Raw genomic sequence first — 72,089 nt, 5'->3', positions numbered from 1 at the left:
AAAATTATATTCAGTTTGCAACCTGATGGAGGTCAGTAAAGATGGACTAATAGAACAAGTCCCACAAACAGCTAGAAGCCCAAATATTTTTCCAGAAGTAGATGCAGAAAAAAAACATATTCAGTTTGCAACCTGATGGAGGTCAGTATAGATGGACTAATAGAGAAAGTCCCACACACTGCTAGAAGGCCAAATATTTTTTCAGAGCTAGATGCAGACAAAAAATTATTTTTAATTTGCAACCTGATGGAGGTCAGTATAGATGGACTAATAGAGAAAGTCCCACACACTGCTAGAAGGCCAAATATTTTTTCAGAGCTAGATGCAGATAAAAATTATTTTTAATTTGCAACCTGATGGAGGTCAGTATAGATGGACTAATAGAGAAAGTCCCACACACTGCTAGAAGGCCAAATATTTTTTCAGAGCTAGATGCAGATATAAATTATTTTTAATTTGCAACCTGATGGAGGTCAGTATAGATGGACTAATAGAGAAAGTCCCACACAGTGCTAGAAGGCCAAATATTTTTTCAGAGCTAGATGCAGAAAAAAATTATATTCAGTTTGCAACCTGATGGAGGTCAGTATAGATGGACTAATAGAACAAGTCCCACACACAGCTAGAAGCCCAAATATTTTTTCAGAGGTAGATACAGAAAAAAATTATATTCAGTTTGCAACCTGATGGAGGTCTGTATAGATGGATTAATAGAACAAGTCCCACACACAGTTAGAAGCCCAATATTTTTTCAGAGGTAGATGCAGAAAAAATATATATTCAGTTTGCAACCTGATGGAGGTCAGTATAGATGGACTAATAGAGAAAGTCCCACACACTGCTAGAAGGCCAAATATTTTTTCAGAGCTAGATGCAGACAAAAAATTATTTTTAATTTGCAACCTGATGGAGGTCAGTATAGATGGACTAATAGAGAAAGTCCCACACACTGCTAGAAGGCCAAATATTTTTTCAGAGCTAGATGCAGTTATAAATTATTTTTAATTTGCAACCTGATGGAGGTCAGTATAGATGGTCTAATAGAGAAAGTCCCACACACTGCTAGAAGGCCAAATATTTTTTCAGAGCTAGATGCAGATAAAAATTATTTTTAATTTGCAACCTGATGGAGGTCAGTATAGATCGACTAATAGAGAAAGTCCCACACACTGCTAGAAGGCCAAATATTTTTTCAGAGCTAGATGCAGAAAAAAATTATATTCAGTTTGCAACCTGATGGAGGTCAGTATAGATGGACTAATAGAACAAGTCCCACACACAGCTAGAAGCCCAAATATTTTTTCAGAGGTAGATGCAGAAAAAAAATATATTCAGTTTGCAACCTGATGGAGGTCAGTATAGATGGACTAATTGAGAAAGTCCCACACACTGCTAGAAGGCCAAATATTTTTTCAGAGCTAGATGCAGACAAAAAATTATTTTTAATTTGCAACCTGATGGAGGTCAGTATAGATGGACTAATAGAGAAAGTCCCACACACTGCTAGAAGGCCAAATATTTTTTCAGAGCTAGATGCAGATATAAATTATTTTTAATTTGCAACCTGATGGAGGTCAGTATAGATGGATTAATAGAGAAAGTCCCACACACTGCTAGAAGGCCAAATATTTTTTCAGAGCTAGATGCAGATAAAAATTATTTTTAATTTGCAACCTGATGGAGGTCAGTATAGATGGACTAATAGAGAAAGTCCCACACACTGCTAGAAGGCCAAATATTTTTTCAGAGCTAGATGCAGAAAAAAATTATATTCAGTTTGCAACCTGATGGAGGTCAGTATAGATGGACTAATAGAACAAGTCCCACACACAGCTAAAAGCCCAAATATTTTTTCAGAGGTAGATGCAGATATAAATTATTTTTAATTTGCAACCTGATGGAGGTCAGTATAGATGGACTAATAGAGAAAGTCCCACACACTGCTAGAAGGCCAAATATTTTTTCAGAGCTAGATGCAGACAAAAAATAATTTTGAATTTGCAGCGTGATGGAGGTCAGTATAGATGGACTAATAGAACAAGTCCCACACACTGCTAGAAGGCCAAATATTTTTTCAGAGCTAGATGCTGAAAAAAATTATATTCAGTTTGCAACCTGATGGAGGTCAGTATAGATGGACTAATAGAACAAGTCCCACACACTGCTAGAAGCCCAAATATTTTTTCAGAGCTAGATGCAGAAAAAAATTATATTCAATTTGCAACCTGATGGAGGTCAGTATAGATGGACTAATAGAATGATGCTATGCCCAAAAGATTTTACTTCATTAGGTGCAATAAAAAAATTGGTATTCTATACACAGGTGGTATATCTTGCAACACAGATAGGCTACTCCACTGACTAACACACTCTGCAATAGGCCAAAAAGGATTAGCTTTGCTAGATTTAGCCAAATGCTGTGAAAAAAACTTGCACAGCACTGGCACAGACCTGCCTGGCAAAAACTGATAGGAACTGATGTAACCTAGTCCTGAAAAGGACTGCAATTAAAATTAGTCTTTACTCCCACAATCTATCTATTTAAGAGCACAGACCTGCCTGATAAAAGTCGTAGGAAATGCTGTAACCTAGTCCTTAAAAGGACTGCAATCACATCTATTCCCTACTCCCAAGCTATCTGTAGATTTGTGCGAAAATTGGCTTGAAATTAACAAGGTATAGCGCACACAGCAACAGCGGTGCCGTCTAACACGCAGCTGCAACAGTGAGAAAATGGTCGCGACGGGGAAAATGGCTTGGTCTTATAGGGCAAGGACATGTGACATACACTGCCAATGACACATGCCCTTGCTTGTGTGAAAAAAAGCACTTCGCTCCTTGTGTGCGCTGCTGATAGGCTGACAGATTGCACCTCCCCACTGTAAATGCGGGAAAGAGAAAAAAAAATGGAGATCTTCATTATTCCTGCAGAGATCCATCCCCTGCCCCTCCCCCCACCCCGCTGTACACTCAAACTGCGTATTAACATTAATTTTCATCATTACTGAGAAAAAATCCAGTTATGATTTTGGTGCACGAACAGTTATCGAACATAACCTCGAACAGCCGAATTTTTCTCAAATCGTTCGTGTTCGCCGAACGGCTCGAACACCGCCCAAAACAGCTCGAATTTGAGATTGGCGAACAGTTCGAGTCGAACAACGCTCATCTCTAGTCACAGTAGCTTAACAAGATGCTTTTAATGCCCTTAGGAAGAGACGTGGAGGTCCTAGTAGCTTAACAAGACGGTTTTAATGCCTCTCAAAAGAGACGTGGAGGTCACAGAAGCTTAACAAGATGGTTTTAATGCCCCTTGGAAAAGAGGTGGAGGTCACAGTAGCTTAACAAGACGGTTTTAATGCCCGTCGGAAGAGACGTGGAGGTCTCAGCAGCTTATCAAGACGGTTTTAATGCCCCTTGGAAAAGTGGTGGAGGTCACAGTAGCTTAACAAGTCGGTTTTAATGCCCCTTGGAAAAGTGGTGGAGATCACAGTAGCTTAACAAGACGGTTTTAATGCCCCTTGAAAGAGACGTGGAGGTCACAATAGCTTAACAAGACGGTCTTAATGCCCCTCGGAAGAGACATGGAGGTCCCAGAAGCTTAACAAGACAGTTTTAATGCCCCTTGGAAAAGTGGTGGAGGTCACAGTAGCTTAACAAGACAGTTTTAATGCCCCTCGGAAGAGACATGGAGGTCACAGTAGCTTAACAAGACGGTTTTAATGCCCCTCGGAAGAGACGTGGAGGTCTCAGTAGCTTAACAAGATGGTTTGAATGCCCCTCGGAAAAGTGGTGGAGGTCGAAGTAGCTTAACAAGACGGTTTTAATGCCCCTTGGAAAAGTGGTGGAGACAACAGCAGCTTAACAAGACGGTTTTAATGCCCCTTGGAAATGTGGTGGAGGTCACAGTAGCTTAACAAGACGGTATTAATGCCCCTCGGAAGAGACAAGGAGGTCACAGTAACTTAACAAGATGATTTTAATGCCCCTTGGAAAAGTGGTGGAGGTCACAGTAGCTTAACAAGATGGTTTTAAGGCCCCTCAAAAGAGACGTGGAGGTCACAGTAGCTTAACAAGACGGTTTTAATGCCCCTAGGAAAAGTGGTGGAGGTCGCAGTAGCTTAACAAGACGGATTTAATGCCCCTCGAAAGAGACGTGGAGGTCCCAGTAGCTTAACAAGATGGTTTGAATGCCCCTCGGAAAAGTGGTGGAGGTCGCAGTAGCTTAACAAGATGGTTTTAATGCCCCTTGGAAAAGTGGTGGAGGTCACAGTAACTTAACAAGACGGTTTTAATGCCCCTCAGAAGAGACGTGGAGGTCACAGTAGCTTAAGAAGACGGTTTTAATGCCCCTCGGAACAGACGTGGAGGTCACAGTAGCTTAACAAGACGGTTTTTATGCCCCTCGGAAGCGACGTGGAGGTCTCAATAGCTTAACAAGATTGTTTGAATGCCCCTCGGGAAAGTGGTGGAGGTCGCAGTAGCTTAACAAGACGGTTTTAATGCCCCTTGAAAAAGTGGTGGAGGTCACAGTAACTTAACGAGATGGTTTTAATGCCCCTCAGAAGAGACGTGGAGGTCACAGTAGCTTAACAAGACGGTTTTAATGCCCCTCGGAAGAGACGTGGAGGTGACAGTAGCTTAACAAGACGGTTTTAATGCCCCTCGGAAGAGACGTGGAGGTCTCAATAGCTTAACAAGATGGTTTGAATGCCCCTCGGGAAAGTGGTGGAGGTCGCAGTAGCTTAACAAGACGGTTTTAATGCCCCTTGAAAGAGTGGTGGAGGTCACAGTAGCTTAACAAGACGGTTTTAATGCCCCTTGTAAAAGTGGTGGAGGTCACAGTAGCTTAACAAGACGGTTTTAATGCCCCTCTGAAGAGACGTGGAGGTCTCAGTAGGTTAACAAGATGGTTTTAATGCCCCTCGGAAAAGTGGTGGAGGTCGCAGTAGCTTAAAAAGACGGTTTTAATGCCCCTCGAAAGAGACATGGAGTTCACAGTAGCTTAAGAAGACAGTTTTAATGCCCCTCGGAAGAGACGGGGAGGTATCAATAGCTTAACAAGATGGTTTGAATGCCCCTTGGGAAAGTGGTGGAGGTCGCAGTAGCTTAACAAGACGGTTTTAATGCCCCTTGAAAGAGTGCTGGAGGTCACAGTAGCTTAACAAGACGGTTTTAATGCCCCTTGTAAAAGTGGTGGAGGTCACAGTAGCTTAACAAGACGGATTTAATGCCCCTCGGAAGAGACGTGGAGGTCTCAGTAGGTTAACAAGATGGTTTTAATGCCCCTCGGAAAAGTGGTGGAGGTCGCAGTAGCTTAAAAAGACGGTTTTAATGCCCCTCGAAAGAGACATGGAGTTCACAGTAGCTTAAGAAGACAGTTTTAATGCCCCTCGGAAGAGACGGGGAGGTCACAGTAGCTTAACAAGATGGTTTTAATGCCCCTCGGAAGAGAGATGGAGGTCCCAGTAGCTTAACAAGACGGTTTGAATGCCCCTTGGAAGAGACGTGGAGGTCACAGTAGCTTAACAGGACGGTTTTAATGCCCCTTGGAAAAGTGGTGGAGGTCACAGTAGCTTAACAAGACGGTTTTAATGCCCCTCGGCAGAGACAAGGAGGTCACAGTAGTTTAACAAGATGATTTTAATGCCCCTTAGAAAAGTAGTGGAGGTCACAGTAGCTTAACAAGATGGTTTTAAGGCCCCTCGAAAGAGACCTGGAGGTCACAGTAGCTTAACAAGACGGTTTTAATTCCCCTCGGAAGAGACGTGGAGGTCACAGTAGCTTAAAAAGACGGTTTTAATGCCCCTCGGAGAAGTGGTGGAGGTCGCAGTAGCTTAACAAGACGGATTTAATGCCCCTCGAAAGAGACGTCGAGGTCCCAGTAGCTTAACAAGATGGTTTGAATGCCCCTCGGAAAAGTGGTGGAGGTCGCAGTAGCTTAACAAGATGGTTTTAATGCCCCTTGGAAAAGAGGTGGAGGTCACAGTAACTTAACAAGACGGTTTTAATGCCCCTCAGAAGAGACGTGGAGGTTACAGTAGCTTAACAAGACGTTTTAATGCCCCTCGGAAAAGTGGTGGAGGTCGCAGTAGCTTAAAAAGACGGTTTTAATGCCCCTCGAAAGAGACATGGAGTTCACAGTAGCTTAAGAAGACAGTTTTAATGCCCCTCGGAAGAGACGGGGAGGTCACAGTAGCTTAACAAGATGGTTTTAATGCCCCTCGGAAGAGAGATGGAGGTCCCAGTAGCTTAAGAAGACGGTTTTAATGCCCCTCGGAACAGACGTGGAGGTCACAGTAGCTTAACAAGACGGTTTTAATGCCACTCGGAAGAGACGTGGAGGTCTCAATAGCTTAACAAGATTGTTTGAATGCCCCTCGGGAAAGTGGTGGAGGTCGCAGTAGCTTAACAAGACGGTTTTAATGCCCTTGAAAAAGTGGTGGAGGTCACAGTAACTTAACGAGATGGTTCTAATGCCGCTCAGAAGAGACGTGGAGGTCACAGTAGCTTAACAAGACGGTTTTAATGCCCCTCGGAAGAGACGTGGAGGTCACAGTAGCTTAACAAGACGGTTTTAATGCCCCTCGGAAGAGACGTGGAGGTCTCAATAGCTTAACAAGATGGTTTGAATACCCCTCGGGAAAGTGGTGGAGGTCGCAGTAGCTTAACAAGACGGTTTTAATGCCCCTTGAAAGAGTGGTGGAGGTCACAGTAGCTTAACAAGACGGTTTTAATGCCCCTTGCAAAAGTGGTGGAGGTCACAGTAGCTTAACAAGACGGTTTTAATGCCCCTAGGAAGAGACGTGGAGGTCTCAGTAGGTTAACAAGATGGTTTTAATGCCCCTCGGAAAAGTGGTGGAGGTCGCAGTAGCTTAAAAAGACAGTTTTAATGCCCCTCGAAAGAGACATGGAGTTCACAGTAGCTTAAGAAGACAGTTTTAATGCCCCTCGGAAGAGACGGGGAGGTCACAGTAGCTTAACAAGATGGTTTTAATGCCCCTCGGAAGAGAGATGGAGGTCCCAGTAGCTTAACAAGACGGTTTTAATGCCCCATGAAAAAGTGGTGGAGGTCACAGTAACTTAACGAGATGGTTTTAATGCCCCTCAGAAGAGACGTGGAGGTCACAGTAGCTTAACAAGACGGTTTTATTGCCCCTCGGAAGAGACGTGGAGGTCACAGTTGCTTAACAAGACGGTTTTAATGCCCCTCGGAAGAGATGTGGAGGTCTCAATAGCTTAACAAGATGGTTTGAATGCCCCTCGGGAAAGTGGTGGAGGTCGCAGTAGCTTAACAAGACGGTTTTAATGCCCTTTGAAAGAGTGGTGGAGGTCACAGTAGCTTAACAAGACGGTTTTAATGCCCCTTGTAAAAGTGGTGGAGGTCACAGTAGCTTAACAAGACGGTTTTAATGCCCCTCGGAAGAGACATGGAGGTCTCAGTAGGTTAACAAGATGGTTTTAATGCCCCTCGGAAAAGTGGTGGAGGTCGCAGTACCTTAAAAAGACGGTTTTAATGCCCCTCGAAAGAGACATGGAGTTCACAGTAGCTTAAGAAGACAGTTTTAATGCCCCTCGGAAGAGACGGGGAGGTCACAGTAGCTTAACAAGATGGTTTTAATGCCCCTCGGAAGAGAGATGGAGGTCCCAGTAGCTTAACAAGACGGTTTGAATGCCCCTCGGAAGAGACGTGAAGGTCACAGTAGCTTAACAGGACGGTTTTAATGCCCCTTGGAAAAGTGGTGGAGGTCACAGTAGCTTAACAAGATGGTTTTAATGCCCCTCGGCAGAGACAAGGAGGTCACAGTAGTTTAACAAGATGATTTTAATGCCCCTTAGAAAAGTGGTGGAGGTCACAGTAGCTTAACAAGACGGTTTTAATGCCCCTCGGCAGAGACAAGGAGGTCACAGTAGTTTAACAAGATGATTTTAATGCCCCTTAGAAAAGTGGTGGAGGTCACAGTAGCTTAACAAGATGGTTTTAAGGCCCCTCGAAAGAGACCTGGAGGTCACAGTAGCTTAACAAGACGGTTTTAATTCCCCTCGGAAGAGACGTGGAGGTCACAGTAGCTTAAAAAGACGGTTTTAATGCCCCTCGGAGAAGTGGTGGAGGTCGCAGTAGCTTAACAAGACGGATTTAATGCCCCTCGAAAGAGACGTCGAGGTCCCAGTAGCTTAACAAGATGGTTTGAATGCCCCTCGGAAAAGTGGTGGAGGTCGCAGTAGCTTAACAAGATGGTTTTAATGCCCCTTGGAAAAGAGGTGGAGGTCACAGTAACTTAACAAGACGGTTTTAATGCCCCTCAGAAGAGACGTGGAGGTTACAGTAGCTTAAAAAGACGTTTTAATGCCCCTCGGAAAAGTGGTGGAGGTCGCAGTAGCTTAAAAAGACGGTTTTAATGCCCCTCGAAAGAGACATGGAGTTCACAGTAGCTTAAGAAGACAGTTTTAATGCCCCTCGGAAGAGACGGGGAGGTCACAGTAGCTTAACAAGATGGTTTTAATGCCCCTCGGAAGAGAGATGGAGGTCCCAGTAGCTTAAGAAGACGGTTTTAATGCCCCTCGGAACAGACGTGGAGGTCACAGTAGCTTAACAAGACGGTTTTAATGCCACTCGGAAGAGACGTGGAGGTCTCAATAGCTTAACAAGATTGTTTGAATGCCCCTCGGGAAAGTGGTGGAGGTCGCAGTAGCTTAACAAGACGGTTTTAATGCCCTTGAAAAAGTGGTGGAGGTCACAGTAACTTAACGAGATGGTTCTAATGCCGCTCAGAAGAGACGTGGAGGTCACAGTAGCTTAACAAGACGGTTTTAATGCCCCTCGGAAGAGACGTGGAGGTCACAGTAGCTTAACAAGACGGTTTTAATGCCCCTCGGAAGAGACGTGGAGGTCTCAATAGCTTAACAAGATGGTTTGAATACCCCTCGGGAAAGTGGTGGAGGTCGCAGTAGCTTAACAAGACGGTTTTAATGCCCCTTGAAAGAGTGGTGGAGGTCACAGTAGCTTAACAAGACGGTTTTAATGCCCCTTGCAAAAGTGGTGGAGGTCACAGTAGCTTAACAAGACGGTTTTAATGCCCCTAGGAAGAGACGTGGAGGTCTCAGTAGGTTAACAAGATGGTTTTAATGCCCCTCGGAAAAGTGGTGGAGGTCGCAGTAGCTTAAAAAGACAGTTTTAATGCCCCTCGAAAGAGACATGGAGTTCACAGTAGCTTAAGAAGACAGTTTTAATGCCCCTCGGAAGAGACGGGGAGGTCACAGTAGCTTAACAAGATGGTTTTAATGCCCCTCGGAAGAGAGATGGAGGTCCCAGTAGCTTAACAAGACGGTTTTAATGCCCCATGAAAAAGTGGTGGAGGTCACAGTAACTTAACGAGATGGTTTTAATGCCCCTCAGAAGAGACGTGGAGGTCACAGTAGCTTAACAAGACGGTTTTATTGCCCCTCGGAAGAGACGTGGAGGTCACAGTTGCTTAACAAGACGGTTTTAATGCCCCTCGGAAGAGATGTGGAGGTCTCAATAGCTTAACAAGATGGTTTGAATGCCCCTCGGGAAAGTGGTGGAGGTCGCAGTAGCTTAACAAGACGGTTTTAATGCCCTTTGAAAGAGTGGTGGAGGTCACAGTAGCTTAACAAGACGGTTTTAATGCCCCTTGTAAAAGTGGTGGAGGTCACAGTAGCTTAACAAGACGGTTTTAATGCCCCTCGGAAGAGACGTGGAGGTCTCAGTAGGTTAACAAGATGGTTTTAATGCCCCTCGGAAAAGTGGTGGAGGTCGCAGTACCTTAAAAAGACGGTTTTAATGCCCCTCGAAAGAGACATGGAGTTCACAGTAGCTTAAGAAGACAGTTTTAATGCCCCTCGGAAGAGACGGGGAGGTCACAGTAGCTTAACAAGATGGTTTTAATGCCCCTCGGAAGAGAGATGGAGGTCCCAGTAGCTTAACAAGACGGTTTGAATGCCCCTCGGAAGAGACGTGAAGGTCACAGTAGCTTAACAGGACGGTTTTAATGCCCCTTGGAAAAGTGGTGGAGGTCACAGTAGCTTAACAAGACGGTTTTAATGCCCCTCGGCAGAGACAAGGAGGTCACAGTAGTTTAACAAGATGATTTTAATGCCCCTTAGAAAAGTGGTGGAGGTCACAGTAGCTTAACAAGATGGTTTTAAGGCCCCTCGAAAGAGACGTGGAGGTCACAGTAGCTTAACAAGACGGTTTTAATTCCCCTCGGAAGAGACGTGGAGGTCACAGTAGCTTAACAAGACGGTTTTAATGCCACTCGGAGAAGTGGTGGAGGTCGCAGTAGCTTAACAAGACGGATTTAATGCCCCTCGAAAGAGACGTCGAGGTCCCAGTAGCTTAACAAGATGGTTTGAATGCCCCTCGGAAAAGTGGTGGAGGTAGCAGTAGCTTAACAAGATGGTTTTAATGCCCCTTGGAAAAGAGGTGGAGGTCACAGTAACTTAACAAGACGGTTTTAATGCCCCTCAGAAGAGACGTGGAGGTTACAGTAGCTTAACAAGACATTTTAATGCCCCTCGGAAAAGTGTTGGAGGTCGCAGTAGCTTAAAAAGACGGTTTTAATGCCCCTCGAAAGAGACATGGAGTTCACAGTAGCTTAAATAGACAGTTTTAATGCCCCTCGGAAGAGACAGGGAGGTCACAGTAGCTTAACAAGATGGTTTTAATGCCGCTCGGAAGAGAGATGGAGGTCCCAGTAGCTTAACAAGACGGTTTGAATGCCCCTCGGAAGAGACGTGGAGGTCACAGTAGCTTAACAGGACGGTTTTAATGCCCCTTGGAAAAGTGGTGGAGGTCACAGTAGCTTAACAAGATGGTTTTAATGCCCCTCGGCAGAGACAAGGAAGTCACAGTAGTTTAACAAGATGATTTTAATGCCCCTTAGAAAAGTGGTGGAGGTCACAGTAGCTTAACAAGATGGTTTTAAGGCCCCTCGAAAGAGACGTGGAGGTCACAGTAGCTTAACAAGACGGTTTTAATTCCCCTCGGAAGAGACGTGGAGGTCACAGTAGCTTAACAAGACGGTTTTAATGCCCCTCGGAGAAGTGGTGGAGGTCGCAGTAGCTTAACAAGACGGATTTAATGCCCCTCGAAAGAGACGTCGAGGTCCCAGTAGCTTAACAAGATGGTTTGAATGCCCCACGGAAAAGTGGTGGAGGTCGCAGTAGCTTAACACGATGGTTTTAATGCCCCTTGGAAAAGTGGTGGAGGTCACAGTAACTTAACAAGACGGTTTTAATGCCCCTCAGAAGAGACGTGGAGGTCACAGTAGCTTAAGAAGACGGTTTTAATGCCCCTCGGAACAGACGTGGAGGTCACAGTAGCTTAACAAGACGGTTTTAATGCCCCTCGGAAGAGACGTGGAGGTCTCAATAGCTTAACAAGATTGTTTGAATGCCCCTCGGGAAAGTGATGGAGGTCGCAGTAGCTTAACAAGACGGTTTTAATGCCCCTTGAAAAAGTGGTGGAGGTCACAGTAACTTAACGAGATGGTTTTAATGCCCCTCAGAAGAGACGTGGAGGTCACAGTAGCTTAACAAGACGGTTTTAATACCCCTCGGAAGAGACGTGGAGGTCACAGTAGCTTAACAAGACGGTTTTAATGCCCCTCGGAAGAGACGTGGAGGTCTCAATAGCTTAACAAGATTGATTGAATGCCCCTCGGGAAAGTGGTGGAGGTCGCAGTAGCTTAACAAGACGGTTTTAATGCCCCTTGAAAGAGTGGTGGAGGTCACAGTAGCTTAACAAGACAGTTTTAATGCCCCTTGTAAAAGTGGTGGAGGTCACAGTAGCTTAACAAGACGGTTTTAATGCCCCTCGGAAGAGACGTGGAGGTCTCAATAGGTTAACAAGATGGTTTTAATGCCCCTCGGAAAAGTGGTGGAGGTCGCAGTAGCTTAAAAAGACGGTTTTAATGCCCATCGAAAGTGACATGGAGTTCACAGTAGCTTAAGAAGACAGTTTTAATGCCCCTCGGAAGAGACGGGGAGGTCACAGTAGCTTAACAAGATGGTTTTCATGCCCCTCGGAAGAGAGATGGAGGTCCCAGTAGCTTAACAAGACGGTTTTAATGCCCCTTGAAAAAGTGGTGGAGGTCACAGTAACTTAACGAGATGGTTTTAATGCCGCTCAGAAGAGACGTGGAGGTCACAGTAGCTTAACAAGACAGTTTTAATGCCCCTCGGAAGAGACGTGGCGGTCACAGTAGCTTAACAAGACGGTTTTAATGCCCCTCGGAAGAGACGTGGAGGTATCAATAGCTTAACAAGATGGTTTGAATGCCCCTCGGGAAAGTGGTGGAGGTCGCAGTAGCTTAACAAGACGGTTTTAATGCCCCTTGAAAGAGTGGTGGAGGTCACAGTAGCTTAACAAGACGGTTTTAATGCCCCTTGTAAAAGTGGTGGAGGTCACAGTAGCTTAACAAGACGGTTTTAATGTCCCTCGGAAGAGACGTGGAGGTCTCAGTAGGTTAACAAGATGGTTTTAATGCCCCTCGGAAAAGTGGTGGAGGTCACAGTAGCTTAAAAAGACGGTTTTAATGCCCCTCGAAAGAGACATGGAGTTCACAGTAGCTTAAGAAGACAGTTTTAATGCCCCTCGGAAGAGACGGAGAGGTCACAGTAGCTTAACAAGATGGTTTCAACGCCCCTCGGAAGAGAGATGGAGGTCCCAGTAGCTTAACAAGACGGTTTGAATGCCCCTCGGAAGAGACGTGGAGGTCACAGTAGCTTAACAGGACGGTTTTAATGCCCCTTGGAAAAGTGGTGGAGGTCACAGTAGCTTAACAAGACGGTTTTAATGCCCCTCGGCAGAGACAAGGAGGTCACAGTAGTTTAACAAGATGATTTTAATGCCCCTTAGAAAAGTGGTGGAGGTCACAGTAGCTTAACAAGATGGTTTTAAGGCCCCTCGAAAGAGACGTGGAGGTCACAGTAGCTTAACAAGACGGTTTTAATTCCCCTCGGAAGAGACGTGGAGGTCACAGTAGCTTAACAAGACGGTTTTAATGCCCCTCGGAGAAGTGGTGGAGGTCGCAGTAGCTTAACAAGACGGATTTAATGCCCCTCGAAAGAGACGTCGAGGTCCCAGTAGCTTAACAAGATGGTTTGAATGCCGCTCGGAAAAGTGGTGGAGGTCGCAGTAGCTTAACAAGATGGTTTTAATGCCCCTTTGAAAAAAGGTGGAGGTCACAGTAACTTAACAAGACGGTTTTAATGCCCCTCAGAAGAGACGTGGAGGTTACAGTAGCTTAACAAGACGTTTTAATGCCCCTGGGAAAAGTGGTGGAGGTCGCAGTAGCTTAAAAAGACGGTTTTAATGCCCCTCGAAAGAGACATGGAGTTCACAGTAGCTTAAGAAGACAGTTTTAATGCCCCTCGGAAGAGATGGGGAGGTCACAGTAGCTTCACAAGATGGTTTTAATGCCCCTCGGAAGAGAGATGGAGGTCCCAGTAGCTTAAGAAGACGGTTTTAATGCCCCTCGGAACAGACGTGGAGGTCACAGTAGCTTAATAAGACGGTTTTAATGCCCCTCGGAAGAGACGTGGAGGTCTCAATAGCTTAACAAGATTGTTTGAATGCCCCTCGGGAAAGTGGTGGAGGTCGCAGTAGCTTAACAAGACGGTTTTAATGCCCCTTGAAAAAATGGTGGAGGTCACAGTAACTTAACGAGATGGTTTTAATGCCCCTCAGAAGAGACGTGGAGGTCACAGTAGCTTAACAAGACTTTTTTAATGCCCCTCGGAAGAGACGTGGAGGTCACAGTAGCTTAACAAGACGGATTTAATGCCCCTCGGAAGAGACGTGGAGGTCTCAATAGCTTAACAAGATGGATTGAATGCCCCTCGGGAAAGTGGTGGAGGTCCCAGTAGCTTAACAAGACGGTTTTAATGCCCCTTGAAAAAGTGGTGGAGGTCACAGTAACTTAACGAGATGGTTTTAATGCCACTCAGAAGAGACATGGAGGTCACAGTAGCTTAACAAGACGGTTTTAATGCCCCTCGGAAGAGACGTGGAGGTCACAGTAGCTTAACAAGACGGTTTTAATGCCCCTCGGAAGAGACGTGGAGGTATCAATAGCTTAACAAGATGGTTTGAATGCCCCTCGGGAAAGTGGTGGAGGTCGCAGTAGCTTAACAAGACGGTTTTAATGCCCCTTGAAAGAGTGGTGGAGGTCACAGTAGCTTAACAAGACGGTTTTAATGCCCCTTGTAAAAGTGGTGGAGGTCACAGTAGCTTAACAAGACGGTTTTAATGCCCCTCGGAAGAGACGTGGAGGTCTCAGTAGGTTAACAAGATGGTTTTAATGCCCCTCGGAAAAGTGGTGGAGGTCGCAGTAGCTTAAAAAGACGGTTTTAATGCCCCTCGAAAGAGACATGGAGTTCACAGTAGCTTAAGAAGACAGTTTTAATGACACTCGGAAGAGACGGGGAGGTCACAGTAGCTTAACAAGATGGTTTCAATGCCCCTCGGAAGAGAGATGGAGGTCCCAGTAGCTTAACAAGACGGTTTGAATGCCCCTCGGAAGAGACGTGGAGGTCACAGTAGCTTAACAGGACGGTTTTAATGCCCCTTGGAAAAGTGGTGGAGGTCACAGTAGCTTAACAAGACGGTTTTAATGCCCCTCGGCAGAGACAAGGAGGTCACAGTAGTTTAACAAGATGATTTCAATGCCCCTTAGAAAAGTGGTGGAGGTCACAGTAGCTTAACAAGATGGTTTTAAGGCCCCTCGAAAGAGACGTGGAGGTCACAGTAGCTTAACAAGACGGTTTAAATTCCCCTCGGAAGAGACGTGGTGGTCACAGTAGCTTAACAAGACGGTTTGAATGCCCCTCGGAAAAGTGGTGGAGGTCGCAGTAGCTTAACAAGATGGTTTTAATGCCCCTTTGAAAAGAGGTGTAGGTCACAGTAACTTAACAAGACGGTTTTAATGCCCCTCAGAAGAGACGTGGAGGTTACAGTAGCTTAACAAGACGTTTTAATGCCCCTCGGAAAAGTGGTGGAGGTCGCAGTAGCTTAAAAAGACGGTTTTAATGCCCCTCGAAAGAGACATGGAGTTCACAGTAGCTTAAGAAGACAGTTTTAATGCCCCTCGGAAGAGACGGGGAGGTCACAGTAGCTTAACAAGATGGTTTTAACGCCCCTCGGAAGAGAGATGGAGGTCCGAGTAGCTTAAGAAGACGGTTTTAATGCCCCTCGGAACAGACGTGGAGGTCACAGTAGCTTAATAAGACGGTTTTAATGCCCCTCGGAAGAGACGTGGAGTTCTCAATAGCTTAACAAGATTGTTTGAATGCCCCTCGGGAAAGTGGTGGAGGTCGCAGTAGCTTAACAAAACGGTTTTAATGCCCCTTGAAAAAGTGGTGGAGGTCACAGTAACTTAACGAGATGGTTTTAATGCCCCTCAGAAGAGACGTGGAGGTCACAGTAGCTTAACAAGACGGTTTTAATGCCCCTTGGAAAAGTGGTGGAGGTCACAGTAGCTTAACAAGACGGTTTTAATGCCCATCGGCAGAGACAAGGAGGTCACAGTAGTTTAACAAAATGATTTTAATGCCCCTTAGAAAAGTGGTGGAGGTCACAGTAGCTTAACAAGATGGTTTTAAGGCCCCTCGAAAGAGACGTGGAGGTCACAGTAGCTTAACAAGACGGTTTTAATTCCCCTCGGAAGAGACGTGGAGGTCACAGTAGCTTAACAAGACGGTTTTAATGCCCCTCGGAGAAGTCGTTGAGGTCGCAGTAGCTTAACAAGACGGATTTAATGCCCCTCGAAAGAGACGTCGAGGTCCCAGTAGCTTAACAAGATGGTTTGAATGCCCCTCGGAAAAGTGGTGGAGGTCGCAGTAGCTTAACAAGATGGTTTTAATGCCCCTTGGAAAAGTGGTGGAGGTCACAGTAACTTAACAAGACGGATTTAATGCCCCTCAGAAGAGACGTGGAGGTTACAGTAGCTTAACAAGACGTTTTAATACCCCTCGGAAGAGACGTGGAGGTCACAGTAGTTTAATAAGACGGTTTTAATGCCCCTCGGAAGAGACGTGGAGGCCTCAATAGCTTAACAAGATGGTTTGATTGCCCCTCGGGAAAGTGGTGGAGGTCGCAGTAGCTTAACAAGTCGGTTTTAATGCCCCTTGGAAAAGTGGTGGAGGTCACAGTAACTTAACAAGATGGTTTTAATGCCCCTTGGAAATGTGTTGGAGGTCACACTAGCTTAACAAGACGGTTTTAATGCCCCTCGGAAGAGACGTGGAGGTCACAGTAGCTTAACAAGACGGTTTTAATGCCCCTTGTAAAAGTGGTGGAGTTCACAGTAGCTTAACAAGACGGTTTTAATGCCCCTCGGAAGAGACGTGGAGGTCTCAGTAGCTTAACAAGATGGTTTGAATGCCCCTTGGAAAAGTGGTGGGGGTCGCAGTAGCTTAACAAGTCGGTTTTAATGCCCCTTGGAAAAGTGGTGGAGGTCACAGTAACTTAACAAGATGGTTTTAATGCCCCTTGGAAATGTGTTGGAGGTCACACTAGCTTAACAAGACGGTTTTAATGCCCCTCGGAAGAGACGTGGAGGTCACAGTAGCTTAACAAGATGGTTTTAATGCCCCTTGTAAAAGTGGTGGAGGTCACAGTAGCTTAACAAGACGGTTTTAATGCCCCTCGGAAGAGACGTGGAGGTCTCAGTAGCTTAACATGATGGTTTGAATGCCCCTCGGAAAAGTGGTGGGGGTCGCAGTAGTTTAAAAAGACGGTTTTAATGCCCCTCGAAAGACACATGGAGTTCACAATAGCTTAAGAAGACAGTTTTAATGCCCCTCGGAAGAGACGGGGAGGTCACAGTAGCTTAAAAAGATGGTTTGTATGCCCCTTGGAAAAGTGGGGGAGGTCGCAGTAGCTTAACAAGACGGTTTTATTGCCCCTTGGAAAAGTGGTGGAGGTCACAGTAGCTTAACAAGACGGTTTTAATGCCCCTCGGAAGAGACAAGGAGGTCACAGTATCTTAACAAGACGATTTTAATGCCCCTTGGAAAAGTGATGGAGGTCACAGTAGCTTAACAAGATGGTTTTAATGCCCCTCGAAAGAGACGTGGAGGTCACAGTAGCTTAACAAGACGGTTTTAATTCCACTCGGAAGAGACGTGGAGGTCACAGTAGCTTAACAAGACGTATTTAATGCCCCGCGAAAAAGACGTGGAGGTCGCAGTAGCTTAACAAGATGGTTTGAATGCCCCTCGGAAAAGTGGTGGAGGTCGCAGTAACTTAACAAGATGGTTTTAATGCCCCTCAGAAGAGACGTGGAGGTCACAGTAGCTTAACAAGATGGTTTTAATGCCCCTCGGAAGAGATGTGGAGGTCACATTAGCTTAACAAGACGGTTTTAATGCCCCTCGGAAGAGACGTGGAGGTCTCAATAGCTTAAGAAAACGGTTTTAATGCCCCTCGGAAAAGTGGTGGAGGTCACAGTAGCTTAACAAGACGGTTTTAATGCCCCTTGGAAATGTCTTGGAGGTCACAGTAGCTTAACAAGACGGTTTTAATGCCCCTTGTAAAAGTGGTGGAGGTCACAGTAGCTTAACAAGACGGTTTTAATGCCCCTCGGAAGAGACGTGGAGGTCTCAGTAGCTTAGCAAGATGGTTTGAATGCCCCTCGGAAAAGTGGTGGAGGTCGCAGTAGCTTAAAAAGATGGTTTTAATGCCCCTCGAAAGAGACATGGAATTCACAGTAGCTTAAGAAGACAGTTTTAATGCCCCTCAGAAGAGACGGAGAGGTCACAGTAGCATAACAAGACGGTTTTAATGCCCCTCGGAAGAGAGATGGAGGTCCCAGCAGCTTAACAAGACAGTTTGAATGCTCCTCGGAAAAGTGGTGGAGGTCGCAGTAGCTTAACAAGACGGTTTTAATGCCCCTTGGAAAAGTGGTGGAGGTCACAGTAGCTTAACAAAACAGTTTTAATGCCCCTCTGAAGAGACGTGGAGGTCACAGTAGCTTAACAGGACGGTTTTAATGCCCCTTGGAAAAGTGGTGGAGGTCACAGTAGCTTAACAAGACGGTTTTAATGCCCCTCGGAAGACACAAGGAGTTCAAAGTATCTTAACAAGACGATTTTAATGCCCCTTGGAAAAGTGGTGGAGGTCACAGTAGCTTAACAAGATGGTTTTTATTCCCCTCGGAAGAGACGTGGAGGTCACAGTAGCTTAACAAGAAGTATTTAATGACCCTTGAAAGAGACGTGGAGGTCCCAGTAGCTTAACAAGATGGTTTGAATGCCCCTCGCAAAAGTGGTGGAGGTCGCAGTAGCTTAACAAGATGGTTTTAGTGCCCCTTAGAAGAGACGTGGAGGTCACAGTAGCTTAACAAGACGGTTTTAATGCGCCTCGGAAGAGACGTGGAGGTATCAGTAGCTTAACAAGACGGTTTTAATGCCCCTCGGAAGAGACGTGGAGGTCTCAGTAGCTTAACAAGATGGTTTGAATGCCCCTCGGGAAAGTGGTGGAGGTCGCAGTAGCTTAACAAGACGGTCTTAATGCCCCTTGGAAAAGTGCTGGAGGTCACAGTAGCTTAACAATACGGTTTTAATGCCCCTTGGAAATGTGGTTGAGATCACAGTAGCTTAACAAGACGGTTTTAATGCCCCTCGGAAGAGAGGTGGAGGTCACAGTAGCTTAACAAGACGGTTTTAATGCACCTTGTAAAAGTGGTGGAGGTCCCAGTAGCTTAACAAGACGGTTTTAATGCCCCTCGGAAGAGACAAGGAGGTCACAGTAGCTTAACAAGACGATTTTAATGCCCCTTGGAAAAGTGGTGGAGGTCACAGTAGCTTAACAAGAAGGATTTAATGCCCCTCTGAAGAGACGTGAAGGTCACAGTAGCTTAACAAGACGGTTTTAATGCCCCTTGGAAAAGTGGTGGAGGTCACAGTAACTTAACAAGATGGTTTTAATGCCCCTCAGAAGAGACGTGGAGGTCACAGCAGCTTAACAAGATGGTTTTAATGCCCCTCGGAAGAGACGTGGAGGTCTCAGTAGCTTAACAAGATGGTTTGAATGCCCCTCGGAAAAGTGGTGGAGGCCACAGTAGCTTCACAAGACGGTTTTAATGCCCATTGGAAATGTGGTGGAGGTCACAGTAACTTAACAAGACGGTTTTAATACCCCTAGGAAGAGACAAGGAGGTCACAGTAGCTTAACAAGACGATTTTAATGCCCCTTGGAAAAGTGGTAGAGGTCACAGTAGCTTAACAAGATGGTTTTAATGCCGCTCGAAAGAGACGTGGAAGTCACAGTAGCTTAACAAGACGGTTTTAATTCCCCTCGGAAGAGACGTGGAGGTCACAGTAGCTTAACAAGACGGTTTTAATGCCCCTCGGAAGAGATGTGGAGGTTACAGTAGCTTAACAAGACGGATTTAATGCCCCTTGAAAGAGACGTGGAGGTCCCAGTAGCTTAACAAGATGGTTTGCATGCCCCTCGGAAAAGTGGTGGAGGTCGCAGTAGCTTAACAAGATGGTTTTAATGACCCTTGGAAAAGAGGTGGAGGTCACAGTAACTTAACAAGACGGTTTTAATGCCCCTCGGAAGAGACGTGGAGGTCTCAGTAGCTTAACAAGACGATTTTAATACCACTCGGAAGAGAATGGGAGGTCTCAGTAGCTTAACAAGACGGTTTGAATGCCCCTTGGAAAAGTGGTGGAGGTCACAGTAGCTTAACAAGTCGGTTTTAATGCCCCTTGGAAAAGTGGTTGAGGTCACAGTAGCTTAACAAGACGGTTTTAATGCCCCTTGGAAAAGTGATGGAGGTCACAGTAGCTTAACAAGACGGTTTTAATGCCCCTCGAAAGAGACGTGGAGGGCACAGTAGCTTAACAAGACAGTTTTAATGCCCCTCGGAAGACACGTGGAGGTCACAGTAGCTTAACAAGATGGTTTTAATGCCCCTCGGAAGAGAGGTGGAGGTCCCAGTAGCTTAACAAGACGGTTTGAATGCCCCTCGGAAAAGTGGTGGAGGTCGCAGTAGCTTAACAAGACGGTTTTAATGCCCCTTGGAAAAGTGGTGGAGGTCACAGTAGCTTAACAAGATGGTTTTAATGCCCCTCGGAAGAGACGTGGAGGTCACAGTAGCTTAACAGGACGGTTTTAATACCCCTTGGAAAAGTGGTGGAGGTCACAGTAGCTTAACAAGACGGTTTTAATGCCCCTCGAAAGAGACGTGGAGATCACAGCAGCTTAACAATTCAGTTTTAATGCCCCTCGGAAGAGACGTGGAGGTCACAGTAGCTTAAGAAGTCGGTTTTAATGCCGCTTAGAATAGTGGTGGAGGTCACAGTTGCTTAACAAGATGGTTTTAATGCCCCTTGAAAGAGACGTGGAGGTCACAATAGCTTAACAAGACGGTCTTAATGCCCCTCGGAAGAGACGTGGAGGTCCCAGAAGCTTAACAAGACAGTTTTAATGCCCCTTGGAAAAGTGGTGGAGGTCGCAGTAGCTTAACAAGGCGGTTTTAATGCCCCTTGCAAAAGTGGTGGAGGTCACAGTAGCTTAACAAGAAGGATTTAATTCCCCTCTGAAGAGACATGAAGGTCACAGTAGCTTAACAAGACGCTTTTAATGCTCCTCAGAAGAGACGTGGAGGTCACAGTAGCTTAACAAGACGGTTTTAATGCCCCTCGGAAGAGACGTGGAGGTCACAGTAGTTTAACAAGACGGTTTTGATGTCCCTCGGAAGAGACGTGGAGGTCTCAGCAGCTTAACAAGATGGTTTGAATGCCCCTCGAAAAAGTGGTGGAGGTCGAAGTAGCTTAACAAGACGGTTTTAATGCCCCTTGGAAAAGTGGTGGAGGCAACAGTAGCTTAACAAGACGGCTTTAATGCCCCTTGGAAATGTGGTGGAGGTCACAGTAGCTTAACAAGACGGTATTAATGCCCCTCGGAAGAGACAAGGAGGTCACAGTAGCTTAACAAGATGATTTTAATGCCCCTTGGAAAAGTGGTGGAGGTCACAGTAGCTTAACAAGATGGTTTTAAGGCCCCTCGAAAGAGACGTGGAGGTCACAGTAGCTTAACAAGAGGGTTTTAATTCCCCTCGGAAGAGACGTGGAGGTCACAGTAGCTTAACAGGACGGTTTTAATGCCCCTCGGAAGAGATGTGGAGGTCACAGTAGCTTAACAAGATGGTTTTAATGCCCCTCGGAAAAGTGGTGGAGGTCGCAGTAGCTTAACAAGACGGTTTTAATGCCCCTTGGAAAAGTGGTGGAGGTCACACTAACTTAACAAGATGGTTTTAATGCCCCTCAGAAGAGAAGTGGAGGTCACAGTAGCTTAACAAGACAGTTTTAATGCCCCTCAGAAGAGACGTGGAGGTCACAGTAGCTTAACAAGACGGTTTTAATGCCCCTCGGAAGAGACGTGGAGGTCTCAATAGCTTAACAAGATGGTTTGAATGCCCCTCGGGAAAGTGGTGGAGGTCGCAGTAGCTTAACAAGACGGTTTTAATGCCCCTTGGAAAAGTGGTAGAGGTCACAGTAGCTTAACAAGACGGTTTTAATGCCCCTCGAAAGAGACGTGGAGGTCACAGCAACTTAACAAGTCAGTTTTAATGCCCCTCGGAAGAGACGTGGAGGTCACAGTAGCTTAAGAAGTCGGTTTTAATGGCCCTTAGAAAAGTGGTGGAGGTCACAGTTGTTAAACAAGATGGTTTTAATGCCCCTCGGAAGAGACGTGGAGGTCACAGTAGCTTAACAAGTCGGTTTTAATGCTGTTAGAACCTTGCTCTTAGGTTTTTTCTATTGCTGGTCACATGACCTTGTTGGCCTATTTAGTCCTGCTCCGCCCTTCTGGCTTTGCTGGACTTCATTGTATTACTACTCTTTAGCTAGCCTGTGCTCAGTATCTTACTCTGTTAGTTTGCTTGGTCTTCGGACCTCTGTGTTCTATATTATTTGTTTGTTCGTCTTTCTGCTACTATTTCTGTTAGGAGGTGTCCATTTTGCTTCCAGTCCCTAGAACTTGTAGGGATTCCTTCCCCACATCTATAGGTTTCCGTACAGACTAGCTGAGGACTTTAGCAGGTCTGATCGCAGGATCAGGTTCCCTGTTACATCGTAGGGATCAAGCTGAGTTCTATCGTAGGGACAGATCTCCTCTCTTTCCTTAGCTCTGGTAGCAGAACATAACAGTAAGTCCAGCCCTGCTGGTTGTTCGCCTTTTTTTTGTTGTTCTGGGAGACATCCGTCGTTTGGGTCGTTCTCCAAGTTGGTATCTGTCGTGCCTGAGGAGGAGAATTTTTCCGGCGATTTGGAGAGAGTTTGGACGGATGTGCGTGGTAATCTTCAGGAGGCTAACAGAAAATCTAAAGACTACTTTGATAGGAAACGACAGGAGGTTTTGTTCGCTGTTGGTGACATGGTTTGATTGTCCACTAGGAATCTGCGGTTGAGGATTCCTTCTAAGAAATTGGGTCCCAAGTTTGTAGGGCCCTTTAAGGTGCTTCAGGTTGTCAACCAATCTGCTGTTAGGTTGGAGGTTCCTACCTCCTGGAGAATTAATCCGGTGTTTCATGTCTCTCTGTTGAAAAAAGCTGTTATGTCGGATTGTGACGCCTCTGCCTCTGTTCCTCCGTTGGTGGAGGACGGGGAATATGAAATTTCTCGCATCCTTAATTCTAGACGGTATAGAGGTAGTTTGCAGTATCTCGTGGCCTGGAAAGGATTCGGACCCGAGGATAACTCATGGGTGAGGTCGGATGATGTTTCCGCGTCCAGACTTATCAGAGCGTTTCACAGGAGATTTCCTGATAAGCCTGGTCCTAGGGGATCCGGAGGATCCTCTTAGAAGGGGGGGTACTGTTAGAACCTTGCTCTTAGGTTTTTTCTATTGCTGGTCACATGACCTTGTTGGCCTATTTAGTCCTGCTCCGCCCTTCTGGCTTTGCTGGACTTCATTGTATTACTACTCTTTAGCTAGCCTGTGCTCAGTATCTTACTCTGTTAGTTTGCTTGGTCTTCGGACCTCTGTGTTCTATATTATTTGTTTGTTCGTCTTTCTGCTACTATTTCTGTTAGGAGGTGTCCATTTTGCTTCCAGTCCCTAGAACTTGTAGGGATTCCTTCCCCACATCTATAGGTCTCCGTACAGACTAGCTGAGGACTTTAGCAGGTCTGATCGCAGGATCAGGTTCCCTGTTACATCGTAGGGATCAAGCTGAGTTCTATCGTAGGGACAGATCTCCTCTCTTTCCTTAGCTCTGGTAGCAGAACATAACAAATGCCCCTTGGAAAAGTGGTGAAGGTCACAGTAGCTTAACAATATGGTTTTAATGCCCCTTGAAAGAGATGTGGAGGTCACAATAACTTAACAAGACGGTCTTAATGCCCCTCGGAAGAGACGTGGAGGACCCAGAAGCTTAACAAGACAGTTTTAATGCCCCTTGGAAAAGTGGTGGAGGTCGCAGTAGCTTAACAAGAAGGATTTAATGCCCCTCTGAAGAGACATGAAGGTCACAGTAGCTTAACAAGACGGTTTTAATGCTCCTCAGAAGAGACGTGGAGGTCACAGTAGCTTAACAAGACGGTTTTATTGCCCCTCGGAAGAGACGTGGAGGTCACAGTAGCTTAACATGACGGTTTTAATGCCCCTCGGAAGAGACGTGGAGGTCTCAGTAGCTTAACAAGATGGTTTGAATGCCCCTCGGAAAAGTGGTGGAGGTCGAAGTAACTTAACAAGACGGTTTTAATGCCCCTTGGAAAAGTGGTGGAGGCAACAGTAGCTTAACAAGACGGTTTTAATGCCCCTTGGAAATGTGATGGAGGTCACAGTAGCTTAACAAGACGGTATTAATGCCCCTCGGAAGAGACAAGGAGGTCACAGTAGCTTAACAAGATGATTTTAATGCCCCTTGGAAAAGTGGTGGAGATCACAGTAGCTTAACAAGATGGTTTTAAGGCCACTCGAAAGAGACGTGGAGGTCACAGTAGCTTAACAAGATGGTTTTAATTCCCCTCGGAAGAGACGTGGAGGTCACAGTAGCTTAACAAGACGGTTTTAATGCCCCTCGGAAGAGATGTGGAGGTCACAGTAGCTTAACAAGACGGTTTTAATGCCCCTAGGAAAAGTGGTGGAGGTCGCAGTAGCTTAACAAGACAGATTTAATGCCCCTCAAAAGAGACGTGGAGGTGCCAGTAGCTTAACAAGATGGTTTGAATGTCCCTCGGAAAAGTGGTGGAGGTCGCAGTAGCTTAACAAGATGGTTTTAATGCCCCTTGGAAAAGTGGTGGAGGTCACAGTAACTTAACAAGACGGTTTTAGTGCCCCTCAGAAGAGACGTGGAGGTCACAGTAGCTTAACAAGACGGTTTTAATGCCCCTCGGAAGAGACGTGGAGGTCACAGTAGCTTAACAAGACGGTTTTAATGACCCTCGGAAGAGACGTGGAGGTCTCAATAGCTTAACAAGATGGTTTGAATGTCCCTCGGGAAAGTGGTGGAGGTCGCAGTAGCTTAACAAGACGGTTTTAATGCCCCTTGGAAAAGTGGTGGAGGTCACAGTAACTTAACAAGACGGTTTTAGTGCCCCTCAGAAGAGACGTGGAAGTCACAGTAGCTTAACAAGACAGTTTTAATGCCCCTCCGAAGAGACGTGAAGGTCACAGTAGCTTAACAAGACGGTTTTAATGCCCCTCGGAAAAGACGTGGAGGTCTCAGTAGCTTAACAAGATGGTTTGAATGCCCCTCGGGAAAGTGGTGGAGGTCGCAGTAACTTAACAAGATGGTTTTAATGCCCCTTGGAAAAGTAGTGGAGGTCACAGCAGCTTAACAAGACAGTTTGAATGCCCCTTGGAAATGTGGTGGAGGTCACAGTAGCTTAACAAGACGGTTTTAATGTCCGTCGAAAGAGACAAGGAGATCACAGTAGCTTAACAAGACGGTTTTAATGCCCCTTGTAAAAGTGGTGGAGGTCACAGTAGCCTAACAAGACGGCTTTAATGCACCTCGAAAGAGACGTGGAGATCACAGTAGCTTAATAAGACGGTTTTAATGCCCCTCGGAAAGTGGTGGAAGTCGCAGTAGCTTAACAAGACGGTTTTAATGCCCCTCGAAAGAGACATGGAGGTCCCAGTAGCTTAACAAGATGGTTTGAATGCCCCTTGGAAAAGTGGTGGAGGTCGCAGTAGCTTACTAAGACGGTTTTAATGCCCCTCGGAATAGTGGTGGAGGTCACAGTAGCTTAACAAGACGGTTTTAATGCCCCTTGAAAAAGTGGTGGAGGTCGCAGTAGCTTAACAAGATGGTTTTAATGCCCCTCGGAAGAGATGTGGAGGTCACAGTAGCTTAACAGGATGGTTTTAATGCCCCTTGGAAAAGTGGTGGAGGTCACAGTAGCTTAGCAAGACGGTTTTAATGCCCCTCGGAAGAGACGTGGAGGTCACAGCAGCTTAACAAGATGGTTTTATTGCCACTCGGAAGAGACGTGAAGGTCCCAGTGGCTTAACAAGACGGTTTGAATGCCCCTCAGAGAAGTGGTGGAGATCACAGTAGCTTAACAAGATGGTTTTATTGCCCCTCGGAAGAGACGTGGAGGTCGCAGTAGCTTAACAAGACGGTTTGAATGCCCCTTACAAGAGCCATACAGTACAGCATCTTAAAAATATTATTCCCATTATTGGTGAGTGGGTCTCCCACAGTCTTTGCTTATGCCTTCCAAGCAAAAGCTGCCAAAAATTAGGACGGAGGAACTTTCAATAATGTCAACACGGACCACGGTCACCCTGGTTGTATAGTGGCGGTGGATGCTGAGGATAAGGAGAAGAACATAAAACAGCCGAAATGAGGAAGCGTATACCCATGTGTGGGTGTGAAGTGGTGCATGGGAATACACCTTCCGAAATAACACAGTGGATTTGACTTTATGTTACTCTGCTGTCATTTGGTCTGGCCCAATCCAGCCCCTGTTCATTTTGATAAGGGTTAGCTTGTCAGCATTGTCAGTTGACAGACAAGTGTGCTTATCAGTTATAATTCCCCCAGTGGCACTAAAAACATGCTCCAATAACACGCTAGCGGCAGGGCAGGCCAGGACCTCCAAGGCGTACAGAGCGAGTACATTCCAAGTGTCCAGCTTGGATACCCAATAATTAAAAAGCACAGAGGAATCACGGAGGATGCTGGTACGGTCGGCAAGGTACTCCCTCACCATCTTTTGAAACTTTCCACTCCTTGTCAGAGTACCCCGCGCCTCAGGGCCTGTAAGTTGGGCGGGTCTCAGAAAACCTTCCCAGAATGTTGACAGTGTTTCCCTGCCTCTGCTGGATTGGAGTTGCGTCTCTCTCGTCTGTACGACTTGGTTGGTCAACGAACTGTGACCTCTGCCGCTAGCGTGTTCAGATGGGAATTTTTTTAACAGTTCTGCAGCAAGGGCCTTCTGGTACTGCCCCATTTTGTAGACCTCTCCACCTCAGGAATAAGAGAGTGAAAGTTCTCCTTGTAGCTGGGGTCTAAAAGTGTCACCCACCAGTAATGACTGTCACCCAACATTTTGACAACGCAAGCGTCACGGTTAAGGCAGCGTAACATAAAGTCAGCCATGTGTGCCAGACTGGTAACGGGCAAGATTTCCGTGTCCTCACCAAGATGACGACTGACCATGCTCTCCTCCTCCTCCTCCTCCTCCCCCCTGTCCTCAGGCCACCCACGCTGAACCGACGGTATGACAGTTGCACAGGTTCTACCGTCTACAGCTCATGATACAAGCTCCTGTTCTTCCTCCTCCTCCTCCTCTCCCTCCCCAATGCACGTTGGGATGAGATAAGGCTGGGCTGTGTGTAATTGACTGCTACGGCTTCTTGATCCATCTCATCATATTCTGGCTGCAATGCCTCCTCTTTAATTCTCTGCAGAGAGCATTGCAAAAGACAGACAAGTGGAATGCTGACGCTAATGATGGCGTCATCGCCACTCACCATCTTGGTTGACTCCTCAAAGTTTGTCAAGATGGTACATATGTCAGACTTCCAGGTCCACTCCTGAGGTCTTATGTGTGGAGTCTGACCTGAATATCGACGGCCTTGTTGCAGCTGGTACTCCACAACTGCTCTCTTCTGCTCACAAATCCTTTGCAACATGTGGAGGGTAGAGTTCCCATGTGTGGGGACATCACACACCAGTCGGTGTGACGGAAGCTGCCAACGCTGCTGCAACACAGCAAGGGCGGCGGAAACTGTAGACGACTTGCGAAAATGAGCTGACAGGCGGCGTACTTTGACGAGCAGATCTGGCAACTCGGGGTATGATTTAAGAAACCGCTGAACCACGAGGTTAAGCACATGAGCCAGGCATGGTACGTGTTATCTCGCCTCAGAGCCGCCACCAGCTTACGGTCATTGTCACACATGACCATGCCTGGATGTAGGTTCAGCGGTCTCAGCCACAGATCTGCCTGGTCTTTCACAGCTGTCCACAACTCACAAGCAGTGTGAGGTTTCTCACCTAAGCTTATGAGTTTCAGCACAGCCTGTTGCCGCTTGGCGGAGGCAGTACTGCAGTGCTTCCAGCTTGTAACTGATGTGGTGATATCTGAGATGGAGGCTGAACATGAGAAGGAGGAGGAGGAGGATGATGCGCAGGAGCTGTACACTGAGGGGGCAACTCTGACTGACATAGGTCCCGCAATCCTCGGTGTGGGGAGGATCTGTTCCGTCCCAGGTTCCGACTGGGTCCCGGCTTCCACTATGTTTACCCAGTGTGCCGTCAGGGAGATGTACCGTCCCTGGCCACAAGTACTTGTCCACGTGTCCGTTGTCAGGTGGACTCTCCCAGTAACTGCGTTGTTGAGGGCACGGCAGATGTTTTGGGACACGTGCTTGTGTAGTGCGGGGATGACACACCGGGCAAAATAGTTTCGGCTGGGGACCGAGTACCGAGGGATGCCACCGCGATAAAGTTGCGGAAGGATTCCGTCTCCACCAGCCTAAAAGGCAGCATTTCCAACGCAAGCAGTCGTGAAATGTGCGAATTTAGGACTGTGGCCTGTGGGGCGTTAGCTGCGAATTTCCGCTTTCGTTCAAAGGTCTGGGACGTGGACTTTGATGCTGTTTCTTGAGAAACTGCCATAACAAGTGAAGACTGAGAGGAGGGGGCATCTTTACATGCAGTATGGACAGGGGATTGCCTTGCACTCACAACAGGGGGTTCTACTGCACGCACAACAGCGTAAGAATCAGTGGTGACACCCGCTGACACTGGTCGTGGACCCTGGGGTTCGCCCCACAAAGTCGGGTGCTTTGCTGCCATGTGCCTGATCATGCTGGTGGTGGTCAGGCTGGTAGTTTTGTCACCCCTGCTGATGCTGGCATGGCAGGTGGTACAAATGGCCTTTTTGGGGTTATCAGCAGAGTCTTTAAAAAAATTCCAGACTCTGGAAGACCTACAGGTTATACTGGCAACGTCCCTCATGTTGGTGTTACGGGGAACTGTTGCCTGCCTTCCGTGTGCGGCCACCACACTGCTTCTTCCTGCCTGTTGGGGTACTCTGCCTCCCTCACTCTGTGTGCTTCTGGCCTCGCTCTGTATGTCCTCCTGCCACGTTGGGTCAGTAACTAGATCATCCACTTCCTCCTCTTCCACTTGCGTACCACGATCCTCCTCTTCACTTCCTGGCAATTGTGTCTCGTCATCGTCCACCTCTTGTGACAAATTGCCAGCGTCGACTTCCTGTGGCCGTGGCTGTTCAAATATTTGGGCATCGCTACATGGGATCTCCTCTTCCACCACTTCAAGCGGAGCAGGCGAGGGGCACAAATCTGGAAATGGACCAGTGAACAGCTCTTCAGAGTGTGGGATCAGTTGCTGTCTGACAACACTCGGCATGGTGGGAGGAAGGAGCATCAGGGTGAAGAGGAGTATGCGGTCGAGACTCATGGCTACTAAGATTTGACAATGTGGAAGACATGCCGGAGGTGGTGGTGCCCAGGTAACTGGAAGTATTATCTGCTATCCAATTAATAACCTGTTCACACTGATCAGTTCGCAATACTGGTGCTGTTCTGTGCTTCCCTAGTAATTCGGTCAAGAAGTGGGAGCGAGAAGATGTGGCTGTTGGTTGTGGTACATTTTCACCTTGGCCACGGCCCCGTCCTCTGCACGCACCATCACCAGAACGTCCAGTTCCACGTCCCTTGCCACGCGCCTTGCCCATTGTAAAGGAAGTAAAATAGCTTACATTCGCACTATCAATGGAAAAAGGGTAATAGATAGTAGATTAGAACCGTGGAAGAGGAAAACCACAGTACTATTTCTCTGGCCTACACCCGACTCTTTTAAACAATCTGAACAATCAGGGAGAAACTATTACTGTTCTTCTTTACGGAAAAAATAACAAAAGCTAGATAATAGAGATTTTTTACCGTGGAACGGCAAAAATACAGTTATAATTTACTGGTGTATACGAGACTTTTTTAAATATATATATTTGCGGCTGAACAGTGAGCGACACACTCAAACTGTTTTTTTTAGATACAAATGGCCCAAAAGTGGATAATACAGAGGTTTGATCCGTGGAACTGCAAAACCACACTTCTGTTTCTCTGGCCTACACCAGACTATTTTCAGCAGATATATTTGTGTCTGAATTGTCACAGACACACTTTTTTTTTGGGGGGGGGGACACCAAAAGGTTAATAAGATGGGTATTTGTACAGTGTGAAGGAGGAAAAAAAAGAGGATTTAGATGAAAAAAAAAAGGATTTTTCCTGGCCCCCGAGACCTGGAGCTAAGTCCAGCAATTTCAGCAACAGGAGCACACAGGACTGTAATGCAGCGTTTGCTGGTATAACCACTGCGTCTCCTATATAACATCCCGAGTAGCGTGATGCTCGGGCGAGTACCGAGCAGTGTCGAGCATGTTCGCTCAACACTAGTCATCAATGAAAAAGTAGTAGACAACCTCTTTAACATAAATTAAAACTTGCAAAGAAAATTTGTGCTTTCCTTTTGCCTTTTCGCCTTGTACAAGTTCAGAATGCAGTCCTGACATCCTAGGACGCATAATTCTATTTCTCCAATGTTGAACTGTACTTCCATTGATGAAGGAAGAGCAAACTACATGTTCAATACCTGTTCATCTTCATCAGTAGTCTCTCCATACTAATTTTACTTGTAACATGATTTAAAGAGTTGTTAAAGCCAGTTAAATGTTAAGTTAAATGTTATGCTAGTTAAATGATAAAGATAGGTTAATATATTGACATGTATTGTGATGACTTTATGACTGCATGTGCCTTATTTAATTCATCTGTTGCACCCCTACGATTGACTTTCACTGTGGCTGAAATGAATGCACTTGTTCTAGACAAGGATCTCCATGGTGAAGACATAGAACTTTGTTTCTTCTCCTTCTCTTGCCTCCTGAACTCACTATACACTCCGTAGATCAGCTAAAATCTGTTCTGATCAAAACAAGATGAGCTGCCAGCTGACCGAGGAACCAGATTATAAAGCCTACTAAAATCTATTAGGAGATAGGAGAATGCAGGAGGAACACAATAATGGAGGAAGGCACAGACACACATAGGACATGCTTCACGTTTCTCTTCAGTGATTTCACCTCAGATCTGGACTCACAGTTACACTACTCAGTACTGCCGTGTATTGCCCTTATTGATGCTGTATACCGGTGATAAAGCCTGAAGAAGGGAAAACTGGTGAAAAAATTCTAGGTCCAAGTCCAGAATAGCCAGATATAGTGTTATTCCTCATGTTTACATGACAACTTATTGTAAGAAAGGCTCCTGAAACAAGACATGCACTTGTAAAGTTATAAACATTAATGTCCTATTCTTAGGATATACCCAGAAATGTTTGATTGATGGGAGTCCAGTTCAAACTTCAGGGAATTCCTTTAATCAGCACAAAGAAAAAGCAGTGGGGCTCGTGTCCACATGGGTGTCTGTGTTCAGTAATGCAGCGTTTCTCATATAGTGAATGTCGAATGGAAAAGGATTGTATCACATCAGAAAAACATGCCTTAATCCTTCTAAAAACTGTGTCACTCTTATCCATGGGCATACATAATGCTGTTGAGAAGTGGCTGCATATTGTTGGTTATTATTGAGCTCACTTTGCTGCTGTCCTTACTTCACTCAATGCTGGAGATTGACTATTTATACACAATGATCGTTTTGCACTAGACACCTTCAATCATGAAAGGTTTTATCCGACATAGAAAATGATCAGACAGTAATATGTTATTGATACTAATGAAGCTATTGACTCTTAGGCTATGTTCACACACGTTGTGTTTTTCTGCGTATTTCGCAGCAGATTTTTATGCACATTTTCACCTGCATCTAGCAGTACCAGCAAAGTCTATGAGAAACCAGAATTCTCTGTTCACACGTTGCTTTTTGCTTGCTGCGTATTTTCTGCCTTGCTTGCATATTTGGAAAATAGAGCATGTCACTTCTTTCAGCATTTCGGCAGCAAAAAACGCACCTGCGTTTTTGCTTCGTATCTTTCACCCATAGGAAGTAATGGGTGGTCAAAAATATGCAGCAACTACGCGTGTTTTTTACGCAGTTGTTTTCCTGTCAGAGAAAAGTTAGCAGTAGATTTGCAGCAGAAAAAAAACACAACGTGTGTGAACATAGCCTTAAAGTAGCTCTCCCCACAAAAGTTATATTGACTAATACATTATGAACATGCATGTAGTGTATATATGACCAGTTGCCATCTTCTCGAGTTCCCAGAAATGCACCAATCTTCTTTACAACAACTTGACCAAATTAAACTCGCCATCTCACAAAGGTGTGTATATATGTTGACTGAAAATCGCTTTCTCAATATAACTCTATGAGAGCTGTGACAAAGTCACTGGCAGAGTGCTTGAGGGGAGATATGTTTCACTGAGGCTATTAGCTTCAGTGATGTGAAACCTGGAAGTCTTCTCCTGCATGGTATGTGCAGAGAGGGTTCATCAGCAATATTTAAAAGGGTTTGTTTTTTGTGAATGGCTATAGTGCGGATGGGTGGTCATTCACCATATCTCCACTCCAGGGTGTGGTCTGGGCTATAAATAGCCAGCCTTTTGACTCAGATGTTGTTCAGTGTGTGGAGAAGCTAGCTCCTGAGAGAGAGGAGATGTGTTTTTGTGCTAACCTGAACCGTGTGCTATTGTTAACCCTGAGTGGCCAGACCTCGGCCGATATACGGACTGTGCTGTATCTTTTTGCTTTGCCGTTATGCTGAATGGGCTGTGTTTACTTTATAAACTCTAGGTTGGTTTATGACAATTTTAATAAACCAATCCAAACCTTAAAGAGACAGTGTTCCATGTCTACCTCCGTGTACAGCCGAACAAGCTGCTCTACCACAGGTGGTGTTAGAATTGCGGGCAGCATTCCCAGCGAACACATGTGACTGCTACAAGAGGTGCTGCATATCCTAGGTGAAGTCTGCCATAAGCCAGCAAGCGACGGCAGACAAAATGGAGGATCTAATTAAGCATCTGGTGCAAACTCAGCAGCAGCACCTGCAGCAGCTACAGCAGCACAGGCAGCAGCAACAGATAGCACAACAGGAGACCACTAAGCTACTTATGCAGAAGCTCCAACAGCAGCAACAACAGTACCAGCGCCAACAGCAGCAGCAAATTGATTTGCTCACTGAGGCAATTTGTGGCATGGCGACAGCTCCAACTCTAAGGACAGTGGATGACTTTTCCATCCGGATCCCGACCGATATACGGACTGTGCTATATCTTTTATTTTGCTTTGCTGTTATGCCGAATGGGCTGTGTTTACTTTATGAATTCTAAATTGGTTTATGAAATTTTTAATAAACCAATCCGAACCTTAAAGAGACAGTGTTCCATCTCTACCTCTGTGTACAGCCGAGCAAGCTGCTCTATCACAGAGCCTTGATGTGAGTCTCATAGGCTTACATTGGTAAAGCAGCTACAACCCCAAACAGTAGATGCTGTATCAGCTGGCAAAGCTGAATAGAGGTCATGTGGTTCAGAAGAGGACCGGAAAGGCGTTGGGAACCAAAGAAATAGATGATCAGTAAGTGTTTCAGCACATATACACTACACTCTATGCATATTCATAAGGAATTAGACAATAGTACTTGTGCTAGGAGAGCTACTTTAAGGGATTGTCTAGTATGAAAACTTGTCACTAAGGATGGTTGGATCAGTGGAAGTTCGGGTTCGGGTAACAGAACAGTACCCGACCTTCCACCAGATCCTAAACCCCGTTAAAAATAATGGAGACCAGAACTTGTAAGAGAAAAAACAAAATTCTCTCGGTCTCTCACTCATCTCTTCTTGTCACCCATTCACCGAATACGTAATAACCAGTGGCGTACCGCCACACGACTGTTGTGAAGCCTGACTGGTGAGGGGGCCCGGTGCAGTCCAGCGACTGCATGGTGTGTGTGCCTTTAATAAAATGTCAGTGCTGCCGTGTACCTCCTCACTCCTCCTAACTCTTCATGCTCAACTCTCTGGCTGGATTTGCATAAGCACGCCACGCCTCCTGGCTGAAATAGGTTTCCAGCCAGAGAGCAGCTGTATGCACAGCCTGGAAGCCAGAAGTAATATTTTGCAGCTCATGTGAGGAACGTGAACACTGCCTGTGTGGAGACGAGATGCAAGATGGTGAGCCAGGCCGGCGGTGGTAATAAATTTAACTTAATTTTTTTTTAATGTGTCCCCTTGCCACTTCTACTTTGTTTGTGGTCCAAAAAAGGCTGATCCAGCTACTTGGGAGAGGGATTGGGGGGTAAATATTATTTCTGGCTGCACAGTTTGCACATTACAGGGGGGAGAGGGGTAAATATTATGGCTGCACAGTTTTAGGGGGTGGGGGACCTGGGTGGGCCCATTCAGACTTTTGCTATCGGACCCCATGATTTCTATGTATGCCCCTGGTGATAACTTATAGAATGGTGGAGGTCTGACTGATGGGCCCCCACCGATCAACAGAATGGGGGAACTTATATCACTGACAGGCTTGGGTCACCCAACCATTTTTCTCTCATCCAAGAAAATTGTTCCGATAATGCTAATCAGACTCTGGTCAGAGTTTAATTAGAGTGTGACCATAATGTGATCCTATTTTCTCAGACAAGGAGAAAAAAAATACTCTATCTTCTCCATTCAGTTTTTCCGTGAAAATCGGACTGCACTCGGTTGTCATTCAAGTGCGGTCAGATGTTTTCCACAGACCCATAGACATGAATGGCCGTGTGCGATCTGATAATCGGATGCAATTCTTGCATGCAGCGATTTTTTTCCTCAGACCAAAATCAGACATGTGCGCGGCCCCAAAGGATAACATGAGGCAAGTGCTATCCATCAAAACTGAGGATAGCACTCGTCCTATTTTTACAGTTGTGTGCACAAACCCTTAGAATGGAGTACCAGCGCATATGCCTAAACACCACTCTATTCATTCCCTTTGGGACTTCTGACCTTTTCCGCCAGCCCATAGAGAATGAATGGAAAGACAGTCAAGCATGCGCACTGCCACTCCTTTTTAATGTTTAATGTGGATAAAAGTGCCTAGTTCTGCTGATCAGTGGGGTTCTAGAGGTCGGACCCCCACGATCTATTAGTTATCACTAGTGTTGAGCGATACCTTCCGATATCGGGAAATATCGGATCGGATTGGATCGGACCGATACCGAAAAAGTATCGGATATCGCCGATTCCGATACCGGAAACCAATGCAAGTCAATGGGACATAAATATCGGAATTAAAATAAACCCTTTCTTTCCTTGTAGGTTATTTCTACATGAAGGAAAACAACTAAGAATAATGTAGAATGTATTGGGGGAGGTGGGGGAGACAATAAAGGCATAGAGGTTTAGCCCAGTCAAATGGAATAGCAGGAATTAATATTTTTTTATTATGTTCTGAGTTACGGAAATATTAACTATGTTAAGTATTTTTATATTTTGTCAGATATTTATGTTTCACTACTTCCATGCTCTTCACCTTCTTTTTTACTTCTCCCACACTTTCTCCTTCATCATCCTCAGCATCTTTTTCATCCACTTCTTCTTCACCTTCTTCTTCTTCACCTTCTTCGTATTATTCTTTTTTTTACATTCTTCATATTCTACTTCTTCATCTTCTTCATATTCTTCTTCTTCATCATATTCTTATTTGTGACAGGCATTCCTGTAGTTGTTATCTATAAAAGGTTGGACATTACACCTTTCGTTCTGCCCGTCACAAAAGATTTACAACAGGATTTGTCCGCGTTCAGTTTGGCCTGCAGCAGCAGGTCTTTTCCAGGGGCACCACGAGGAGGAACGGACTCACCCCCATACACTGCTTAGTCATCTTCTGCTTATAATTTAGATATTATCTTTTGCTCTGATTTTTAGTCTTATGCTTAATGTTCTTCCGCTTTTTGTTCTGCAGCTTCTTGTATTTCTGCTTCTTGGTTTTCTGTCTCTTGTTTTTCTGTATCTTGGTGCTTGTCTTCTCTTCTTTGTCTTCTTGGTCAACTTCTTCAGGGTCATCTTCTTGGTCTTCTTCGGGGTGGTCTTCAGGGTCGTCGTCTTCGGGGGTCCTCGTCTTCGGGGTCCTCGTCTTCTTCGGGTTGGTCTTCTGGGTCCTCGTCTTCGGGGTCCTCGTCTTCTTCGGGGTGGTCTTCAGGGTCCTCGTCTTCTTCGAGGTGGTCTTCAGGGTCCTCGTCTTCTTCGGGGTGGTCTTCAGGGTCCTTGTCTTCAGGGTCATTGTCTTCGGGGTCCTCGTCTTCTTAGGGTTGGTCTTCAGGGTCCTCGTCTTCAGGGTCCTCGTCAGGGAGATCCAGAGTGATTACCAAGAACCATTTCAAAAAGCTTGAACTTGGAAATGTAGCAGAAGGTACAAGAAAGCTGAGGAACTACCGAGGACCAGCTGACGGTACTGGAACCCGGATGGATAGCAGAAGGTACAAGAGCCAATGGAACTACCGAGGACCAGCTGATGTTACTGGAACTCGGTTACTAAGCAGGAGGTACCTGTGCCAGAAAGCACTACCAAGGACCAGCAGACGTTGGTGGAACTTGGATACCGAGAAGGAGGCACCTAATCCAAAGGCACTGCCGAGAACCAGCTGACGGTACTGGAACCCGGATGGGTAGCAGAAGGTACAAGAGCCAATGGAACTACCGAGGACCAGCTGATGTTACTGGAACCCGGATGGGTAGCAGAAGGTACAAGAGCCAATGGAACTACCGAGGACCAGCTGATGTTACTGGAACTCGGTTACTAAGCAGGAGGTACCTGTGCCAGAAAGCACTACCAAGGACCAGCAGACGTTGGTGGAACTTGGATACCGAGAAGGAGGCACCTAATCCAAAGGCACTGCCGAGAACCAGCTGACGGTACTGGAACCCGGATGGGTAGCAGAAGGTACCCATGTAAAAAAAAAGTTCAAGGCCGCGAGCCGGCCGCAGTTACCAAAACCCACAGTCCTACAGAGGGTGCTTGTCCTATTGGCACTATGGAACCAGCCTTCATTGCCAGATCCCGCAGCCCACATAGGAGTCACCTAAACTGCAGGCACCATAGAGTCGGCTAACCCGACCGCAACACGACAGGACAACGCATTGGAGGCAAAGTGACGTTGACACTACCCGGAAACAGCTGGCGTGCTGGAACCAGGCTGGGCAGGAGGGAGTACCCGTGCCAAAGACACTGCCGAGAACCAGCTGACGGTACTGGAACCCGGATGGGTAGCAGAAGATACAAGAGCAAATGGAACTACCGAGGACCAGCTGACGGTACTGGAACCCGGATGGGTAGCAGAAGGTACAAGAGCCAATGGAACTACCGAGGACCAGCTGATGTTACTGGAACTCGGTTACTAAGCAGGAGGTACCTGTGCCAGAAAGCACTACCAAGGACCAGCAGACGTTGGTGGAACTTGGATACCGAGAAGGAGGCACCTAATCCAAAGGCACTGCCGAGAACCAGCTGACGGTACTGGAACCCGGATGGGTAGCAGAAGGTACCCATGTAAAAAAAAAGTTCAAGGCCGCGAGCCGGCCGCAGTTACCAAAACCCACAGTCCTACAGAGGGTGCTTGTCCTATTGGCACTATGGAACCAGCCTTCATTGCCAGATCCCGCAGCCCACATAGGAGTCACCTAAACTGCAGGCACCATAGAGTCGGCTAACCCGACCGCAACACGACAGGACAACGCATTGGAGGCAAAGTGACGTTGACACTACCCGGAAACAGCTGGCGTGCTGGAACCAGGCTGGGCAGGAGGGAGTACCCGTGCCAAAGACACTGCCGAGAACCAGCTGACGGTACTGGAACCCGGATGGGTAGCAGAAGATACAAGAGCAAATGGAACTACCGAGGACCAGCTGACGGTACTGGAACCCGGATGGGTAGCAGAAGATACAAGAGCAAATGGAACTACCGAGGACCAGCTGACGGTACTGGAACCCGGATGGGTAGCAGAAGGTACAAGAGCCAATGGAACTACCGAGGACCAGCTGATGTTACTGGAACTCGGTTACTAAGCAGGAGGTACCTGTGCCAGAAAGCACTACCAAGGACCAGCAGACGTTGGTGGAACTTGGATACCGAGAAGGAGGCACCTAATCCAAAGGCACTGCCGAGAACCAGCTGACGGTACTGGAACCCGGATGGGTAGCAGAAGATACAAGAGCAAATGGAACTACCGAGGACCAGCTGACGGTACTGGAACCCGGATGGGTAGCAGAAGGTACAAGAGCCAATGGAACTACCGAGGACCAGCTGATGTTACTGGAACTCGGTTACTAAGCAGGAGGTACCTGTGCCAGAAAGCACTACCAAGGACCAGCAGACGTTGGTGGAACTTGGATACCGAGAAGGAGGCACCTAATCCAAAGGCACTGCCGAGAACCAGCTGACGGTACTGGAACCCGGATGGGTAGCAGAAGATACAAGAGCAAATGGAACTACCGAGGACCAGCTGACGGTACTGGAACCCGGATGGGTAGCAGAAGGTACAAGAGCCAATGGAACTACCGAGGACCAGCTGATGTTACTGGAACTCGGTTACTAAGCAGGAGGTACCTGTGCCAGAAAGCACTACCAAGGACCAGCAGACGTTGGTGGAACTTGGATACCGAGAAGGAGGCACCTAATCCAAAGGCACTGCCGAGAACCAGCTGACGGTACTGGAACCCGGATGGGTAGCAGAAGATACAAGAGCAAATGGAACTACCGAGGACCAGCTGACGGTACTGGAACCCGGATGGGTAGCAGAAGATACAAGAGCAAATGGAACTACCGAGGACCAGCTGACGGTACTGGAACCCGGATGGGTAGCAGAAGGTACAAGAGCCAATGGAACTACCGAGGACCAGCTGATGTTACTGGAACTCGGTTACTAAGCAGGAGGTACCTGTGCCAGAAAGCACTACCAAGGACCAGCAGACGTTGGTGGAACTTGGATACCGAGAAGGAGGCACCTAATCCAAAGGCACTGCCGAGAACCAGCTGACGGTACTGGAACCCGGATGGGTAGCAGAAGATACAAGAGCAAATGGAACTACCGAGGACCAGCTGACGGTACTGGAACCCGGATGGGTAGCAGAAGGTACAAGAGCCAATGGAACTACCGAGGACCAGCTGATGTTACTGGAACTCGGTTACTAAGCAGGAGGTACCTGTGCCAGAAAGCACTACCAAGGACCAGCAGACGTTGGTGGAACTTGGATACCGAGAAGGAGGCACCTAATCCAAAGGCACTGCCGAGAACCAGCTGACGGTACTGGAACCCGGATGGGTAGCAGAAGATACAAGAGCAAATGGAACTACCGAGGACCAGCTGACGGTACTGGAACCCGGATGGGTAGCAGCAGATACAAGAGCAAATGGAACTACCGAGGACCAGCTGACGGTACTGGAACCCGGATGGGTAGCAGAAGGTACAAGAGCCAATGGAACTACCGAGGACCAGCTGATGTTACTGGAACTCGGTTACTAAGCAGGAGGTACCTGTGCCAGAAAGCACTACCAAGGACCAGCAGACGTTGGTGGAACTTGGATACCGAGAAGGAGGCACCTAATCCAAAGGCACTGCCGAGAACCAGCTGACGGTACTGGAACCCGGATGGGTAGCAGAAGATACAAGAGCAAATGGAACTACCGAGGACCAGCTGACGGTACTGGAACCCGGATGGGTAGCAGAAGGTACAAGAGCCAATGGAACTACCAAGGACCAGCTGATGTTACTGGAACTCGGTTACTAAGCAGGAGGTACCTGTGCCAGAAAGCACTACCAAGGACCAGCAGACGTTGGTGGAACTTGGATACCGAGAAGGAGGCACCTAATCCAAAGGCACTGCCGAGAACCAGCTGACGGTACTGGAACCCGGATGGGTAGCAGAAGGTACCCATGTAAAAAAAAAGTTCAAGGCCGCGAGCCGGCCGCAGTTACCAAAACCCACAGTCCTACAGAGGGTGCTTGTCCTATTGGCACTATGGAACCAGCCTTCATTGCCAGATCCCGCAGCCCACATAGGAGTCACCTAAACTGCAGGCACCATAGAGTCGGCTAACCCGACCGCAACACGACAGGACAACGCATTGGAGGCAAAGTGACGTTGACACTACCCGGAAACAGCTGGCGTGCTGGAACCAGGCTGGGCAGGAGGGAGTACCCGTGCCAAAGACACTGCCGAGAACCAGCTGACGGTACTGGAACCCGGATGGGTAGCAGAAGGTACAAGAGCCAATGGAACTGCCGAGAATCAGCTGGCGGTGCTGGAGCCCAGGGTAAATACTAAAAACAGAAGAGCCAGAGGTGTATTTGGAGGAGGTTTTAAATCCGTACTACAGTGGATGTGGACAAAGCAGGAGAATTTGCCGGACACACAGCTGGGGATCAGCTGACGTTACTGAATCCCAATAACACTGGAGCAAGCGTTGACTGTGCAGACGGCACTTCTGAGCAGCAACTAGCGGTATTGGAGCCCAGGGTAAATACTAAAAACGGAGGAGCCAGAGGTGTAATTGGAGCAAGTTTTAAATAAGTAGCACAGTGAATATGGACAGAGCAGGAGAAATTGCCGTGAACACAGCAGGGGAACAGCTGACGTTACCGAACCCCAATAACACCGCAGCAAGTGTTGACTGTGCAGACGGCACTTCCGAGCGCCAACTGGCGGTGCTGGAGCCCAGGGATAAGAATGAAAACAGAGGAGCCAGAGGTGTAATTCGAGCAACTTTAAAATGTGTAGTACAGTGGATGTGGACAAAGCAGGAGAAATTGCCGTCCGCACAGCAGGAGAACAGCTGACGTTACTGAACCCCAATAACACGGCAGCAAGTGTTGACTGTGCAGACAGCACTTCCGAGCGCCAACTGGCGGTGTTGGAGCCCAGGGTAAATACTAAAAACGGAGGAGCCAGAGGTGTAATTGGAGCAAGTTTTAAATAAGTAGCACAGTGAATATGGACAGAGCAGGAGAAATTGCCGTGAACACAGCAGGGGAACAGCTGACGTTACCGAACCCCAATAACACCGCAGCAAGTGTTGACTGTGCAGACGGCACTTCCGAGCGCCAACTGGCGGTGCTGGAGCCCAGGGATAAGAATGAAAACAGAGGAGCCAGAGGTGTAATTGGAGCAACTTTAAAATCTGTAGTAGTGAGAATGTGGACAGAGCAGGAGAAATTGCCGTCCGCACAGCAGGGGAACAGCTGACGTTACTGAACCCCAATAACATGGTAGCAAGTGTTGACTGTGCAGACAGCACTTCCGAGCGCCAACTGGCGGTGCTGGAGCCCAGGGATAAGAATGAAAACAGAGGAGCCAGAGGTGTAATTGGAGCAACTTTAAAATCTGTAGTAGTGAGAATGTGGACAGAGCAGGAGAAATTGCCGTCCGCACAGCAGGGGAACAGCTGACGTTACTGAACCCCAATAACACGGCAGCAAGTGTTGACTGTGCAGACAGCACTTCCGAGCGCCAACTGGCGGTGTTGGAGCCCAGGGTAAATACTAAAAACGGAGGAGCCAGAGGTGTAATTGGAGCAAGTTTTAAATAAGTAGCACAGTGAATATGGACAGAGCAGGAGAAATTGCCGTGAACACAGCAGGGGAACAGCTGACGTTACTGAACCCCAATAACATGGTAGCAAGTGTTGACTGTGCAGACGGCACTTCCGAGCGCCAACTGGCGGTGCTGGAGCCCAGGGATAAGAATGAAAACAGAGGAGCCAGAGGTGTAATTCGAGCAACTTTAAAATGTGTAGTACAGTGGATGTGGACAAAGCAGGAGAAATTGCCGTCCGCACAGCAGGAGAACAGCTGACGTTACTGAACCCCAATAACACGGCAGCAAGTGTTGACTGTGCAGACGGCACTTCCGAGCGCCAACTGGCGGTGCTGGAGCCCAGGGATAAGAATGAAAACAGAGGAGCCAGAGGTGTAATTCGAGCAACTTTAAAATGTGTAGTACAGTGGATGTGGACAAAGCAGGAGAAATTGCCGTCCGCACAGCAGGAGAACAGCTGACGTTACTGAACCCCAATAACACGGCAGCAAGTGTTGACTGTGCAGACAGCACTTCCGAGCGCCAACTGGCGGTGTTGGAGCCCAGGGTAAATACTAAAAACGGAGGAGCCAGAGGTGTAATTGGAGCAAGTTTTAAATAAGTAGCACAGTGAATATGGACAGAGCAGGAGAAATTGCCGTGAACACAGCAGGGGAACAGCTGACGTTACTGAACCCCAATAACATGGTAGCAAGTGTTGACTGTGCAGACGGCACTTCCGAGCGCCAACTGGCGGTGCTGGAGCCCAGGGATAAGAATGAAAACAGAGGAGCCAGAGGTGTAATTCGAGCAACTTTAAAATGTGTAGTACAGTGGATGTGGACAAAGCAGGAGAAATTGCCGTCCGCACAGCAGGAGAACAGCTGACGTTACTGAACCCCAATAACACGGCAGCAAGTGTTGACTGTGCAGACAGCACTTCCGAGCGCCAACTGGCGGTGTTGGAGCCCAGGGTAAATACTAAAAACGGAGGAGCCAGAGGTGTAATTGGAGCAAGTTTTAAATAAGTAGCACAGTGAATATGGACAGAGCAGGAGAAATTGCCGTGAACACAGCAGGGGAACAGCTGACGTTACCGAACCCCAATAACACCGCAGCAAGTGTTGACTGTGCAGACGGCACTTCCGAGCGCCAACTGGCGGTGCTGGAGCCCAGGGATAAGAATGAAAACAGAGGAGCCAGAGGTGTAATTGGAGCAACTTTAAAATCTGTAGTAGTGAGAATGTGGACAGAGCAGGAGAAATTGCCGTCCGCACAGCAGGGGAACAGCTGACGTTACTGAACCCCAATAACATGGTAGCAAGTGTTGACTGTGCAGACAGCACTTCCGTGCGCCAACTGGCGGTGCTGGAGCCCAGGGATAAGAATGAAAACAGAGGAGCCAGAGGAGTAATTGGAGCAACTTTAAAATGTGTAGTACAGTGGATGTGGACAAATCAGGAGAAATTGCCGTCCGCACAGCAGGAGAACAGCTGACGTTACTGAACCCCAATAACACGGCAGCAAGTGTTGACTGTGCAGACGGCACTTCCGAGCGCCAACTGGCGGTGTTGGAGCTCAGGGATTACAGTTCAGGTGGTAGAAACATGAACAGAACAGGAGACCTGGATACTGTTGCCAACCAATTATTTATTCTGGAAGAGGACTGGCAAATTCATGAGAGATCCAGGCCTTGTTCATTTTGAGAAAAGTAAGCCGGTCAACGTTATCGGAGGATAGTCGCATGCGACGGTCTGTTAGTACACCACCTGCGGCACTAAAGACGCGTTCCGATAATACACTAGCAGCAGGGCAAGCTAGCACCTCCAGTGCATACTGACTAAGCTCTGGCCATGTATCCAGCTTACAGACCCAAAACTTGAAGGGAGAAGAGCCGTCTGGGAGTACACTAAGAGGGCAAGACATGTAGTCTGTCACCATCTGACGGAAACGTTGCCTCCTGCTGACTGGAGCTGTCTGTGATGGTGTAGACATTTGTGGCGGCGGGGACACAAAACTTTGCCACATTTCGGCCATACTGGTCTTGCCTTGTGCTGAGGCGCTGCTTCTGCTCCCTCTTTGTGCAGAGCTTCCTCCACTGCCTCGACGCACTGAGCTGCTTTGTAAAGCACTAGCAGCACTGCTCTCGGTTGGAATGGAGAACATGATGGAATGCACCAGTGCGTCTTGGTACTCCCGCATTTTACGCTCCCGGTTCAATGGTGTTATGAGGCTTTGTAAGTTGTCCCGGTAGCGAGGATCTAGGAGGGTGGACACCCAATAATCAGCCGTGTTGAGAATGTGGGCGATGCGGCGGTCGTTTCTGAGGCACTGCAGCATGAAATCAACCATGTGCTGCAGACTGCCAACTGGCCAAGAAACGCTGTCCCCTGCTTGAGGCGTGATCTCTGCCTGCTCTGCATCACCCCACCCTCGCTCTAGATACTGACTACTAGAGCATTGTGTACCTCCCTCCTCTGGACAGATGTCTTCCTCATCCATTGACTCCTCCTCATCCTCCTCACAAAGTGTCCCCTGCCTAGGCCTTTGTGAGGAACCACGTTGCGCAGACTGTAGAGAAGCAGATGGCATTTGTGACTCCTCATCCTCCACCTCTTCCAAAACCTCGTCCCTTAGTGCTTGCAGTGTTTTTTCAAGCAGGCAGATAAGGGGGATAGTCATGCTGACTAGTGCATCATCTGCACTCGCCATCCGCGTGGAATAATCGAAGGCACGCAAAACGTGGCAAATGTCCTTCATAGAGGCCCACTCAGTGGTGGTGAAGTGTGAACGGCGCGCACTGCGACTTGTTTGCGCCTGCTGCAGCTGGTACTCCATTACTGCTGCCTGCTGCTCACACAACCTCTCCAACATATGTAACGTTGAATTCCACCTGGTGGGTAGGTCACATATGATGCGATGTTCCGGAAGACATAATCGGCGCTGCAGAGCTGCAATGCGTGATCTTGCATTGCTGGAACGCCGCAAGTGAGCGCACTCTATGCGGACCTTGTGAAGCAGTGCATCAAGATCCGGATAGTCCCTCAAAAAACTCTGCACGACCAAGTTGAGCACATGTGCCAGACATGGGATGTGAGTGAGGTTGCCTAGGCCCAGAGCTTGCCACCAGATTTCGGCCATTGTCACACACTACCATGCCTGGCTGGAGATTCGCTGGCACAAACCACACGTCACTCTGCTGCTTGATGGCATTCCAGAGCTCCTGCGCTGTGTGGCTTCGATTCCCCAAAGAAATTAATTTTAATACGGCCTGTTGACGTTTGGCCACGGCTGTGCTCATATCGGTCATCATAACAGGTAACCGTTCACGGGTCGATGTGGAGGTAGACCGTGACGGCTCCTGCAGCGCTGATTCAGAGGAACTGGAGTATGAGGAGGAGTCAATGTGTACAGACTGGATTCCTGCAATCCTTGGAGTTGGCAGAACACGTACAGCGCCACTCTCAAGATCTGTACCCGGCTCCACAACATTTACCCAATGGGCAGTGAGGGAAAGGTATCGTCCCTGTCCATGCTTACTGGTCCACGCATCAGTGGTCAGGTGGACCTTGCTACTGACGGCGTTTTGTAGCGCATGTTTAATTTTTCCCTCCACATGATGTTGCAGGGCAGGGACGGCTTGCCTGCTGAAATAAAAGCGGCTGGGCACGTTGTATTGTGGGACTGCCAATGCCATAAAGTTACGGAATGTGTCAGTCTCCACCAGCCTGAATGATAGCATTTCAAGGGCCAGTAGTTTAGCAATGCCAGCATTCAGAGCCTGTGCTCGGGGGTGGTTTGCCGAGTATGGGCGCCTTTTCTCCCATGCCTGTGCTAACGATGGCTGTAGACTGGCCTGGGAGTGTGAGGATGACTGGGAAAGTGGTGCTGTGGGTGGAATTACACTGTGTCTCTGTACAACAGTGCCAGAGATTCTTCCATGGCGATCCTGTGAGGAAGCCGAACCAGCTGTGTGTGAGCTGGAGGAAGAGGCTACAACACGAGCTGAAGAGGTGGTAGGTGGCGCTGTAGGTTGGCCTAGGTCTTCAGTGTGTTTGTGTAACTCCACCACGTGCTTGGTCCGCACATGTTTCCACATATTTGTGGTATTGAGGTTGCTGACACTTTTCCCTCTTTTCACCTTCTGATTACACAGCTTGCATTTGACAAAGCAAATGTCATCTGCAACTGTGTCAAAAAAGGACCAGGCACTGCAAGTCTTGGGAGCGCCCGCTTTGGATTTTGGAAGAGCCATGCTCCTAATGGGTGCCGAAGTGGAGGCTACAGGCAACCAAGTCTGCCCCCTCCCTCTCCCTCCTTTTTGGGCCGTTCGGGGAATCTCTTCCTCAGAGCTGCTCCCACCACCTTCCTGTCCCTCACGCCATGATGGGTCAAGGACCTCATCATCTACACCACCCTCTTCAAACAACTGCTTCTCCTGGGTAGTCTCGACAGCACAGTACGCACCAGAAAGTGGCACCTGAGTCTCATCATCAGATGCGTACTGAGGTGTGCTGCTGACCATAGGCACTGGCCCACCCGCCTCTTCAGATTCAGAGAGACAAAACGGTTGCGCATCACTGCATACTACCTCTTCTTCAAATTCTCGAATTCTGCTTGGCTGGCCCCCTCTTTCCAAGCCAAGAGATTCAGAGAACAGAAGTAGAGATGGCTCCTGTCCAGGGCTCTCTGACTGCCTGGGCAATTTGGCAGGTGGTGAAGAGACAGATGGGTGCTCTTCAGTGCTCAGGACCTGAGAGGATCTGGAACTAATTGAAGTCGATGCGTTAGCTGCCATCCATCCGACAACGGCTTCAATTTGGTCCTCGCGCAGCAGTGGGGTACGGCTAGCTCCTACAAAGCTGCGCATAAAGGACTGTTCCCTGGTAAAACTGGGGGATGCTGAGTCACTGGTGCCCGCAGCAGGCACAGAATCCCCACGTCCTCTCCCTGCAGGCACAGAATCCTCACGTCCTCTCCCTGCAGAAACTCCACGCCCACGCCCACGACCACGACCACATGCCTTACTCCCTGCCTTCTTCATCTTGGTAGACTGATAAAGATAGGCAGAAAAGTACTAAGGGCTTAGTGTGCTTATTCCTGAACAGCTGCTAACAGGTATAAGAAACACTAATTTTATAAAGTGTGGACTAGACTTTAATATGAGCTAATGTGGCCTACACAACTGTAAAGTGGAGTGTTTGGTGAACTTTATTTAGGTTTTTTTTGTCACAAAAAGACACTGGATGTGCCTAAAGATGTAATAACGATAGTATCACAAACTTTTTGTAGCTATTACAATGTAGGAAGGTAACCTACAATGCAATAGATGAGGCTGCAAAAAATAGGCTAATACTAATCTGGCTGGGGCTGCAGGGCCCAATGCTGCAGAAAGGCTCCTCTATCTACTCCTATATAGTGTGTTTGGAATCAATTTAGCTGAATATGGATGGAACCACCACACTAATAGGAGATATCAGGAAAAATTATGAATTGGCAATAAAGGACAATGTATGAGGCAGTGACACACACTGAGTGCACTACAACCAGACGGGGTTGAAGCACACACTACAGGGTGAGCTGCACTCACACACCAGACCTTGCAGACAGCGGTGAACAGTACAGATGCAGAGCACTGTGCACTAGTGCTGCAAGACGGAAAAAAAATTCTCTATCTACTCCTATATAGTGTGTTTGGAACCAATTTAGCTGAATACAGATGGAACCACCACACTAATAGGAGATATCAGGAAAAATTATGAATTGGCAATAAAGGACAATGTATGAGGCAGTGACACACACTGAGTGCACTACAACCAGACGGGGTTGAAGCACACACTACAGGGTGAGCTGCACTCACACACCAGACCTTGCAGACAGCGGTGAACAGTACAGATGCAGAGCACTGTGCACTAGTGCTGCAAGACGGAAAAAAATTTCTCTATCTACTCCTATATAGTGTGTTTGGAACCAATTTAGCTGAATACAGATGGAACCACCACACTAATAGGAGATATCAGGAAAAATTATGAATTGGCAAAAAAGGACAATGTATGAGGCAGTGACACACACTGAGTGCACTACAACCAGACTTGGCTGAAGCACACACTACAGGGTGAGCTGCACTCACACACACAGACCTTGCAGATAGCGGTGAACAGCACAGGGAACTGTGCACTAGCACTGCAAGGCACAGTGATTTAGAAAGTAGCTTGGGTAAATCAGTATAGAGCAAATAGGTAGCTAAAACTGTCCCTCAGAACAACAGCGTCCTATCCCTAACTGAATTCACAGCAGAGTGAGCTCAAAATGGCGGCGGTGGCTTTTATAGTGCATCATGACATCATTTCAGCAGCCAATCACAGCCATGCCATTAGTTAAGATGCCTACATGCCTAACAGGATGTGCCCACACTTCTTAGGATCCTCATTGGCTGAATAAAATGAAAATGTCTCATTGCATTATGGGAACTTCCGATTCCGGTATACGATATTGCAATAGTATCGGAATTAAGTATCGGAATTCCGATACCGCGAATATCGGCCGATACCCGATATTTCAGTATCGGAATGCTCAACACTAGTTATCACCCTTCCTTGGGATAGGTGATAAGTTATTTTCACCAGACATCCCCTATATATTTTACAATGTTTATATTTGGTGACTTACTGATTGTGAACCATTCTTTCTGAATAGCTAAAACCAAAAGCCTGAATTTTTTAATTAAATATTTTCCAATGGTTTGCGGCACGAAGCAAACCTCTGGTTCTGTCAATCCTATCACTTTCCTTGTTTCTAGTGTTATATTGACTACCACATTATTTAAGATGCAAAGGTGGAATCTCTTCTGGGAAAAAGCTGCCACTCTTCATAATACAACTACCTGATAAAACTTTCAAGAAGCTGTCAGGCTTGCAACCTTAATACCCTGCTGGGTTGGCAGAACATAGTGAAAGTGCGGCCAACAAATTGGTATCACAACACAAGAATATCTAATGATTTCTGGAGTGAAGATATAAATGTGACAATTCAATATTAAAGCAAGGAGTTTGAACAAAAAACTGTAACGAGAAGACACAATAAAAGTGGAGCAGCCATCATAGGTACCAAATTCTAAACCAAACATACTACTGCATTTTGCAGGTAAATTTTCTTTATTATTACACCAAAATATACAGTGCTGTGCAAAAGTTTTAGGCAGGTATGAAAAAAAATGCTGCAAAATAAGAATGCTTTTAAAATAAAAATGTCAATGGCTTACTTTTTGTCCATTAACAAATTGCAAAGTAAATGAACAAAAGAGAAATCTGAATCAAATCAGTATTTAATGTGACCGCCCATTGTCTTCAAAACAGTATCAAATCATAATTTCTTCTCAGTACACTTGCACACATTTTTTGAAGCAACTCTACAGGGAGATTGTTCCACACATTTTGAAGAACTAACCACTGATCTTCTGTGGATGTCGCTTGTGCAAATCCTTATGTATCTTCATGTAATCCCAAACAGATTAGATGATGTTGAGATCAGGGCTCGGTGGGGGCCATATCAACACTTCCAGGATTCCCTGTTCTTCTTGGTCATGCTGAAGATTGTTCTTACTGACATTGTCTTTATGTTTGAGGCAGTTGTCCTGCTGCAAAATAATTTTGAAGCCACTCAGATTGGTAAGTATCTACCTGTATATCTCAGCATTGAGGACGCCAATAAATGGGCAACATCATTGATTGTAGACCCAGCGGTTGGCCAAGGAAACTTAGTGCTACTTTATTATATTTAAGGGGATACATTTCACTTAAAAATGTCCCAATAAATATTTAAAATTATTGCTGTAGATTCACCATTAAAGGGAATCTGTCACCACATTTCACCTATCTAAACTATTAATATGGACATACAGGTTACAGATTGGTGAAAATAGTCATCCTTGTATGCCTCATTTCAGATGCCTTGTTGTTGATAAATCATCTTTTATCACTTTATGTAAATGACCTCTTCCAGGCTCTGGGGAGGATGCTGCCTGGAAGATAACACCGCCTCCAGAGATTATTATACATGAAGGAGCAGTTACCAGTGTGATGTGTGATGGCCGCTCTCTGCTCTCCTGATCTCACTGCAGAGTTGTGTGTCATTGGACCTGACACATCTGCACAAAAAATGTGTATGCAAGACAACTAATTTAATTTCTCCTTTTCTGTGTTAGTTACTTGTCTCACACTGGTAAATCCAGCTTTTATTTAAAATAAGCTATGGCAGCGGAGTTATCTTCCATGCAGCGTCCTCCTCAAAGCCTGGAAAAGGTCATTTACATATAAGAAAAATGTGGATTTCTCTGAAATAAGAAATAAGATGATAGATATAAAGGTATCATTTTATTCAGCTTCCTATGACCTACATGAACATATACAGTGGGTACGGAAAGTATTCAGACCCCTTTAAATCAATAAATTTGCAAAAATTTCTACATTTCTGTTTTTTTTTTCAGTCAAGATGGGGTGCAGAGTGTACTTTAATGAGAAAAAAATGAACTTTTTAGAATTTACCAAATGGGTGCAATGAAACAGTGAAAAATTTAAAGGGGTCTGAATACTTTCCGTACCCACTGTAGGTGACATAGGAGGGAAGATCGTATTGACAGATTCCCTCTAAGTAAACTGTCCTCCCTGAAAGTGAAAAGTGGCTATACATTTCTCATGTATGGTCACCCTACCTGGTGCCCTCCTTTAATCTACTGCTGCTTCCTTTGAAAAGATCAGTGTTCATTTCCTCCTGCACAAAGAGAATAGTTCTAAGTCTAAACCATGGTTCCCCTGGCTATCCTATCCCACCGCACAGGAAAGGCAATTAAAGCGTGATTTAGACTTACCACTGCAATTTCCATGCCACTGCAGCAGCCATATTGTAACCAATAGAATGGAATGTCGATATGGACAGAGGAAAAAGTGGAAGGAGAACGTAGGTGTCACGCTCCTACCAGAAGCAAGCCTGCGCATGGTGAGATAGAAGGAAAGGGGAGGTCTGCCACTAGGGAAATATGAAAGGTGGGGCACCCCTGACACTTGACCTGTGCACCTCTAAGCTTCCTAGCATGCCTAGATGGGTTCTTTCATCCCATGCTGTGATCACGTTCCTATCCATTTCTTATCCTGAGAACGACCCTGACTAGTGCATAGGGCAGCAGAAACGCTAGTCCTCCTCTAACATAAAGACACAAAGGGAAACAGACAAGGATAAAAGAAATAGCAATCACGTGCTCTCAGACTACAGAAAGAGGAAGGAAAATGTGAGGCTTACCAAATATGAGATAAGGTAAAGGAAGACACCCAAACAAACTTTCAAACAGATATCTCCGGAGACGACTCTCTTCACACAGCTCACACCTCCAGCTCCAAACCAGGTTATAGCGAGCTATCACTGGCAACTACTCAATCTAAGAGGTGAGTATTCGTAGCAGACGGGATTGGAGAAATCAAAACAGCTGAGATAACTCTGGACTTAGAGTTCTAGGAAACTAAACAGAAGTGTTTAACCCTTGCAACAACAGAGCAAGGGAAATCTACACAGCTAAGAGCAGATTCAACCAGTGAAGGTGCACGTGTAACCAGATGCCCCGATTTTTTGACCCCTCTCTGTCGCAGTATCCCAGTGACAGTAGGGTACAGCATGAGCAGAGCTGACAATATTCTAATTTGCCAAATTGATTGGATTTAAGCGGGAAATTTGATTTGCAGCTAATGTCCCTTATTATGCTCTAGGGTCTGGAGAGACCCCAGGAGCATAAGAAACTTAAGATGTAAAAAATAAACAAAACAACTAATACCTCACCATTCACCTCTCTCAGGCTCCATCTTCTGTTCGCTGTATGATTCTTAATATCTCTTCGTACCGCTGTCGCACGTTGAAACCCTTGACCACTTTGTGCTAAGCTAAGGATCTTCCTGGCCTAGAGTTCAAGGTTTCAACAGTGGCAGTAAGAAAAGGAGCCAAGGACCATATAGGGACAGCAAGTAGTGAGGTGGTCGGAGAGGTAAGGATTATTTCTGGCTCTCACAGACCTGTAACTTCTTCTTTAAGAGGCTCCTCTGTCCTCCACTCATTACCTGTGGTACTGGCACCTGTTTGAACTTGTTATCAGTATAAAAGACACCTGTCCGCAACCTCAAACCGTCACACTCCAAACTCCACTATGGTGAAGACCAAAGAGCTGTTGAAGGACACCAGAAACAAAATTGTAGCCCTACATCAGGCTGGGAAGACTGAATCTGCAATAGGCAAGTAGCTTGGTGTGAAGAAATCAATTGTGGGAGCAATAATTAGAAAATGGAAGACATACAAGACCACTGATAATCTCCCTCGATCTGGGGCTCCACACAAGATCTCACCCCATGGGGTCAAAATGATCTGAAGAACGGTGAGTAAAACTCCCAGAACCACACGAGGGGACCTAGTGAATGACCTGCAGAGAGCTGGGACCAACGTTACACAGGCTACCATCAGTAACACACTACGCCGCCAGGGACTCAGATCCTGCAGTGCCAGACGTGTCCCCCTGCTTAAGCCATTACATGTCCAGGCCCATCAAAAGTTTGCTAGAGAGCATTTGGATGATCCAGAAGAGCATTGGGAGAATGTCATATGGTCAGATGAAACCAAAGTAGAACTGTTTGGTAGAAACACAACTCATTGTGTTTGGAGGAGAAAGGATGCTGAGTAGCATCCAAAGAACACCATACCTACTGTGAAGCATGGGGGTGGCAACATCATGCTTTGGGGCTGTTTCTCTGCCAAGGGACCAGGACGACTGATCCGTGTACATGAAAGAATGAATGGGGCCATGTATCGTGAGATTTTGAGAGCAAACCTCCTCCATCAGCAAGGGCATTGAAGATGAAACGTGGCTGGGTCTTTCAGCATGACAATGATCCCAAGCACACCGCCAGGGCAACGAAGGAGTGGCTTCGTAAGAAGCATTTCAAGGTCCACTTATTCTTACCAAGTTTAAGAGCGGTCTTCGCTCAAAACGCGTCTGGTAGCGCACCCCTCCTTGGTGCCCCTGTGTTTTCCCTTCTATTATTGTTCTTCCACCAGCTGGAGTTACAGTATCGCTATCTGGATATTTTTAAAAAATTCTAAATAAAAGACATTTGTTTTTATTATTGGAGTCTGTGGAGCTGGATCATTGTCTTTCCTATTAATTGTCATATTTAAGACAAATGATCTTTGTGATGTTCTAGTGATGTATGTGCACATTGTTCTATTCCATAATACTTTGTCATGGTCAATGCATAATAAAATCCTTGTAAAGGAATATTTCACCCATGTAAATCATTAGCAGTGACAGAGATGCATTATTAATTGGAGCCAATTACATACTCTCGTTTGCTTTGCTTCATTAAATCATTCAATTTAAATACATTTAAATATTACGGTATGTTGTAAAAAATAACATTTGCCAAAGTGTTTAATAGAGTTTATCGTATTATTTATTAAGAGGCTTCACATTAGATATTTTACCGCTAATAAAAGTTTAGTGATGACTGGAGATTGCATAGAACATGAACTTGGAATCCTTAAAGCATATCTGTGACCAGATTTCACAAAACTGCATGCATTATTAAAGGGGTTGTCCAATACTTAGACAACCCCTTCTCAATTGCTATGTTTTCCCTTATAAAAAAATAACACCCATACTCCCCTCCAGTGCCGCCACTGTTCCAGCGATGTTGGCACTGGCTCTCCCGGGGCTTGCAGGAGTTTTTATGTCAAACGAGCCTTGTAGCCAATCAGCAACCACTTTACTCTCACTTCCTTCAGGCTAAGCTGACACCTGAAAGAAATGAGAGCATGCAATATTTAATAGATCTCTTAAACCTGATGAGTCTGGTGCACTTACTTTGAAATCCATAACAGAATGGATGAATAATCTTTGTATAAAAATAAACATTTTATGGGTCCTGCAAAAGAATGAGAGAACTCATGAGTCCAAGTTTATTCAAACTCCACCCACTGAGCCTGACTGACAGCGGCAGCTTGAGAGCAGTGTGAGAATTCAGCAGCAGGGAGGATGGATCAATCAGACTAGGAAAGCAAAGATTGAGATACATTTTTACAAACATTCTGACATGGATTCTTAAAGAAAGTACAGTAGCCTCATCTGGTCTAAGAAATCTATTTAATATTGTATGCAGTTTGTATTGTAAAATCTGGTGACCGATCTGCTTTAAAGGGGTTAGTTTGTCCACGGAATAGGTGATAAATGTATGACCAGTGGGTGCCCTACCTCTGTGGCCCCCTGTAATCATTAGAATAACATTTCTATGTACCCCGTGTCATCACATATCTTCATTGTTTATGGATTGATAGAGATAGCTAAGAACACTGAATGAATTAAGTCATAGTACATGGGGGACCATAGCTCCTTTCAAAATGTATTTGATTATTTAAAGTTTTGCGATTTTCAAATATACCATTTTTTTTTACTTTAAAACTCACTATTTTGCACAAAAAAAATGTGCTAAAACATGCTTGCGTCATTTGGTCCAAAGTAAAGGGTGAAGGGTAATGGTAGTCCACCTGACTGATTCCTAAATAATCAGGCAGAGCACAAAGATGTGCACTGAGAGAACTGTGCAGCAGTACATGGCTGTACTGTTCTTGATCTTCATGCTCGATTCTGATCTATTAGTGCAGTTCGGCCAAGAAAGCTGGAATTGATGTGCACATCGCATTAGCTGACTCTCATGGAAAGAGCTGTATGATTTATACCTGCACAATTTATTCTCTCTGCCTGACACTATTTGGTTTAATCAGTGCAGGACAGGAAAGGAAACTACATACAATGAGTGAAAATGGCAAGTTCAAATTCCTTAAAATTCTTCTTTAGGTATTTGGTCTTCATATTAAATATAAAAAAAAGTCCTCCGCATGATAAAACTGATGCGTTTCTGGCATTATATCATCCTTAGTAGTAGTATGTAGTACAATAAGCCTACCATTCATCCAAGATCTGCAAATGGTCACATTTTCAAGAACCTAACTCCAATACTTTACATGTGGGATGGGTATAAAAAGCCAGATTGATAGCAAATTTGATTCATCACTCTGACAGATCGCTACAAGAGTAGGTCGAGATGTTAGCCCTGTTCAACGTTACGTGTCCCAGTGGTTAGTACAATAACGAACTGAAAAGACTGAAAGAATTGCACATAGGCGAACCTCTGCACAAACCAATCGTCAGATTAGAAGAATGATGGATAGTGATCCATTCTGTAACTGCAAATGCAATTGGACATCACATATCAAGTTAAGATGTTAAACAGCATCTACACAAAGCAGCAGAAGATGTTTGCACAACATTAGGTTACGTGACGGACATCCAGCTATAGATGTTCCATTGACCTCAAAGACACAGCTCTCAAAGGCTATAATGGTGCAGAGTAATTGAGGCTGGAATAAAGGTCTATCATCTTCAGCAATGAATCCCATTTTGTTTTGAATGCAATGATAGTCACAGATTGCTCTGGACGCCATGTGGGCAACACCATTAAGAGGCCTTCAGGAGAGAATGTCACATCGGTCCTACTCCCGGGATTATGGGGTGTGGTGGCATAATGTACAGTAGACAGACCTCTCTAATCTATATTCCAGGTACACTAACAGACTAATATAACATTGATTTGGCCATGGTATGGCCATGTCTCCAAATTGTCTTAGGAGACGTTTTTTCAAGACGATAATGTTAAGTCGTGAACATCCTGCGTGGCCTAAGCGTGTAACCATGGTCTGCAGTGTCTCCGGAATTGGCTCCCATTGAGCACATATGGGACGTCAATGGTTGACAATTGCACTGGGAACTGCCAGCAGTGAATCTTGATAATTTGCCCAAGTGCAGAACATTGCTCAGACAACCATTAATAACCTAATTGATAGCAGCCAAGATGTATAAGTGCACAGATTTCAGTGTGTGGCGCTCATACTCTATACTGAATAAATCAAGATGTTTTGAAAATTTGTTTACATTTTTTTATAATTTTCTTATAGTTATCATGTCTACATGTCTATCCATCCTATCATTTCCATAATTCCACTACTTTTCCTTCTTCCCCATGCAATTTCAATGTTGAGGAGTGTATATATATAAAGTTAGAGCTCTTCCATCAAAGTGATAATTTGGCGTACCACCCATCAGTATGTGTGGTGTTCTCCTGGACTGCAGTTAAGGCAGTCAGTAGTACACTTTAATAACACAGGCAGGAAAGAAAGATTTATCCAGCACAAAATCCAAGGAATTAATTTAAAACTTGAAATTTATTTAAACATGATTAAAAAGAGTGCATGTTAAAAAATGCTCTAAACAGCATGCTATCTGATGCGTTTCGAACTGTGTGTTCTTATTCATAGTATAACATGTGTTAGCATAATAGATCAAATACATACTAGCTGAACAGGATGTGACATATTAAAGCAATTAGAATACATGAATATGCATGAGCATGTGAAAAGGGACGTTCACATTCACTAATAAATATACAATAAATCATTTTTTATGTTCATGCCATTTGGCGTTCTACAGGTTTTAATTTAAGAATCCATGAAGCCTCCTTATATCTTAAATTTCATAATCTGTCCCCACTTCTCTTTCTTGCCATTGATCCACCCTGCTGCCAACACAAGCTCTCAATCCCTGCACGTCCTGAGAAATTCCACTTCATATGGTGAGCTGGATGAACTTTTTCATTTTAATAACACAGGTATGCAAAATTTGGGTTTATGAAAATTGTTTCAAATCCAATGACTGATTCCCATGTTTTTTTTTTTGCTTGATTTTCAAAAAACACTTATATTTTAAACCATCACTACATATATTACATATATGTAACGTTGGAACTTCCTAATATCCTGATGAAATCTTTCTCTTTGCTCTTCGCTAACAGCACCAAGGTTTTCAGGAAAGTAGTCCAAATAGGAATGTAAAAAATGTAACTTCAAATTCATCAGAAAGCCCAAGGCTTTGAAAAGTTACAGCATGTTCGTCACAATGGACTTAAATGTTGGATCTTTGTTGTTACCTAGAAATTTCTTCACAACTGCTTTAAAAGAATCCCAAGCCCTTTTCTCAACAGCTTTCATTTTTGTTTCAAACACGTTGTCCTTCATGAGTTTCCGAATATCCGGACCCACAAAAATGCCTTCCTTCAGTTTTGCTTCTGACAGTCCCTGAAACTTGGTACACGGGTATTTAAAAGTCTCTCCTTTCGGTAGAGCTTTCATAAACTGCTTCATGAGTTCAAGCTTAATGTGGAGTGGTGGCAGGAGAGCTTTAGTGGGATCAACTAAACTTTCCACAACTATGTTCTTGAGTCCAAGTTGCAGTGATGAGTCCTGTCCCTACTGTCCCATTCACAAAAAAGCATTGGTACTTCGTGTATCCTCCTTGCTGCCCAAGGAGTAAAGAGAGAACTTTCAGATCACCACATATTGACCATCGTTGATCCTCATAGTTAAGTTTCTTGAGAATAAAGTCTAAATTCCCATAGCTTTCCTTTAAGTGCACAGAATGTCCTACAGGCACTGAAGCATACGTGTTGCCATTGTGCAGTAGCACAGCTTTCAGACTTTTTTTGATGAATCAATAGAGTCTCTACTGGCTCACATTGTACTTAATGTTAAAAGTTTTTTTATCAGCCCAGGAACATCACTGCAATACACTAGAGCACCGTCTTGAGAAAAGTAAGGAAGGAATTCATTTTCTATGCTTCTGTACCATGAAAAAACATTTCTAACCAGTCTAATGGCACCAAAATCATCTACCAAAGGTCACGCAAGGAGTCAAAGTATGGTGCAAGAAAAAGCCTGCCTATGGAGTCAGTGATTGTGAAAAAACTGTACGTGATGGAATTTTTTACGATATATTTACTGAGTTCACAGATCGAAAGTATATAAAAATCACGTCTTACTTTTCAAACAATTTTACTCTTGCAAACCTGTGTAATTGGAGTAAGATAACTGTTAGAATAAAAGTTGAAAACCAAGCTGCCCCAACCTTTCCAAACGCATTTTTGCTACAGAGGCTTTTTCCTCATCAGTTTCTATGAGCTGATATCAGTGACAGTCATACTGAATTTACAGTCTCTTTTCCCATAACTCAATTCCTTACTCCACTGTGACCTCAGTCAATAGTTAACCTTTAAATTCCCAATTTACTTTTTGACTGAACTAGACCCCTAGAGGTTATGTCATCCGCCTCGTACCTAGTTTAGTAGTACAGCATTAATTGCTATGAATTACTTTTTCTGTATTTTTTGTTGTTGCAATTCTACTTGCAAAACCCAATTTTGCTTTCATTCAATGGCATCATTTTACTGTAATCATGCCACTACTCACTTTAATAGGTGCTAAATATGGCCACTACAGAGGGAATGGAGCTGTATTGTTTGAAAACTAGTTAAGATACAGCTTAATTATGAATTTTTCCATTTTAATTACCTCTTAATATAGTCATGTACATGAACATGTGAAGATAAATCCTCCCATTCCAGTGTTTCACACTTTACGTTCACAAAAATATTCTCGAACTTTAGAGCATAATATTAGCACTGATGAGTAGAGATTATAGCTGGACACAGGTTTCCTTGGCAGCTTTTAGGCTTTAGAATTTGTGGATTTATGAATATTAATTTGAGCTATGTACATTAGGAAAGTGTATTTATTGCTCCCTCACCAGCCTCAATATGTGATTACTTTGTGTCTGGAACAATTGATTATGTTTTATGTAAATCTTAGTCAATGTGTTGTCTGCAACTGGATTCAATGATTTGTAGATTGCTCTAGCAGTACCAGCACACAGCTTGACATTATCAATTTTATCAGCTTTTATAAGGTCACCAAAGGTTGTTGTGAACAAATAAAATGCTGAGTAGAGCACAAATTGGTAAAGAAGTAAGAAGCTACGGCAATAAAGTAGTAAATCATGTGATCTACATATTAATTTAAAGGGAATCTGTCTCTAGCTTTTGCTACCTCATCTGAGAGTAGAATCATGTAGGAAATGTAACCCTGATTCCAACGATGTATCACTTATGCCACATGCACATATTCAGTGTTTGGTCAGTATTTTACATCAGTATTTGTAAGCCAAAACTAGAAGTGGGTGAAAAATGTAGAAATGGTGACGTGTTTCTATTTTACTTTTCCTCTGATTGTTCCACTCCTGATTTTGGCTTACAAATACTGATGTAAAAAAACCTCACCAAATACTACATTACAGCAATCACAGCAATCAAATCCAACCGAATCTGATATTTTGCAACTTGCTTATCGTGGTAGTGTAGGGGTCGCAATGTGACCCTTTTCATTTCTAAAGTGTCGCAATGTAGCAGCGGCACCAAGTGAACTTTAGTCACACAATGACTGTAACGGCCAAAGTTGCTATGTAGACCTAGCTAGAAGAGCATGTTTCTTGAGGATTTCCAGATCACGTGTGCTTTCCTGATTAGCATTCCAAACTGGTTTCAGGATTTAGGCCCTTGTTTTGGCAATGTGCTGTACCTTCTTGACCTGCATGTGAGAGTACAGGCAGAGGCTTGTCAGTCACTGTCCATGGGCGGGGAAAAGCAGCACTGTCACTAGTCGTACAGGTGTGTTCTCGGCGGTTTGAGAGACAAACATACATGACTGCGATCGTACAGCCAGTGGTGGATACATGCTGCCCATGGTTTGGGCGGCATGTATCACCTGCCAGGTTTCCTTTAAAGAAGCACACCCTACATACTACATTACATATACATTTAGCCAGGTTTAGGGAACCAAAATTTTGTGAAAGTGACTCCTTAAAATGCAACACAACTTAAAATTAAACTTAATGTAAGGTACTATAAAACTAGGTTATTGCATCAATTCATTGACTTAGTACAATGCTTACAGTTAAAACTAGTGCACCTTGCTCCAGCCGACTTATAGTTTAAGAATAGCATATGAAATATCAGTGATGAAAATTTACCAATGCCCCTCCCCTCCTTAGTTTTAGAACAGCATTTTTGGACTCATCAGCTTTAGAATGTTGATTCATGTTAATGACTGGAGTTTATTTATACATGATATTTCGTACATATCATTGGTGCAGTCTAGACAGCAGGACAGAGGCCCAAGATGTAAGGGGGTCCACTTCTACCTCCAAAGTAAGTGGAATTGTGCATTATGATGAGATATTGGATGGCTACCCACAACCCCCTTGAAGGTTTTATGGTTATATAATGCATTGCTATGTTTTGAATTTTCTTTTTATATGGTTTGTGGACTGCAGCACTTAGCTAAGTAGTGTATAGGGTAAACTATTGGGGCCAACCCAGGATGGAAGGAGCTAATAGGGCATAGGAAATCCAGTTTCTTGTTGTTAGGCAGGTAGGAAACAGTATTGAGAAAGAAAATCACCTATGGTCCTGTTGCTTGCAGACCTGCATTGAAACGTGTTTGTGCGCAAAGAATGGAGATCATTATAGCATGTATTGAAGGAAATAAGTACTAGGTGGCAGAAGGATTTATCTCAGACAATGGGGCCTAAAGTAAGTATTAAGTGGAAGAAGGATTCCTTATCTCAGGCAAGGGGGTCTAAAGCAAATGATACTAGATAAGAAGCTAGAGTGTAGCCAGACCTGAGGGTCATAGAGGTGAAGATGGCCAGGCTGGGACACGAGTTCTTCTATGGAGAATTGAGGATGCAGTGGCACACTAAGGAGCTTGTTGTTAGAACCTTGCTCTTAGGTTTTTTTTCCTTTGCTGGTCACATGACCTTGTTGGCCTATTTAATCCTGCTCCGCCCTTCTGGCTTTGCTGGACTTCATTGTATAACTACTTTCTAGCTAGCCTGTGCTCTGTATCTAACTCTGTTAGTTTGCTTGGTCTACGGACCTCTATGTTCTATATATTTTGTTTGTTCGTCTGTCTGCTACTATTTCTGTTAGGAGGTGTCCCATTTTCCTCCCAGTCCTTAGTACTTGTAGGGATTCCTTCCCCACATCTATAGGTCTCCGTACAGACTAGCTTAGGACTTTAGCAGGTCTGATCGCAGGATCAGGTTCCCTGTTACATCGTAGGGATAAAGCTGAGTTCTATCGTAGGGACAGATCTCTCTTTCCTTAGCTCTGGTAGCAGAACATAACAGTAAGTCCAGCCTGCAAATTCTCTAAGGAAAGATTTTTCTGTTCCATCATGGTGTCGGTTCAGGATTTGGCTCATCGCCTGCAGGGACTCTCTCTGGAGGTGGCCGAGCTCCGTCAGCACGTGAGTAACTGTCCTGGAGCACATTTCTTGGAGCCTAAGGTATGTTTGCCGGATTTATTTTTTGGTGAACACCGAGAATTTTTTTCATTTAAAAATGCTTGCTTATTGTATTTTCGTTTGAGACCCAAGTCCTCTGGGGATGAATCCCAGCGCATAGGGTTCATAATGTCACTTTTGCGCAAAGAGCCTCAGGAGTGGGCCTTTTCTTTGCAACCTAGTGATACATGCTTCAGATCAGTGGATAGTTTTTTTTCTGCTTTGGGGCTATTATATGATGATCCTGACCGTGTCGCATCAGCTGAGACTGAGTTGAGACGTTTGAAACAGGGATCAGGTAATGTGGAAAAATATTGTACTCATTTCCGTCGTTGGTCTACTCAAACAGGGTGGAACGATTCTGCTCTGAAAAGTCTATTTCTTGCTGGGCTCAATGAAAGGGTTAAAGACCTGCTAATTGCTTATCCTACACCTGAAGATTTGCAACAGGCTATGCAATTAGCTATACGGGTGGATAGGAGACTGCGTGCAAGGGTTAATGAGAGCAAATCCTCTGCTATGTCAGTTTCTGGTTATGAGAATGTGTGTACTAACAGTGGTGAACCGATGGAGATTGGAGCGATGGCACCTCGCTCTCAAGAAAAAGATCGCAGATTTTTTGAAGGCTTGTGTTTCTATTGCGGAAAATCTGGTCATTTGATTAAAGGCTGTGAGCTTCGTATGAAGAAAGAAAAAAAAATGGTCAGTCATGCCCGTATTGCCTGTTTAAATTCCAAGGGTGTATTTTTAGCTGCTTCCACGATTGCTCAGGAAAAATTAATGGAATTTCGGGTGTTTGTTGATTGTGGATCTACTCTGAATGTAATTGATGGGGGATTCTTGGAAAGACTCAATTTAAAACCCGAACCTTTATCATCCCCCATTGCTGTGGTTTCTGTGGATGGTTCCCCTTTGAAGAATATTACTCTCAAGGTCTGTGAATTTCCTCTCACTATTAATGGTGTTCACCATGAGAAATTGGATTTGGTAGTTTTGAATAACTTGCCTTCTCCAGTAATATTGGGATTGCCCTGGTTAAAATTTCACAATCCTGTACTGGATTGGTCTACCAGTGAAATTAAATCCTGGAGCCATAAATGTTATGACAAGTGTTGTAACGGGCGTATTGCAGCTTTGGATAGGGGGGAATTGCCTGTTCCTATTCAGGATTTTTGGAGAGTTTTTTCTGAGAAGGAATCGCAGGTTTTGCCTCCCCATAGAGACTATGATTGTTCTATTGAATTTGTCCCTGGAGCGACTCTTCCTAAAAGTCGTTTATTTAACCTTACTATTCCTGAGAGGAAGGCTTTGGAGGAGTACATACAGACAAGTTTGGCCGCCGGTCACATTAGGCCCTCTAAGTCTCCTGTGGCGGTTGGATTTTTTTTTGTAAAAAAAAAGGACGGCGGTTTACGTCCTTGTCTGGATTTTCGTGAGATTAACAAAATTACTGTACGCAATCCTTACCCACTGCCATTGATTCCTGATCTGTTTAACCAGTTAATGGGGGCCAAGTGGTTCTCTAAAATTGACCTTAAGGGGGCATACAATCTGTTGCGCATGAAGGAGGGTGACGAATGGAAGACTGCTTTTAACACTCCTGTGGGTCATTTTGAGAATCTGGTTATGCCTTTTGGTCTTACTAATGCTCCTGCATTTTTTCAGAATCTTATTAATGACATCCTTAGACCTTTGATCGGCAAAAATGTGGTTGTGTATTTGGATGACATTTTGATTTATTCGCCGGATCTGGAGTCTCATTGGCGGAGCGTACGTGAGGTATTACAGTTGTTAATGGACAATTCGCTTTTTGCTAAGCTGGAGAAATGTGAGTTCGCTGTACAGAGAATTAGTTTTTTGGGTTACATTATCTCCAGCGAAGGTTTTGAGATGGACCCGGTTAAAGTTCAAGCTGTACAGGAATGGCCTAGGCCTATTGGTTTGAAATCGATACAGAGGTTTTTAGGTTTCGCCAATTATTACAGAAAATTCATAAAAATTTTTTCTAGTATTGTCAAACCTCTGACCGATCTCACCAGGAAAGGTGCTGATGCGGTTCAGTGGTCTTCTGAGGCCATTGAAGCTTTTGTGTATCTCAAGGAGAGGTTCACCTCTGCTCCCATCCTTATGCAGCCTGATGTGACTAAGCCGTTTTTGGTTGAGGTTGATGCTTCCTCTGTGGGGGTTGGCGCAGTATTGTCTCAGGATAACGGGGATGGATTACATCCCTGTGCCTTTTTTTCAAAAAAATTTTCGGAGACTGAACTGAATTACGATATTGGTAATCGGGAATTATTGGCTATTAAACTCGCATTTGAACACTGGCGCCACTTCTTGGAAGGTGCGGAATTTCCCGTTCAGGTTCTTACGGATCATAAAAATCTGATTTATCTTGATGCTGCCAAGCGCCTGAATGCCCGTCAGGCTAGGTGGGCACTGTTTTTCTCGCGGTTTAATTTCTCCGTTACTTACATCCCTGGTACTAAGAATGTTAAGGCGGATGCCTTGTCTCGCAGTTTTTCTCCCATAGTCGGTGCTGAGAAAGAGGAGAACATTTTACAAGAAGGTGTTGTGATAGCTGCTTTGGACTCCGTTTTGGAAGATGAGATTCTTAAAGCACAGGAGAATGCCCCATCTAACACTCCTCATGGGAGGTTGTTTGTGCCTGGGACCTTTAGGAGAGATTTGTTTGTTGAGTGTCACGAATCTCGGTTGGCAGGTCATCCCGGAATCTCTGAGACCAAGAGACTGGTGGGTCGCAGTTTTTGGTGGCCTGGATGGCAGAAGGAAGTCATTAAGTGGGTGCGTCAATGTACTATATGTGCTAGATCTAAGTCCTCACATACTCCTGCTGCGGGGTTGCTTTGTCCTTTGGAGGTTCCCAGTGCTCCTTGGACACATTTGGCTATGGACTTTATAACTGACCTTCCCCCCTCTGAGGGTTTTACTGTCATCTGGGTGGTCGTGGACCGTTTTAGCAAGATGTGTCACTTGGTTCCCTTCGTCAAACTGCCCTGCGCTAAAACTCTCGCTAAGGCCTTTGTCAAGGAAATTGTCAGACTTCATGGCGTTCCTACTGACATTGTTTCTGATAGGGGTCCTCAGTTCGTGGCTCGTTTTTGGCGTGCCTTTTGTGACAGGTTGGGAGTTCATTTGTCGTTCTCGTCCGGATATCATCCTGAATCTAATGGCCAGACAGAAAGGAAAAACCAGGATGTTGAGCAGTTCTTGCGTTGTTTTGTGGCAGACAATCAAGAGGGGTGGTCTGAGTTTCTGCCACTTGCTGAATTTGCTCTGAACAATCATACATCTTCTTCTGCTGGTTGTTCGCCTTTTTTTTTGTTGTTCTGGGAGACATCCGTCGTTTTGGTCGTTCTCCAAGTTGGGATCTGCCATGCCTGAGGAGGAGAATTTTTCCGGTGATTTGGAGAGAGTTTGGACGGATGTGCGTGGTAATCTTCAGGAGGCCAACAGAAAATCTAAAGATTACTTTGATAGGAAACGACAGGAGGTTTTGTTCGCTGTTGGTGACATGGTTTGGTTGTCCTCTAGGAATCTGCGGTTGAGGATTCCTTCTAAGAAATTGGGTCCCAAGTTTGTAGGGCCCTTTAAGGTGCTTCAGGTTGTCAACCAATCTGCTGTTAGGTTGGAGGTTCCTACCTCCTGGAGAATTAATCCGGTATTTCATGTCTCTCTGTTAAAAAAAGCTGTTGTGTCGGATGGTGACGTCTCTGCCTCTGTTCCTCCGGTGGTGGAGGACGGGGAATATGAAATTTCTCGCATCCTTAACTCTAGACGGTATAGAGGTAGTTTGCAGTATCTTGTGGCCTGGAAAGGTTTCGGACCCGAGGATAACTCTTGGGTGAGGTCAGATGATGTTTCCGCGTCCAGACTTATCAGAGCGTTTCACAGGAGATTTCCTGATAAGCCTGGTCCTAGGGGATCCAGAGGATCCTCTTAGAAGGGGGGGTACTGTTAGAACCTTGCTCTTAGGTTTTTTTTCCTTTGCTGGTCACATGACCTTGTTGGCCTATTTAATCCTGCTCCGCCCTTCTGGCTTTGCTGGACTTCATTGTATAACTACTTTCTAGCTAGCCTGTGCTCTGTATCTAACTCTGTTAGTTTGCTTGGTCTACGGACCTCTATGTTCTATATATTTTGTTTGTTCATCTGTCTGCTACTATTTCTGTTAGGAGGTGTCCCATTTTCCTCCCAGTCCTTAGTACTTGTAGGGATTCCTTCCCCACATCTATAGGTCTCCGTACAGACTAGCTTAGGACTTTAGCAGGTCTGATCGCAGGATCAGGTTCCCTGTTACATCGTAGGGATAAAGCTGAGTTCTATCGTAGGGACAGATCTCCTCTCTTTCCTTAGCTCTGGTAGCAGAACATAACACTTGTGGCCCTCATCAAATGGACTTTGAGAATAGTATTGAGGAACTCAATCAACTTGAAGCTGAGACTAGCTGTCATGCATCTGGGTTTGAACCCTTGAGCTTGTGCTTTGTGCTTCTCTATCCTCTGAGACACATCAATCACACCTTTTCTCTGGGTGTTTATTGTTTGTTATCCTTGCTTTAGTCTTTTTAGGCTAACAGGTGTTTTCATTTTTTCATTTTTATTCATTCGTCTGACCAATCACCTTTTGGGTGCAGATATATATACTTTCCCCCTGCTAGTATTTATTGCTGGAGATATTCTCATTTGGATGTCCAGCAATACTGCCGTTGTTTATGCCAGTCAGTGAAAGACCAGCTAGGGTTTGTTTCTCTGCTTATTATGCTTTTGACTCTGCAACTATCTTCTGTTTCTTGTTTAGGAAGTAGGCAGCAAACTCTCTAGCAGTACACACATTATCTTCTCATTTTGTATTTCGTGGTTTGCTTTAACTCACTATGGGATCTCTTTCTATTTCAGCAATCCTTCCCTTCTATAGGTAAATCGCACTCTGTTCAACCCTCCGTTCCTTAGGAGGAATGTGAAGTGATTGACGGCCTTTCAAGCAGAATAGGTCAGAGCTGCCATCTTTTAGTCTGTTGTTAGGGCTATTCCAACTCACGTAGAAACGACTAGGAACTGCGGGGCCAGAATCTCTAGTCTGCATAGGAACCAGCTGAGTCAGTTGTAGTTTCTAGTGTTTCACCTATTTTCCCGTGTGAGTTGTTACACAATCATAACACTAGCTGTGAGGGGCCGTAGGGATACACCTCGACCCATGCAGTCATTACAGTGAAAAATGGAGATTCCCATAATGGTTTGCTGGACCTACAGTGCCTACAAGAAGTATTTAACCCACTGCAGATTTAGCTGGTTGACACATGCGGAATTAACTTGGCATTGTGACATTTGTACTGTAGATCAGTCTGGAAGTGGGAAATGCACTGCAGCAATTTTTTTTTTTTTTTTAAACATAGAAAGTTAATTCAGAGTGTCATTTATTATTCAACCCCTCAAACCACAAGAATTCTGTTTGGTCCCCCTAAAGTATTAAGAAGTGTTCAGGCACCAAGAATAATGAGCTTCACATGTGTGGATTAAAGATCTCTTTTGCCAGCCTTTTCTGACTATTTAAGACCCTCCCCAAACTTGTGAACAGCACTCAGACATGGTCAACATGGGAAAGACAAAGGAGCATTCCAATGCCATCAGAGACAAGATCGTGGAGGGTCACAAGGCTGGCAAGGGGTACAAAACCCTTTCCAAGGAGTTGGGCCTACCTGTCTCCACTGTTGGGAGCATCATTCGTAAGTGGAAGGCTTATGGAACTACTGTTAGCCTTCCACGGCCAGGACAGCCTTTGAAAGTGTCCTCCCGTGCCGAGGCCAGGCTTGTCCGAAGAGTCAAGGCTAACCCAAGGACAACAAGGAAGGAGCTCCGGGAAGATCTCATGGCAGTGGGGACATTGGTTTCAGTCAATACCATAAGTAACGTACGCCACCGCAATGGTCTCCGTTCCAGACGAGCCCGTAAGGTACCTTTACTTTCAAAGCGTCATGTCAAGGCTCGTCTACAGTTTGCTCATGATCACTTGGAGGACTCTGAGACAGACTGGTTCAAGGTTCTATGGTCTGATGAGACCAAGATCGAGATCTTTGGTGCCAACCACACACGTGACGTTTGGAGACTGGATGGCACTGCATACGACCCCAAGAATACCATCCCTACAGTCAAGCATGGTGGTGGCAGCATCATGCTGTGGGGCTGTTTCTCTGCCAAGGGGCCTGGCCATCTGGTCCGCATCCATGGGAAGATGGATAGCACGGCCTACCTGGAGATTTTGGCCAAGAACCTCCGCTCCTCCATCAAGGATCTTAAGATGGGTCGTAATTTCATCTTCCAACAAGACAACGACCCAAAGCACACAGCCAAGAAAACCAAGGCCTGGTTCAATAGGGAAAAAGTCAAGGTGTTGGAGTGGCCTAGTCAGTCTCCTGACCTTAACCCAATTGAAAACTTGTGGAAGGAGCTCAAGAATAAAGTCCACATGAGACACCCAAAGAACCTAGATAACTTGGAGAAGATCTGCATGGAGGAGTGGGCCAAGATAACTCCACAGACCTGTGCCGGCCTGATCAGGTCTTATAAAAGATGATTATTAGCTGTAATTACAATCAAGGGTTATTCCACAAAATATTAAACATAGGGGTTGTATAATAATTGACCCACACTTTTATGTTTAAAATTTAATAAAATTCAACTGAGCAACATAACTTTTTGGTTTGTAAGATTTATGCTTCTGTTCATAAAACCTACTCTCGTTTGCAGTTTGAAGGCTCTAACTTATTTGCATCTTATCAAACCAGCTAAATCTGCAGGGGGTTGAATACTACTTGTAGGCACTGTATGTAATGGAAGTAATGCACTGCCATATGTAACCGTGAAGTTCCTGCCTATGGATTGTGCAGAAGAAATATTCGTAAAGTGTTTTGCCTTCTATCTGACTATCTGATGTATATACTTCTCATCAAGTTGTTCAGTAAAGAAAACTTTATTTTTGGACTTTGGTCTCCCTCATTTATCTATATTCCATCTGGTACTGGCCTGTCATGTCAAGCAGCAGCAAGCAGTCTGCGTGCTGCTAAGGTAAAAGCACACACACCCAGCCAGGGTCCCCTTTTTCCCATAGCGCAACAGGGCAGGGATGTAACTCTTGGTCTCGTTACACTTGAAATCAGGCCCTTTTCTGTCTGTGTCTGGTCCTGTATACGTGGTTCATGACGTTACTGATTTAGCAGTTAAAGTTACTTCAATATTATATTTAAAGGGAACCGGAACATGTCAGTCGATTCATGGTGCCCAAATCAGAGTCTGGCTGCACAATTACAGTCAGATATGTTTTTCTTCGAAACACCACCACGTTTCAGAAAAAATATAGTTTGAAGATCCACCAGCGGCCAGCTTCCCTATATGCCACTACAGTTGATTGATAGGTCTCTCCCTATGTACACACATCAAAGAGACCGGTCAATCAACGAAAGTGGTGTGGTGAGAAGCCGGCCAGGGCTGTGCCAGATTAGTCTGATCTCTTTTTATGGCTCTGGCTGTATCTTTTATTTCTGCTTTTTCTGAAACACCGGAGCATTTACTGTTCCTTCTTGCCTGAAAAGTTTCTTTATTGGTTAAATCTTCTATTAAAGAAAATCACAAGGACAAATCACAACAAAATGCCCTTTTTTATTGTAATCTAATCTTATTGTAGGCTAATTGCCTAGCTGTGAAATCATATCATGCCATATTTAGTTTATGATGTGAAGAGCATTTTAGAAGCAAAGTTTTATTTTTCTTGCAAGACTAATCATTAGAATTGTATTTCGCTTGCACATAGATAGATTGATCTTTGCTTGAAAGTACAATGCTTCTCAGTAGTATTTCTAGCCCCCAGCGAGCATACATCTCTACACAGCAGCACATGCCATATTTAACCCACGATGTGAAGAGCATTATAAGAATTCAGTGGTCAAAATGTTGAAGAATTAAAATGTATGAGATCTTGTAAATCATAGAGAGCTGAAGATTGAATTGGTTATCATGTCAGATGTTATAAGTATTAATGTTTCACAGGCTTATCGCCACTTGTTCTAAAAAGATATTTGAAATGTCTCATCCATTAAAAAGTAGAAGAAAAGTTTTATTCCTCTAGCAAGCAATGTAGACTAATCATTAGGATTGTATTTCACTTGCACATAAATTGATTGATTGATTTTTGCTTGAATGTACAGCGCTGCACAGTAATGTTCCAGGGGGCAAACATCTCTATAGAACACTTTTAATTACTGTGTTTGTAGAAAAGCAATTTGACTACTTTAAGGAAAATGAAATGAGCAATCCTTACCTAAATCTAAGGTCCCAATGTTAAAGTTTTATTATTGTGCATTTAAATGTTGTGCATCTTTTTACAGTTGCAATTAAAATTAAAATTATTTAACCCCCATTGCAAATTCTGTTTATTAGCAAAATTCACAAACTTTCTGTTTTTTGCAATAAACCAATGAAGCAAGAACAATTTAAATACTGTAGCTCAACACGACTAATACAACAAGTCGTTTCTTCAAATTCAACACAAAATTCCACACTTACTGGCTACTGCACTCAGGTTTGTTCACCCCCTTCATAACAAACGTCTTTAGTACTTTATAGAGCCCGCTTGGCTGTCATGACCTGCTGCAAATGTGATGCATAGCCAAACACCAGTTTTTGCCATTCTGGCAACGTTCCTGAGGAATCATAACTCATTGTAAGGTGGCTGTTAGACACCTAGTGGTTGGGAGATAAACTTGAAGTAATGCTTTAGTGCATATAGGACTCAATGGGGTTAACCTCCATTACAGGTTGATTAGGAGCAGCTGAACGGATGCTCACCATATCTCCACCCCTTGGTGGGATTCACTGGGTATATTGAGAGCTGTTTGTTTCACACATGCTGGACGTATGGAGGTTGCAGGTCTCCTGAATTGAATGTCCTTTTGCTGAAGAACATGGACGCTGGACTCTAAGCCAGGTGGGCTAGCCAGCATTATTGTATGGACTTGTTACTTTATGTTTTACCTTGTGCCGGACAAAAGCTGCATTTAAGCTTCTGGTGACATGGTTTATGAGGATTGCAATAAACCAGCCAGACTTTAAATAGAAATGCTTTCTGTATCTACCTCTTTAAGAAGCCGAGTGAGTCGACCTACCACAGTTCATAAACTGTTGATTAATACTGTTCTTTAGTTCCTGTGCTTCGAAAAACTTCTTAAAATCTCACCAAAGATTTTCTAAGGGGTTCAAGTCAGGTGACTCCAGAATCTTCATTCACTTCTTCTGAAACCTAACTTTGAAGGTGGCCACACATCCCAATGCACAATGCAAAAAGTTTAGGACATTGTACATTGGGAGTCATGGCCATCTCCAAGGCCATGCATCCAATTATCCACCCATATTTCCCAGAATGTTTTAAAATAGACCAAAATATAGCTTGATCATATTCTTCCTTGGTAGAACGAAGCCCAGGCACATGGAGGGGTGAGTCTGTAGAATCAGGGTGTCATCTACTATGACGTTACTTTATTTTTGGTAGATGGGTTTACACACTTTTGATCAAAAATATACCGTATAACAAGTGCCTCATGTTTTTAATTGAGTAGCAATAGTGGAGTTCATGTGTTCATTAACCCCTTCACCCCCGAGCCTGTTTTCAACTTCATGACCAGGCCAAATTTTACAATTCTGACCAGTGTCATTTTATGAGGTAATAAGTTTGGAACGCTTCAACAGAACCCACTGATTCTGAGAGTGTTTTTTCGTGACATATTGTACTTCATGATAGGGTAAAAATTATTTGAAATGATTGGCGTTTATTTGTGAAAAAAAATCAGAAAATTTGGCAATTTTCTAACTTTCAAAAAACATTTTCAAAATTTTTATGCCCTTAAATTAGAGAGATATGTTGCACAAAATAGTTACTGTAATAAATAACATTTTCCACATGTCTACTTTACGTCAGCACAATTTTGGAGCCAAATTTTTTTTTTGTTAGGAATTTATAAGGGTTAAAAGTTGACCAGCGATTTCTAATTTTTCCAACTAAATTTACAAAACCATTTTTTTAGGGACCACATCACAATTGAAGGGACTTTGAGGGGCCTTTATGACAGAAAGTATCCAAAAGTGACACCATTATAAAAACTGCACCCCTCAAGGTACTCAAAATCACATTAAAGCAGTTTATTAACCCTTCAGGTGCTTCACAGGAATTTTTTGAATGTGGAAGAAAACAATGAACATTTAACTTATTTTCACAAAAATTTTAATTTAGACACAATTTTTTTTAATTTTCGCAAGGGTAACAGGAAAAAATTAACCCCAAAAGCTGTTGTGAAATTTCTCCTGGGCACGCCGATACCCCATGTGTGGGGGAAAACCACTGTTTGGACGCATGGCATGGTTATAAAGGGAAGGAGCGCTATTTGACTTTTTGAATGTAAAATTTGCTGGAATAATTGGCAGACGACATGTCGCATTTGGAGAGCCCCTGATGTGCCTAAACAGTAGAAAGTGCCTACAAGTGTCCCTATTTTGGAAACTAGACCCCTCAGGAAACATATCTAGATGTGTGGTGAGCACTTTGAACCACTAGGTGCTTCACAGAAGTTTATAACACTGAGCCGTGAAATTAACATTTTCAAATTTTTCCCACAAAAATGTTTTTCAGCCCCAAATTTTGCATTTTCATAAGGGTAACAGGAGAAATTGCACCATACAATTTGTTGTTCAATTTCGCCTGAGTAAGTTGATACCCCATATGTGGGGGAAAATCACAGTTTGGGTGCTTGGCAGGGCTCGGAAGGAAAGGAGTGCCATTTGAGTGTAAAATTTGCTTGAATAATTAGCGGACACAATGTCACGTTTGGAGATCCCCTGATGTGCCTAAACAGTGGAACCCCCAACAAGTGACCCAATTTTGGAAAATATACCCCTCAGGGAACTTATCTAGATGTGTGGTGAGCACTTTGAACCCCCAGGTGCTTCACAGAAGTTTATAACGTAGAGACGTAAAAATAAAAACATCACATTTTTCCCACAAAAAATTTTTTTAGCCACAAATTTTTTATTTTCAAAGGGGTAACAGGAGAAAGTGGACCTCAAAATTTGTTATTCAATTTCTCCGGAGCACGCAGATGCCCCATATGTGGGGTAAAACTATTGTTTGGATGCACGGGAGGGCTCAGAAAGGAAGGAGCGACCTTTTGGAACGCAGACTTTGATGGAATGGTCTGTGGGTGTCACATTGCGTTTGGAGAGCCCCTTATGTGCCTAAACAGTGGAAAACACCGACAGGTGACCACATTTGAGAAATCAGGCCCCTCAAGGAATTTACCTAGATGTGTGGTGACGAGCACCATGAACACACTGGTGCTTCACAGAATTTTACATGGATCTGTAAAAATGAAAAAATATATTTTTCCCACAAAAATGTTTTTAGCCCCAAATTTTTTCATTTTCACATGGATAGCAGGAGAAAATGGACCCCAAAATTTGTTGTGCAATTTTTCCTATGTACGCTGATACCCAATATGTGGTTGAAAACTACTTTTGATGCACAGTGCAAAGCTCAGAAGGGAAGAAGCACCACATTGGAGTTCAGATTTTGCTGGACTGGTTTGAGAGTGCCATGTCACAATGACTGAGCCCCTGAGGTGACAGAACAGCAGACCCCCTATAAGAGACCCCATTTTATAAACTACACTTCTCAATGAGTTCAT

This window comes from Phyllobates terribilis, unplaced genomic scaffold (genome assembly GCF_046119375.1).
Source record: "Phyllobates terribilis strain yellow unplaced genomic scaffold, ASM4611937v1 Scaffold_4__5_contigs__length_816908805, whole genome shotgun sequence".
Classification (NCBI taxonomy): Eukaryota; Metazoa; Chordata; class Amphibia; order Anura; family Dendrobatidae; genus Phyllobates; species Phyllobates terribilis.
The sequence above is the reverse complement of the archived record's forward strand: the minus strand, read 5'-3'. Positions refer to the sequence as shown.